At 30.7% G+C, this 72,089-nt stretch overlaps 4 protein-coding genes across 4 annotated transcripts in view; 1 reads left to right on the forward strand and 3 right to left on the reverse strand.

Moving 5' to 3' along the window:
* Positions 1–5,569: 5,569 nt before the first annotated feature.
* On the reverse strand, positions 5,570–27,126 carry LOC107451615 (sushi, von Willebrand factor type A, EGF and pentraxin domain-containing protein 1-like). The gene is made up of 5 exons (XM_087168698.1): positions 27,085–27,126; positions 17,298–17,478; positions 12,172–12,749; positions 7,387–11,359; positions 5,570–7,227 (listed from the first exon to the last, which is right to left on the reverse strand). Exons 1-5 carry the CDS (start codon positions 27,124–27,126, stop codon positions 5,570–5,572), a joined length of 6,432 nt encoding a protein of 2,143 aa, XP_087024824.1.
* On the forward strand, positions 19,859–60,324 carry LOC107451611 (uncharacterized). The gene is made up of 8 exons (XM_043049876.3): positions 19,859–20,176; positions 41,188–41,285; positions 47,427–47,502; positions 49,860–50,006; positions 51,858–52,046; positions 54,594–54,674; positions 57,406–57,603; positions 60,036–60,324. The coding sequence occupies exons 2-8, from the start codon at positions 41,208–41,210 to the stop codon at positions 60,098–60,100; spliced, it is 834 nt and encodes a 277-aa protein (XP_042905810.1). The 5' UTR covers positions 19,859–20,176; positions 41,188–41,207; the 3' UTR covers positions 60,101–60,324.
* Positions 28,001–29,107, reverse strand: LOC122270845 (TD and POZ domain-containing protein 4). Its single transcript, XM_043049864.2, has one exon. It carries the CDS (start codon positions 29,105–29,107, stop codon positions 28,001–28,003), a length of 1,107 nt encoding a protein of 368 aa, XP_042905798.2.
* A 1,734-nt stretch (positions 60,325–62,058) lies between the features above and the next one.
* The window catches only part of LOC107451620 (ubiquinone biosynthesis O-methyltransferase, mitochondrial), a 15,260-nt gene continuing 5,229 nt past the window's right edge, over positions 62,059–72,089 (reverse strand). Inside the window, exons 2-5 of the mRNA XM_043049874.3 lie at positions 71,554–71,712; positions 70,356–70,418; positions 67,883–67,957; positions 62,059–62,390 (exon numbers count right to left, since the gene is read on the reverse strand). Of these exons, the coding sequence (XP_042905808.2) occupies positions 62,146–62,390; positions 67,883–67,957; positions 70,356–70,418; positions 71,554–71,680 (510 nt within the window). The 5' untranslated portion in view covers positions 71,681–71,712 and the 3' untranslated portion in view covers positions 62,059–62,145. The remainder of the gene's footprint in view (positions 62,391–67,882; positions 67,958–70,355; positions 70,419–71,553; positions 71,713–72,089) is intronic.

Below are 72,089 nucleotides of genomic sequence, written 5' to 3' on the forward strand. Positions count from 1 at the left end.
AATCTAGAACAAAAGTTGGCTCAAATAAAGGTTCAGCAATTAATTTTCTTTTGGGATTCTCTAATCCCATTTCGCATTGTTCAGCAGACCCCTCTCAGTAAATGATCATGACCACCTCGAAAGAAAACTGAAAGAATTTCAATTCTGATTAAAAATAAATAAAAAAGGAAAAAACCGGAATTTTCTAATATTATTTTTTTGCTTACAACCAAAAAATTCTAGGCTCAAAGATTTTGGGTTTTACCATTCTTACTTTATGCTTAAAATACTGTAGTGATCACAAAAATACATTGCCTCCTTTTCAATGCTGGAAACTACAAACTAGGAGAGAAACCGGGTTTTTAGAGAAATAAATTATCTTATGCACTTAAAAATGCAACAAGTTAACATGCAATAAAATACTGTAGTAATCACAAAAATACATTGCCTCCTTTTCAGTGCTGGAAACTACAAACTAGGAGAGAAACTGGGTTTTTAGAGAAATAAATTATCTTATGCACTTAAAAATGCAACAAGTTAACATGCAATAAAATACTGTAGTAATCACAAAAATACATTGCCTCCCTTTCAATGCTGGAAACTACAAACTAGGAGAGAAACCGGGCTTTTAGAGAAATAAATTATCTTATGCACTTAAAAATGCAACAAGTTAACATGCAATAAAATACTGTAGTAATCACAAAAATACATTGCCTCCCTTTCAATGCTGGAAACTACAAACTAGGAGAGAAACCGGGCTTTTAGAGAAATAAATTATCTTATGCACTTAAAAATGCAACAAGTTAACATGCAATAAAATACTGTAGTAATCACAAAAATACATTGCCTCCCTTTCAATGCTGGAAACTACAAACTAGGAGAGAAACCGGGCTTTTAGAGAAATAAATTATCTTATGCACTTAAAAATGCAACAAGTTAACATGCAATAAAATACTGTAGTGATCACAAAAATACATTGCCTCCTTTTCAATGCTGGAAACTACAAACTAGGAGAGAAACCGGGCTTTTAGAGAAATAAATTATCTTATGCACTTAAAAATGCAACAAGTCAACATGCAATAAAATACTGTAGTGATCACAAAAATACATTGCCTCCTTTTCAATGCTGGAAACTACAAACTAGGAGAGAAACCGGGTTTTTAGAAAAATAAATTATCTTATGCACTTAAAAATGCAACAAGTTAATATGCAACAAAATTTGATTCTAATCGGAATTATTAGTTAAGAATATTTAAAATCAATAGTGTCTACGATTTGCTTTACATTAGCAGTAGGCTTTAATTGTTAGTAAAAGTTTTACTAATATTATCAATATCATTTCAATGTATTTAATGTTGATTTATAAGTGTTAAATAAAACTCACTTTTGTCACTTGATGTAGCTTTAACATATTTACTTTTTCATTGTTTTTTTAAGCTCCGATGTTAATGTAAATAACAGTTCGGGCACTGAGGACTATTGTTGTTTGAGTTTGGATTTATTTATAACACCTTTGATGCCAAAGAAATTTCTATAACTTTATGTTCGTATAATTTTAAGGCCATACTGGATCACAAAGCTATTTATACTCCAGTTATTAAACAATGATACGAAACATTTTTTGCACACATTTTGATGCTATGCTTATGTTAATCAAATTTAAGCTCGCAAAGAAATAGTAAAAGATTAAAAAAATATTAATCAATTGGGTATAATATAGCCTACGTCACAGGTTGTGTTGTTCCTACTAAATTTAACCCATGAACGGCATTTTCTGCGAGCCTAACTTCAAGCCACAAATAAACAAACGAAGTGTTCGATCGTTTAAATAGCTGCTCGCCAGATTTTATTGCATTATAAAGAAAAGTTATTGAAACTAAATACAACTAAATAAACAACAACAACTAAAACAAATAACAACAACTACTAATAACAATAACTAAATAAACAACAACTAAATTCCATTCGTTTAGCATTGCGTCATATGTTGTTCCTACTAAATCGAAGTAGTTGTGTTTTTTCCATATTATACCCAATTAAATATTTGCCAGAGTTATATAAAGTTTATTGGGATGAGAATAACTGATGATTAATTTCGAAATTATTAAAAGTGTTCATTACATACACTTTGTTTATCCGTAGATTCATTGCTGTCATGTTATTAGTTTTTCTGTTTATCTTTTGGTAACTAAAATATTAACGATAAAATAAAAGTCATATTTTTGTTGGAAAAACGAAATTTTTTGTATCTAAAGTTATTGTCTGTACAAGATGCTCCAAAATAACTTTCAAAAAGTTTAAGATATTTTGAACCAGATATTTGTCTTTAAATTTAAGTTCTTCTCCTTCTTGTTTTAATGTTGGTACGAAATTTATTGCTTCGGTAATGCACCAGAATGGCACACAAGGCTAAGACAAGCCTTGTGTCCTTATCACATCGGCTAAATCCTCACCTCCTATTCACAGTATCTTAAACAGTTTTGGAAAAGTGGGCTACAACATGGTTAAGGTGATTCTTGTGGCACGAATAAGAACAAATCTAAGCCGTGAAAATACAGACTATGTTCGAAAATTTCAGAAGAGGAATCCATCAAAAGAGGGGATTAAGGGGATTAGGGGTTATTATTAGGGGTTAGAGATTGAAGGGGTTAGTTCCATCAAAAAAAGTCCTCCACGAAAGTAAATTTCTCCCAATACTTGATCCAGGAGTTCCCTTGTCTTCTGGAGTGGGTTCAAAATTACAAGGCTATGGAATTGAGCATTAGTAGTCGTAAGCCCAAATTTTGGGCGGCTGTTCAAAGACGGTTATATACGTAAAAAAAATAGAGGTTGAAGCTGTGCATAGCCACTGAAAAAGGACGCTTTGAAATTTGTTCTATATGTTACCCCCAAAAAATCAATATTATTGTTATGCATTTCGCTAATTTTCTCTTGTTTAATAGATCTACAAGGTGATTATAAAATAACTTATTAAACATAAGACCCTTTAGATAGCATACGGCTACGAATTAAAGGAATAAAATTTTGCATTAAAATTTCATTTTTCAAAGGGTATTATTTACCTTACACATGTCTAAAATATTATAAGCATCTCGTATATTATTATTACAATTTTCTTATAGATTGTCTGAGTATAGTGAAAAAAACTCTCACTGTTACGGTAACAGGGACAGAATTTTAATTTGGAAAAGAAAACATTTAAAGCAAGTTTTTTTTGCATGAGAGAAGAGGGCCAGACAGAGGTGGAGAAAAGAACATTTAAAAGTTATTGACGTGTAAGCTATTTTGTTCTATGATGATAGAAAAGAATAAGAGAACATAATGATTTGCATACAGCCATCCTGTTCTTTTCATTCCTGTCCAGTGTCTCTACTATTCCCGCTAAAATTATCGTCACAGTACTCAATTTGAAGTATTTTTACTGTAAGGAGCACGTTTGAGTGAAAGAAAAAGTAGGTGTTGTAGTCCTCTTTCAACTCTTTTTCCTTTAAAAAAAATAAAAAAGAAAGAAAAGAAAACCCAAATAAATCACATGAAAATAAATTCTACGTTAAATTAGCTGATAGTTTAATATGTTGTAATACGTCAAATAAGTACCATAGTTTCCTTCCACACTTTTGAAACTTGAACTTAAATATAATAATAAGTTATTCAATTATAACTTTATTTCGGAAGGAAAAATAGATTTAAAAAATAGTTAAGTTTGTGAAAAAAAGGTAAATTTATCTTTTATGTAATGAAAGAAGAATGAACTCTCACCTGGGAATTTCCGTAAATGTTTTCAATGTTTTGAAGAAAAAAAACTTATCTCTACGAATTGGAATACAATGAATACAAAAATTATTTAAAAAAAACTATATCTTGGACTGTATTGGAATAGTTTTTAGCAAAAGTTATTTTAACAAAACTTATAACTTTGGCTGTCTTGGAACAATTTTAATTCAAAAAATATTTTAATTGTTATAGCAATTCAATACTGTAGAACATTCGTTTAATTATTTGATATCAATTTGCGCTTCGAAAATGATTTTCCCCATGTGCTACGTTTGAGTTGATTGTTCAAGAACTATAATAAAATGGAATGTTTTTCTTCAGCCATATTTTACTTTTCAAATCAATCTTTTACCTTAGAAAATCATGAAAATTAACTAACCACTATACTTCCTTCGCGTGATTTAATTCTAGCACGTGTTTTATTCATGCGGTAAATTATTTTAATTTCATCTACTCTTTATAGCATGCAGCTTATCTTTAAGGTTAAAATATAATTTTGATTCATCCTTGCGAAGGGTAATTTTGCATACTTTTTATCTAAAAACACTTATGATTTGAATGAATTGATTAAATTGACATTCTAAATTGTTTTTACCACATCTATTAAATAAATGATAGCTATTCTTATTTAACGCTTGTTCATCAAAATTAATTAATGTATTACTTGTACTTCTCAAAAGATAAAATATTTGATGGCAACTAGCAGTAGGGCTATGTCAGTAAAATGACCACACTAGTATACCTCACTTAGTAGTCAAGTAAATCGAAAAAGTAAATTATAGTAAGATGGCTTTTACATGCATCCAATCAGCATAATTAATTTTCGTTTAATTTAATCAAATCAGTCAATGGTTAGAGGTGCTTAAAAATTATCGATATTTTTTTATGAATTATGTATTCTATTCATAAAATATTGAAAGATCTAAAAGTTACATTTTGCAGTTATTTAAATAAGAGATAAAAAAAATTCATAAATAATTTTTAAATTTTTATATTTTTTTTATTTTCATACTGTTAAAAAATCTAGACTGAAGGAGGAAGAAACAAACGGGGCAAATTCTTAAAGTTTTGAAGTTTTTGCTTGAAGTTAGAACTGTTCGATGTTTCATAACCTTTAACCTTTTGTGAAATTTATCAGGTTTCTTCCTTTCGTTTTCCTGAGTTTCATTTATAATGTATTTTAAGAGCAGTCTGAAGATTTGTTCACAATTATTTCGAAAGTTTTTTTTTAAAAGATTAGGTAATTTTCTAAGAATGTATTGCTTCGAAATTTATAGAATAATTGTCTTCATGTCTGATTTATATCTATTGGAAGGTATCTTCTTCCGAAAAAACATTCTGTAGTTCCTGTTCATTCTTCTTTACTTAAACATCTTATCGTTGTATCTTTCGCAGTTATACCATTTATTCGACATACAACCGGACAGGTGTCACCGATTGTTTTATCTACACAATTTGAATCGAGAACCAAACTCAAATCAAGTTTAGGTTTTCTACAAAATTAAGAAAAGTATTTCTGTATTATGCACATTTATGACTTGTCTATTGTTTCTTTTACACCTAATTTCGCAAAACTGTCTTTTGCTCTCAACCTGACATATATGTCTGAAACGTTTTTTACTGTCTATGGTTTGGCATGAGCAGTCTGGTAATCTACTTGCCCATGACTCAACTCAAATAGTCCACTCGGTATAAAGGGAACATTTCAAAGAGCGATTTTAATAAACCTTGCAAGTCAACTCACAATCGTCATGTATGTTTATTTTATAACAGATCTCGGTAATATTTAAGAAAAAGGGTGTTTGCTTTTCAGTGGTCATTCTTGAACGCAGGCTGGTAACGATGACCATCTGATGTTTTCCAGACATGTTATTTCTCTTTTCCCAACCAGTCTCCTCCCTCCCTCACAAGAAACATTGCAATTATGTCCTCTTTTTGTCATACTGCAGTTTCCTTCCGATTTCATGCCTCTAGGTAAAGTTAGGGGTGGGCAAGCGCAATCAGGAAATGAATCCCATTCATCTCCACCTAAGCATCTGATGACATTATTTCCTAAAATAGTTCCATTTTCTATGCAAGTTATCTCACATGATTCCTTAGGGATTTTCGAAGAACAATTATCTTTGACAATCAAATAGACTGGAAGTGTCGGCTCAGTGCAAGTAAGAGAACAATTGGGCAGTGCTGACCATGTAGAGTTTTCAAGGCACGTAATTAATCCCTCTCCTACTAATCTGCTTTCACCTTTACAACTAACACTACAGCTTTCTCCTCGCTTTATAAAAGTGCAATTCTTGTCAGTTCTTAAATTTTCAGTAAGAATGGGTGAAGGGCATGCGCAATCCGGGAATGGAGTCCATTCTCTGTTACTCAAACATGTAATCGTAGTGTTTCCTACAGCGTTCTCTTCGTTCACGCAGCTAACTTCACATGATTCTTCGGGGAGTTTTGATGAACAGTTAACTTTGATCATTAAATGGGCTGGAAGACTAGGCTCAGGGCAAATAGGAGAACATTGTGGTGGTATGGACCACGTGGAATTTTGGAGGCAGACAATTTTTTCATCCCCTATCAATGTAGTATTTTCTTTGCACTTAATTCTACAATATTCTCCACGCTTGCTAAAAGTGCAGTTTTCTTTAGGTTCTAAATCAGCATTCAAAACTGGTGGTGGACACATACAATCAGGGAATGTACTCCATTTGAGTTGATCTAAACATCTAATTTCAGCACTGCCTACTAATTTACTATTCTCTTTGCAAGTAACCTCACAAGTTTCGCCAATGGCTTTTGAAGAACAGTTCTCCTTTAAAATTAAATAGATAGGAAGTACGGGTTCGAAACATATCGAAATACATGTGGGCAAAACGGACCACTTGATGTTATCCATGCACGATACTTTATCTTGTCCAATTATTTTTCTTTCTCCTTTGCAGCCTATTTGACAGGTTTCTCCTCGTTTCTTAAATTTACAGTCCTCTTTTATTTCGACATCTTCAGTTGAGAGTAGTGATGGGCAAGTGCAATCAGGCAATGCACTCCATTTATATTCCGTTAAACATATAATAGTATCATTTCCAATAATCATACTGTTCTCCTTGCATAGTAATTCACAAGCTTCTCCAATAGTTTTAGATGAGCAATTAAACTTGGATGTCAAGTAATCAGGCAGAGTAGGTTTTACACACAGAATCGAGGTGCACTTAGGCAATTCTGACCACGTAGCGTTATTTGAACAAAATAACGTTCCTTTATCTATTAATTTGTTCTTATTTTTACAAATCACTTTGCAAGTTTCCCCTCTCCTTTTTTCAGAACAACTTTCTTCTGTTTTCAATTCATCTGTTAAAATTGGTGGTGGACACATGCAATCAGCGAATGAGGTCCACTTGCGATATTTCAAGCATTTAATGTGCGAGTTTCCTACAATTTTACCGTTTTGTCTGCAGCTTAAGTAACAAGAATCACCGATGCCTTTAAAGGAGCAGTTTTCTTTAAATATCAAATACTCCGGAAGTATAGGTTTCTTGCATATTGTAAGGCAAATTGCTGCAAAACTCCATCTGGTATTATTTTTACATTTGATTAAAGGGTTACCTTTAAATTTAAAATTTGGTTTGCATCGTATCCTACACATGTCTCCTATCTTTCTATCTGTACAGTTCTCCAACATCATAAAGTTTGATGGCAAATCGGGCTTTGGACAAGTACAATTTGGAAAAGCACTCCATGTTTCATTTTTCAGGCATGTAATTCTGTCAAGACCTTGAAGCATGCCTCCTTCTCTGCATGACACCCTGCAGGATTCACCATATCTTTTATAGCTACAATCTTCGTTTAATTTTAATACATGAGTTTCAATATTTGGTTCAGGGCATAAAGGAACAGGTTCGCATTTAGGAAGAGGTGACCAAGTGGCATTCATTAGACATGTTACATTATTTTTACCTTTAAATATAAAGTCACTAATACAGCTTAGTTTACATGTCGTGCCAATTTTTCTTGTACAGTTATCTTTAAAAACTAAAACACCTTCTTTGAGAATTATCCTTGGGCATAGTTTCTCAACGCATCGAGGCAACGCACTCCATTTGAAATCACTTTGGCATACAATGAAGCTCTTGCCCGAAATCTCAAACGATTTTTTGCACTTAAGCCGACAAATTTCATTCTTCAACTTTATGGAACAATTTTCTCTAGAAAGCAACGAATTTGTTAGTTTTGGTTTCTGACAGACTCCTTCAGAACACTTTGGTAAATTTGTCCACGTTCCTTCTTTTAAACACTGAATAAAAACTTTCTCTGGATTTTTCTGCTTGATTTTGCATTCCAAAAAGCATTTTTCACCTGCAGTTTTATTAAAACAAAATTCACGAAATTTCAGTTCGTTATTTAATTTAGGTAAAGGGCAAGAACATGTAGGAAACTTCGACCAGTTCATTGTAGAGTTACATTCAATAAAACTTTTGCTCCTCATTCCGCCACCATGCTTGCACAGTAGTTCACATCTTTCATTTTCCCCTTTAGAAGAACAGTCCTCTTTAAACAGTAAATGATTTGGTAAATTTGGTTTTGGGCAAACTCTTTCTTTACATTTTGGCTGACTTGTCCACTCTGTATTCTGCAGGCATGTTATAAAAGTTTTTCCTTCAAGCATCAGATTTTTTTGGCATTTTAAGAAACAATTTTCACCAGCAGTTTTAAGCGTGCAATTTTCAGAGGTAATTAAATTCGCTCTCAAATTAGGTCTAGAACAAGTACATTTTGGAAATAACGTCCATTTAAAATTTTTTAAGCAAGTAACTGTGTTTGCACCAACAAACCTGCCACCCATTTTGCATAATAATTTACAAATATCTCCAGATTTTTTTCCCTTGCAATCTTCATCAAATAATATATAATTTGGAAGTATTGGCTTAGGACAATGTTTCGGTTTGCAGGAAGGAAAAGCTGTCCAAAATAATTTTTTATCACATTTTATAGACTTGAAGGACTGTACCTGAAATTTACTTTTACAAGCAACTGTACAAGTTTCTCCTGGTCGCTTTATGGAACAGTCTTCTAAAGGTTGCAAATAATTCGGATAAGCAGGAATTGGACACGAACATATTGGAAGACGTGACCATTTATTGATAGTGAGGCAAGTAATCTTGTTGCTCGGTATCGTTTTACCTCTTTTGCGGCATTCAAGTAAACACTTATCTCCTATAGATTTGGATGAACAATCTTCTTGAAAGATCAACTCATTTGGAAGTATTGGCCTGGAACAAAATATTTTTTGGCATCTCGGCAGTCTGCTCCATTTTGTATCATTCTGGCATGAAATATACTTTTTCCCTTCAAGAATTGAATTACCAGTACAAGCCAAGGAGCAAGTTTCACCCGGAGTTTTGAAGTTACAGTTTCCAAGTGTTTTCAAACTACTTTCTAAAGACGGAGGTGGACAAGAACATTTTGGCAAAGATGTCCACGAAACTGCCTCTTTTGATCCTGTACAAACTAACAAGCTTGGTTCTATTAAAGTACCACCTTCACGACATTCTAAATTACACTTTTCTCCTACATATTTTGATGAGCAATCTTCAAGAAAATTCAAATGATTAGGAAGTTTTAGAATCGGACAAGGTGTCCTTTTACATTTTGGAATAGATGACCATCGAGTATCACTTTGACATGTGATGTAACTTTTACCTATTAAGTAAAATGGCTTTCTACATTTCAATTGACAAGTTCCACCAATTTGGATATCATTACAGTGAGTGTTTTCTTCAAAATTATCAATTAAGTCTGGAGGAGGGCAAGAACAGTTTGGATAATCACTCCAGCTAGTGTAATTTATACATGTGATGTATTTTGAGCCATGAATTTTACCCCCTTCTCTACATTCAACTTGGCAATTTTTGCCAGGAGTAATACTTGTGCAGTCGCCAATGTAGGATAATACTTTCGGAAGTTTTCGCTTCTGACAAGTTTTGAGTTTGCAAATAGGAAAAGGACTCCATCTTGTGTCATTTTGGCATAATATGAAAGGATTTCCTTGTGATACGAAATCATTTTTACAAGTTAAGGAACAAGGCTCCCCAGGCAAAGTTTGAAAGCAATTTTCTTTCAATGACAAATAATCAGGAACATCAGGAGGAGGACAAGCACAAATTGGAGGTTGAGACCATTGTAAGGTTTTTAAGCAAGTAATTTTATTAGAGTCAAGTATAATCCCTCCAGATCGACATTCTAACTCACAGTGTTCACCTATTGTTTTTGATGTACAATCTTCACTCAATAAAAGTGTATGTGGAATAGCTGGTTTACGACAGATAATTCTTTTACATTTTGGTAAAGGGCTCCATTTCAAATTACTTTGACACGTAAGTTTAGCGTGGCCAACTAAGTGAGCGAAACCTTTGCAAGCTAAAATACAATTGCCCCTTGGAGCTACTTGGTAACATTTATTTTTAAATTCTAATTCTTTTGTAATACTAGGAACTGGACAGGTGCAATTTGGTAAGTTTGACCAATAAAGTCCATCAATACATTTTATTTTACCATCTGTAACAAATGAGCCCCCTTCTTTGCATTGTAGCTGACAGTATTCGCCTGAACTTTTTGAGTTGCAGTCTTCATTAAAGACAAGAGAATTGTCTAATTTTGGCTTGGGACATAACATTTTCTCACAGACAGGAAAAGTAGTCCATTTTAAATGTTTTAGACAAGTTACAGTTGATAACTTCTGCATATGATATCCTGGTTTGCATTTTAAGCTGCATTTTCCACCAGGATATTTGAAACTGCAGTTTTCTTTGAGTATGATGGGGTCTTTAATGAATGGAGGAGGGCAAGTACATTTTGGATATTTAGTCCAACTTTCTGAAGTCTGACATGTAAGCGTAAATTTGACTTGCTTGCGGTGTTTGCAATGTATTTGGCACTCTTGCCCGATTTCTGAACCATGGCAATCCTTAACGAATTCTAAATGCCCAGGCAATTTAGGTTGCGAGCAATAACTTTTACCTCCTTCACAGGGCATAACCTTACTCCACAATCCTGGTGGAAGACAAGTAGTTGCATTAGGACCTGATAATTTAGCCGAGGAATCGCGACATTCGATGTCACAACTCCTTCCTCCTTTAAGAGTACATAAACCAATTATTTTTAAGTTTCCTGGAATTGGAGGTGGATATTGGCAGATTATATTTACCAATTCGTACGGTGAGTGTCTTTGTGTAGTGCATCGAGGAATGTGCAACCATTGGCTATTTTGACAAGTAATAAAATTCAATCCAACCAGAACAAATGGCTGGATGCATTTTATTTGGCACCTCTCTCCATCTTTAAAAGTGCATTTATCTACAAATTGTATTCTTGGAGGTAATTGTTTCAATAAGCAGTTTGTTTTGTTATGCTTTTGAGGTGAACAGCTCGGAAGATTTAACCACTTTGATGAATCAGAACAATATACTTTGCTATTTCCTTGTAATATTCCACTTCTGCATTGAACTTTACAAACAGATCCAGTTGTCATCTTGCAGTCAGAAACAAATGTCAAATGTTTGGGTAAAGTTAGACATGTTGCTTTTTGGGACAAAACTTTTCCATTAGGACACCGAATCTGCAAAGATAGAACAATTGTCACAGATTAATATTTATTTTACTACTTTCGGAGCATAAAATATTTAGCGAATTTTCGAACAAATTCAAATTCAGTTTTTTTTCAAACGCACCAATAATTAATCAGCTTTAGAATTGAAATATCTACATCGAAATTTTTAATAAAAATACTATTACTTCAGTCATAACGCTTTAAACTGTCAACTAAGTAAACTGTACTGTTTGTATAAAAATTTAAATGATTTAATAATCTAATACTCTGCACATCACAGATTTGTTTTCACTATGGCCAACATGAAACCGTGGGCATTGTCAACATCTGAATTAATTACTTCTTATGCTTAACGCATCAAAGGGCACTTGTAAGGAGCTTTCTTACTCATTCTCCATTTACTTTTTTCCGTCCTATAACAACTACAACTTCCTTCAACACATTGTTTAAAAATCGTCTTGAAGTTTTCATGAACTAAATAGCAGATAATATTTAAGTGATTTGTTATCTATAGAAGGAAGAAGCAGAAGAACTGTATACAAAATCAAATTTTTTAATAGTCTACTGGCATTTGGATTTAATTGTTGTGTTTTTTTATTTATAAATAGTGTGCGTTTGAATTAATTACACCTAATGTTTCTGAAATTTCTTTTTATTTTAGTCTTGCCTTGCAAACTTTTAATGGCAAGCGTACAACTGCTTTTGCTAGAATAACAACTCTTGTAGACTAAAGTAATAAATTCAAACAAAGCAGTAAAAAGTAACTATAGGAATAAGCATAAAAGTTTAACAAGTTTTTTTAAAACTTTTTACTTACAAACCTTACAAGAAGTACCTTCGTCTCTTGAACAATCTATGAGTTTAGCAAATTCTAAAGGTTGACATTTCTTAGATTTTGTCATAGATTTAGAAGTTTGTGATTCATACATATTAGTAGACACTGAAGAAGTTGAAATTTGTGAACATTGAGGTTGTGCATTACTGTCTTCTAAACAGAAGACTGTAAATGCGTCAGCACCACAAATAACTGTGCAATAATCTGTAGTTATGAAACAGTTGCCAAATTTAATAAATAAATTCAAAGCGTCTGAACAATGTGAATTTGAGTCCAATACCGCCATCTTGACTCTTATACAGTTAAAATTAGGTCCAATATTTGTAAACAGGCGATTGCATCTCATCAGTTGCAGTTTAGAAGAACTCTTTGATTGCAGATGACAATTTGGAAGCTTTTCCCACTGCCCGCTTTCTAAACAACGCATACGATATTTCCATATTTCTTGACCATTTATAATGCACATAACTTCACAAGTTTCTCCTACCTGGATATCACAAATTTTGCCAATTCTAACATTCTTTGGAAGTTTAGATTGTAGGCAACCTTCTTCTGTAGGTTGAGCTAAAAAAAATTTAAGATAATGGTAAAATTTTAATGATGAGCGTACATGTTAAAATTTTATACAAAAATAACTTTTACAGAAGAACCTTTTAAATATTGATTCATTCGTTTTAGACATTCATAGTTTTTGTTAAAAATTCATTTTGGCTACAGACATATATGCAATAATGTTTGATAAATTCTTGGGCTAACGTTTGATGAATCATAGGCCTTGGGCTTGGGTTATACTTTGTGATCTCTAAGAAAGAAAACACTTGAATGCAAAATTTATTATTAAAATGACATAAGATACATTATCTTGCATTCAAAAATGGAAAAAAAGCAAATGGCATTAAAAATGCTGTCTTCAAAACCGAGAATATTATAATATAGGATTTCTAACGAACAAGACTTTAAATTAGAGAGCAAAAAGTATTGAGATCTCAAGTTGGATCGTAAGAATTAAGCAAGTGAATTTATAAGTCACAACGTATACACAATGGCATACATTTTTTCTTGTCTTATTCTACACATTTTGATCTAATTTTAAACTACATAATTAAGTAAGTTGTGCGAATTTAAGTGCCACTTCCATTCTAGAAATGGCAACTCGAAAATTCATTCAATTTTAATTCTTTTTGTTTCAACAGCTTTAATAGCATTAATGTATTTTTTTACTGAAAGGCAGATTTTTTCCCGCAGAAATGTTGCATATCGAATAAAATTGCAGCTAATAATATAAAATAATGACAAGATAAGAAAATCATTAAAAATATTTTTCAAAAGTATTTAAATAAACTATTTATTAATTATCTAAAAAAATATTAAAAATCTAGAAAACAAAATAAAGTAAAGATATAATCTCTTCATCAGCTTACACGATTATATCCGCAAAAAGGAGTGCTTTCTAATATTGCATCAATATAGCCAAAGCAAAATACATCAATATAATAGTGTGAAGAGCACTTAAAAAAATTGAAACGAAAAAACACATATTACGTGAAAAATACATACGAAATAAAACACATCAAGCAAAAAACAGAAAATAAAATATAAAGAAATTACAGAACAGTACACGAAAGGAAATCTTTATTGTGAGGAGTGAATTAAAATGAATTTACGCGTACCGGAATCATTCAAGAATGATTTAAAATATTTTCGTAATAAAATTGCTAGATTACGAAATATGAAAACAGAGGCATAAATAAAATGATATCTATTTTTCAATTATTATTAAATAAAATAATAAATGTTTGCTAAAATTCATTTTTTGCATGGCATTATCTTTGCACAAACGAATTTTATCCTAGTATGCAAACATTTTTCCAACTAGCTTAAAAAGTTATCGAGATATGGCGAATTACGCAAAAAGTAAATTTAATACTGAGGGTTCCAAACTTTGGATCATTCTCCTGACCTAACTATGGGGACCATATTTTCCGGATTATTGCACCCTTTATACATTGGGAGTCAGAAATCTGAATTCTTTCAATAAAAGGTATGTTTATTCAGAGAAATCACGTTTTTGTGCCTAATTTTGTAACTTAAATTATCGTCTGCATTAATTAATTAGCAAATTTGAGGTCACCCACTCGAACAAAATTTTAGTTATATTAGATAAGCGTATTGCATATTCAATTCAGATAATCATTTTTAGTTTTTTAACATGAAATAAAATAAATAAAATAAATTCTATGCAAGTTTAAAAAAAGTGTTGGAAGTTAAGCAGCTATAAGTGCACGCCAAACGAATGTTAAACTCCCAGCGTGAAATTATATTATTGGTTTATTTTCATGCATATAAGTTTATTTTCGAATTCTCAAATATAAGAAGGGCTCCCGTTTGTAAACTATAACCATTCAATCAAATTAAAACTGTAAAAGTTTGAAAATACTCACAGTAACATAACAATATGATTACGATTGCATATAAACACCACACTTTCTTGAAAACGGAAAGCTAAGTAAGAAACGAGTTTTTTGTTTAAATTTATATAATATTAAAAAACGAAGAATAATTCAAGACAATCAATACAATGACATTCTACTAGTTTTAAATGTTTCCTAAGATGTAGCAAAAATTAAGATATAGTAAAATATAAAGTAAAAATTTTAAGAACTACGTTTTCTAGCATTCTAATAGGAAATTTAACTTTATTTATGTCTAATAGATCTAAAGTGATTCTTATGAACAAACATTATTTATTTATCGGACAAATATAATTATATTTTATTTACCTCTTTACTATTCATATGAACATTTTTATTTCATTTGTCTGTTGAATTTAGATTCTCAAAATAATGAATCCAGTTGCTAACTATCAACATTTTGTTTCATATACAATAATTTTGTAGCCATAAAAAAATATTTAAAATGAAAGATTTTCAAAATCTGGAATTAAAACACAATATAACATTTTCATATGCTATAAAAAAATTTTTTTAAATTCCGGTTAGCATTAGCATAGAAGAAACATGTTAAAGGGATCATCATCAACATTTAGGGCAGCCGCAATGAGTGATTACGTGGTAAAAAGAAACAAATTTTGGTTTATCGTCAGATATGACATCACAAGCGCCATCGTCCAATAATAAACCATCTATAATTTCAATTCATCAATTGTGAAGACGGTTTTGAAAATATGAATTTATTATATTCTAATTAATTATTTCTATTTATTATTTCTATTTTTTTGTCATTCTTGATTTATTGAAAAAAACATTTATTTTTAGAATTAAATTTGCATTTTTTTAATCTCTTTTTTTAAAAGAAAGCTTTCAAAGAAAGAAACTAATTGTGTTAGAAAAGAAAAAAAAAGAATAATTATTATTTATATTTTTTATTTAATATTTTTTTAATGTTTATTTATGGTATTTTGGAAGAAATGCTATTCAAATCTAAAAACGGAAACACTTTTATTAATATATTTTATTTAAGCTTTTATCTCTCTATATTTTAGTAAATAAATAAATAATATAAATGAACAATCAAAAAAGAAACTATTAAACTATTTTTAAACTGCTTTATTTATTATTCCATAGAAGTTTTTTAAAAAATGCATGCAATTTTTTTTAAAATTTTTATTATAATTTTATAAATTATTTTTCTTAATAACATTTGATAAAACTAACGTGTATTTTTATCTCATTTAGTCTGTAAATTAATGCCTGCAGTTTAGGGAGTTTTATTAAACCCAGTAACAAGCTGCAGGGGATGGTGGATATAGCTTTATCACCTACTTAGTAGTACTCTTACAGTACTAAAAGAACGAGTTAAAATTTCTGTCCCTTAGTTTTCTTTAAAGACAAGAACTAAGCCTGACGACAACGCCCCATAACTTTCATGGCACACAAACTCTACTTATCTTTCTTAATCTTTCAACATTTACCTGCTACTACTAATTTAGGCTTTTGTGTTAGCAGCACTAAAATATTTTCATTCGTTGTAGGTAATGGGTATCTGCAGTTACCAGCAATCAAGCCTGATCAATCTACATAACTTTCGTAATTCACAAAAACTAGTCAGATCAAATCTTCGACCAATATCTGATTGCAATTTTTGTACTAGTAGTACTAAAAAACAATTTTCGCTATTAGTTCTCTCCAATATCATTGATTAAGCGCGACCATGAACAACGAACCAATGTGATCTGACCAACTTTTGGTTGGTTGGTTCTAATGCCACTTGCCACACGGGCAAGCCTGCTTGGTGAAACCGAGCAAATTTAAGGCAGAGTGTGCGTTTCTTGTTTTTCAGTGGCGCCATCTATGGCCAAGAATTCGACTTATGCCACACCATACGTCGCACCCGCTTATAGGGCGGACCCATTCATACATCCATTCATTCATCCACAGATCGTAATTTTGACCTGAATCAGAGAACGATCAATCTCCAATCCAGTACCCTCAGAGGTAATGATTTGTTATGGGAACATGGAGGACTTTTGCGACTTGACAGATTTAACTTGCATCAGTCACTTTACTACACGGGGAGTCTTCGGCCGGCGGGGATCGAACCCACGAACTCTCGGACATGGGCCCAGTGCCCTACCGACCAGGCTATCCCGGCCTTTTCACCAACTTTTAACACACACAAGCTTCAATCAGATTATATCAGAGATTATTTAGCGGCTAATATTGATTCAGCAGCACAAATATGAAATTTATAACTCTAAATTGGAATTATATAATTACGAGAGTAATTCTTTGGAACAATATTAAATTTCATTGAAAGCAACATTTAAATCACAAGTGTCACCATTCGATGTCACATTGGTACAAACTTTGTGCCATGAATGGAATCATTGTGACAGCGAAAAGCGTATTGGTTTTAATAAAACTTTTACTATTTGTGATTCCAAAATTGAAATGTTTTAAGTTGTGTTTATATCATTGTATGCTATATTGGTTTCTGGCGTAGAGTTTAGCGTTATGTAATTAGATGAAAAGAATCTCTACAACAAAAATGTTCGATATATTTGTTGAAAGGATACAAACTAAAAGGGCTCTCATAATGAATCAAGAGCAGCTTCCAGAGAGAGAGAGAGAGATCTTCCAGCTTCTGACAGACCTGGAATTGATGAGAGCCGACGAGCGATGACTGACACTAAAGATTCTTCCTTAGAATAAACATTGCTACATGAAAGTAAACTGAGAATTGGATATGCCCCAAAGTTTAAATGAACTTGCGCATTGTAAGAGCTAGTTGTGTACTGTTTTCGTTTCACAGAACGAGAAAAAATTTTTCGAGGCTTTAAATGCAAAATAGAATATAAGTTACAGATCGAATTTCTTTGAAAACAACATCATACAATGCAGAAAAAAAGATTGCCATAAAAATTAGTTTTTCTGCTTTAAGAGTCTAATGTAATTGAACCAATTTCGAATTAATAACCCTTTTTAAAATTCAGATAGTAGAGAATTTGAATTAGCTTAACATTTTGCGGCAAATATTTAAATAGTTTGTCGATTTATAAGTACATATTTTGTGAATAAATTCTGTTATACACTTCAGAATTTTTTTTTTTTTTTTTGAAAAAAAAATATTAGTCCGAGGTACAAGATATTACTGCTTTTACTCTTTAGAGAATAACACTTATTTCGAATTCTTAGTTTCTAAACTTGTAAATTGATTGAATTTAGATGTTTAAAAAATCAATTTTTATTTTTCAAGTAGTCTGAATTGGCTAAACATACATCTGTTGTACAACAAGCATACAATTGTTAAATTTTATTTGGCGAGCAAAAATAAATTATTTTTCTTAAAAAAGTAGTACTTTACTTTGAGGAGAATTACATTTTGTTGCGTATCTAGCTTAGTTCTATTTTCAAACATGAGTATTACAGGGCTTTGTTTTCCAATAAAACTATTTACAAAAATCTCACAGAAGCTAAAAAAAAATCTGAAAAAGTTCTCTAACATATGCCTGCAATGGTTACAAGGAATCAGATAATGCCTCTCTTGCTACAAGTACGCGCAATGCTCCGGAAAAAAACAACGGACTACCCTGTTTAACTTTTAAACTAATGACTGGATCTTTATGTCCTAGGACTCAATCTTAATGTTTAGAAGGGGTGAACTCAAATACGCTAATTAATAAATGCAAACGATATTTTAAAACAAGAGATCAGATGCAAAAACATATTTTTTCGGAATAAACATACCTTTTTTTTTTGAAGGACTGTTTTTCTGACCCCCAAAATATAGGGGGTAGCAGCAATTTGGGAAATATAGTCTCAATAGTTTGGTCAGGAGAGTGTTCCAAAGTTTGAACCTTTTAATGTTAATTTTACTTTTGTGTATTTCGCTGTATCTCGAGAACTTTTCTAAGCGAATGAACTCCCATGTAAAAATTGTAGCAAATATTCATTATTTTTTATTATTTTATTTTATAATGATCGAAAAATTTTTGAATTATAAGTTATACAATTTTTTGAAACTTTTTTAAGAATATAATTTTACACTGCAAAAATACAAAATTTGGGAAAAATTGGTCAAACAGTTATAAAAAAAATTTCATTTTAACTATCTGTCTTTTTTTTTAAAATTCACTTTCTCAGGAAGTATTCAACCGATTATCTAAAATTTGTATTTTGCCATGCAAAATTATATTCTTTAAAATGATGCAAAAAAAAAAAAAAATTAAATACCTTAAAATTCACAATTTATCGACCTTATAAAATAAAATAATAAAAAATAATGAATACGTCCTATATTTTAGGGGTCAAAAATACAAATTCGCGAAAAAAAAAGGTACGTTTATTCAGAGAAAGTACCTTTTGTATCTGATTTCGTAACTTAAAATATCGCCTGTACTTATTGATTAGAATATTTCAGAACACCCCCTCGAGCCATTAAGATTGAAGAATGTGAAATTCTGGTCATTAGATTAAAAGTTATTTAGGGTGGTCCATCTTTTTTGCCGAACAGTAGATATAACAATATATACTGAATATATATATATATATATATATATATATAACAACAAAATAAATAAATACAAAAAAACACGAAGAAAAGTAAGGAAAACAATAAGTTTCATTTATTGCGCATAAGCTGCAAATAAAACAGAACTCATTAGATAAATTTGTGGATATAATCGTGTAGGCTGATAAAAAGATTACATCTCTTATTTTCCGGATTTTTTTTAAAAAATTTTATCCCTTTTTTTTCCAGTTGTTTGTTATTATTTTTATTATTATTATTTTTCTCCCCCCCCCCTTTTTTCCATATGTCTGTAATTTTTCTTTGTTTTATCTTCCTTTTGAACTTATATCTTTTATTTATTTATTTTTATTTTTATATATATATATAACGCCAAATTCCACGGCTAGTTGGAAATAGAATTCATACTTAATTTCATAAACGTCAAGTTTTTTTTACGCTGAGTGCATCGATTATTCTACTTATTGATGAAAACAAGTCACTTTAATAATAGAATACTAAATATGCAGATTAAATATTAAAATTTACTCAATCACAAAAAAAAAAAAAAAAAAAAAAAAAAAAAACATTTTCTTCAAAAATTTTCTAAACAAGATATTTTTTTTAAAGAATATTTCTAAAAACATTCTGATGATTCACAGATGACAGAGAGAAAAAAAAAGAACATTCGAAGATTAATAATAGACGAAAAGGGAGAAGGAACAAGTGAAAAACCACTCTTCTTGTGTGATGGTGAAAGGAGAAAATAAAGCAAGGGGGTCACCGGTGAAGATTCTCCTCTTGAAATTTGAAACTCGAAAAAATTTAATTTTAGATATGTTCATCCTTTTACTCACATTGCTCGGCGGGGGCGGTAGAACCGACGTCATCTAGCGAAGAGAGAGTTTCGACCACCAGTGGATATTGACAATTCTCCTAACTACACCCGAGTAAGGGGAGAGGATAATTTTAATATTTGGTTCTCCCCCCTGCTCCCAAGAGAATTTCTTAAAGATCAAGAAAGGGTAAGAATATTATAAAAATGTTTTGGAAGTTTAAATGATTTGTTGTAATCTGTTGCGCTTTATTGTATCTCAAAAGCATAACCTGCATTGCATTTATGAAAAAATCGTTAATATTTTCGATTAAATTATTCGCTAGTAAAGTGCAATTATTTATTTTTTTTACTCAAACTATTCCTAAAAATATCTAAATAAATTTTCTAAAACCAAATTATTCTGATCTAAAGTTTGAAAAATAATTTACCGATAAGTAAGGTGTGTAAAAGGGAATAAATAAAAGGGGCTGATTTGCATAATATTTTTACACTGAAATTTTAATTTCTTTTTAAAATATATAAATAAATAAAGAGCTTATGCTGTGTAGAAAGGTTTAAAGTTTGAAAGTAGAGGTTAAATAAAACAGCAAAATATCGATGAAACAAAAATTAAAAATGCACATACATTTTGTCCTTTTTAAATTGTTTTCTTTTAATTTTTATTCAAAATTTCTATGTTTAAAACGTTTATGTGAACTTGAAAAACTTTAAACCTTTTTATATAGTATAAGAATAATTAAACGTATTAATGTTGTTGGAAACATAGCACTTTATGAATGCATTTAAATGTTGACATTTTCATTTAAAACTGAAACATAAGCAAAAACAAATTTTACATTAACAACCATATTAAGATTAGAAAATACCATTCGAAAATTCGAAATTTTTTAAACCGATCATTATCTGCTGAAGACATACATATACGTGTAAAGCTAATTGAACTGTAGTTCAAAATCTAAGTTGGCAACAATTATTAACTAATTTATTAACCAATTAGAAAGCACACAATTAGTTTAAAAAGGCTAACTTTCCGTATTTGATTTCCGTAATAATTGATAAAGGAAATAAAACTATTGTAATTTTATCGTATTTGGGTAATTCATGTTATATTTTACTATATTGTATTACAAAATACAATATCACTATTATCTATACTTATATATAAAGTAGACAGAAGTAATTATGTGTACCTGTCGCTTTTAAAAGGCTGGACATAAAGTAATCGAATTGCTAATGCAGAGCTGAATTTATGTTTTACAAACAATTTTAATTTGACTAATTTTCAAAACAACTAAGATAAAGAGTAACACGTAATTACCCCCACAAGAATCTCACTTTTTTGCTATTTCCGAATGACATAGCTCAGTTATTGAAATTTAAAGAAGATTTAAATCATAATTTTTGTTTTAATGTTTCTTTTTTTAATTTTCTAACTTCTTTTTTCTTTTTATGTATTTAAAAGAGAAAAGAAGTACTATTAAGTTTTTGGGAACCGTAAAAATATTGCTAGGCGATCATTGAAATCGGTGAGGCTTAACTATCTATAGTAATAGGTATCACTGATGTTGTCTTCATGAATAGTAAATACTATACCGATTTTCGTCATCTGGGCCAAAATAAAAACGAACTTCTACCCTTCTCCAGAAGGCTCCAAGACGTTACGTTCTCTAGAATCCGCACTAGATCCTATCCAACCAAAGCAAAACTATTCCGATTTGGACTCGCTTCAGACAACAAATGCAACTGCGGCTCTATCTCTGATATTGATCACACTATTCTAGAATGCCCGCTCTTCGATCAACAGCGCACCACCTTAAAAACACAGCTAGGACTTGGGGCCTTGTCGTTTTCATACCTTATGGATACAACAGACAAATGCAAGCTACACTACTTTATGCATTACCTAAAATCTATCCGCATACTATAATCATCCACTTATCTCCGCCACCCTGGACATAAGCGAGCTATAAGCTGAAAACTGCATAAAGCTCCAAAACAGAACGCCAACAATCATCATCATCATCACTGATGTTGTGGTAATAGGAACGTATTACATGATGCTCTAAAATTTGGCCAACAAATTTAGAGGAGTGATAAAAGTCATCAAGAAGATGAAAACTATACTGAGAAGGTGGAAATCGCGAAAAACGTATGCAAGCTCTAAATCTAGAAAAGATGAAAGGTCATAACGCGGATACTGCAGATATCAAAAACACACCTGACTTTTTCAAATGCACCCCAGAGTCGTTATTATGTTTTTGTTATTAATTACAATGAAATCAACGGGCGTCAAATCAAACAAATTTTGTAATGATTAAGCGTTAGTTGCGGTCTTTTCCGAGCTTTTAGTTGCAGGTTTTCCTGCAACAAAAATCGATTTATCTATGTTTATTGAATAGGAAAATTGTACGTTGCTGGAAAATTTTTGCACAATTTTACCCAGGGGCTCAACGCTTGGAGTGTAAATCAACTAATTTTTCTGTACTTCGCCAGTTGTAGTATACTTTTTAATTATCCAGCGTGACATCGAAACAAGCATGGGTTCTTCACGATATTCACCTGGTAAACATTGCTTGCATCCCCATGTTCTATGGCAGTGTTTCCCAAACTTATGACTTTCGTGTACCCTTTCTATATTTTTCTTAACGCTGTGTACCACTAATAAAAAAATGAAAGCATTTTTTTAAAAATGTGTTTAGTTTTCTTTTTTGGTACAAAGTCTTATTTGCATCAGTGAGAAGGATGATATTATTTTTGCTGTGATAACAGTTATAGAGACAAAAATAATATTTTATAAGAATAATAAAAATAAGTAGCATTTATTACAAACATTTAGTATAAAAAATTGCACAAGAGTTAAAAATCACAACTGGTTGTTGACACCACTAATTAACTGTTAACTCTGCAAAAAATAGCCAATAGAAAAATACGTAATCGTAAATTTTCATGGCTAGCTTTTCATGGCATGGCTTTTAAATAAAATTGTTTGACATTTTCGTCTGTTGCAAGATATTTCGTATAAGAAAGCGTACACCGCTAAACTGTTCCCGTAACACTGGGGGTACGCGTACCACACTTTGGGAAAGACTGTTCTACGGCATGTTTTCCCCCTCTGAAATGCTTCTTATTATCCATCTGAATTTGAAACTCAACTTCGGAGATCCCTGTATTTATAAATGAAATTTTTTACTATTGAGTTTGTGTTAAAACCGTAAACAAATTTAGAAAGTTTGGAATAGTTAACTTTTCCGAAAGAAAATATTTACTACTAGATTTTATCTTTTTTTCGGATAAGTAGCAGATTTGAAATACAACTCCTTTGTTGAAAAAGGTCTGCATAATTGAAACAAGCAAAACCAATAAATTAAATAAGTAACATTAAAAAGAAATGTAATTTTAATGGTTAAAATATTAGTATCTAACATATTTTATCGATGAAATCTGATAATTCAAAGTTCTGACTAAAAAATAATCGAAACATCTCAACAAACTACTACCTGCAAATTAACTCTTTAGAACTAATATTAGAAACAAATTACTTTATTATTAAAAAAAAAGTATAAGTAAAATAAAAACGTATTGCTACAAACAATTAAATAACAAAAAAGCACCAGCAATTGCTTTTTCAGAAGAGGATTAAATATGGAGCTTGATAGCGGCAAACATATCATTACATATTCAGCAGAAAATAAAATAAAGAATGCTTATATATGATATTTCAGAGAAGTATTATTACATTAATGGTGTATGATTATACTATCGAATTCCTCATTAAATATCACACTTATCTACTATAAATTTTTCAAAAGTTTTATCACAAATCAATACTTTTGATAACAGGCGATGCAAATTTTGATTCCGATAAAGTCAGAACACGAACAGGAATTTCAGCCCTCTGGTAATTGGATACCTGCAAGTGACATAGTGTGTATATCTCGATCCTGATTGGTTGTGGAAACGTGGTAATTGTTTACGTTAGCAATTGTTCTTTCCGTTCTATTTCGAGTAAGCCAAGACAGTCAAATATCTATTCTCTTAAGTGACACATTCTAAATTCTTTCACAAAGGCTCTTTCAAAAATATTTCAATTATTTCACTACATATTTTCACAAAGACAAAGTACGAAGCCATATGGAACATAAACAAAATAATTATACATCAAAGTTGCCAGGTACACAAAACAAAAATATACCATGGTTACAAAAAATACATAAACAAATAATAAATCTAAGCTAAGTGAAAGAAATAAACGCGAAAGAATTATATTTCAACTAATTCTATATGCGATACGGCTCTATATATAATTAACTTATCGTTAATTAGCATTCTAACTTAAGTAAAGAAACTTAGCTCAACTTTTATTCGCCATTTTGCTGATAAACATTAGCTGGCGCTAACGTCATAGGTCATAAGTGTGGGTATGGGAGGTGTTCTTCTTTCAAAACCTTTCAACCGTCAGTCCAGATCTTATTGCTTTTAACAATGAACTGCATCTCTATTATTCTTTGGAATAAATTCATTATTTTTTCAAAAATTGGTCATCAATTTTTGCTTTAAACAATTTCGAAATGATTCATAGTGACGTATTTATTTAGTAAAGCACACGAATTTTTGAAAGTATGCGATGAATAAAGAAATGGTTGGTAATGTTGGATTTTTAGTACTGCGAAAAGAAAAAATATTCTAAAAAATATTTTTCTGAAATGAATAAAATGTGTTTATTGTAACATTATGTTACAATAACTTAACTTTTACTTTAACAAAATAACTTTATGGACATCGTTTTAAATATTTATAAATCATTAAGCCATTCTCCTAGTAAAGAAACGCTAAACGAGCTTTGGTAAAAAGGAAATAAATAAAGGAATGATTATTAAATTCAACATTATTTTTACACAAAATAAAATTACTTTTGCAACATTGTTTAAAAAAGTTCAAAATTAAAAAAACTGTCTCATCTACTAGTAATGCATAATATCAAACAAGGTTTGTAGATATAATATATAAAAAAAATTATAAGACTACCACAAATATCACTCATTTTTATGGTACACTGCAAAAATGAATAATTTTAAAATTGTGAATATTATGGGTTATATATGTTACCGGCAAAATATGAAATGCCGGCATTATACATAATGCCTAGGCATTATATTGACTTTTTTTTGGCAAAGTATGAAATATGAGAAGTATTACATACTTTGTCTAGGCATATCTAGGACCGGATGCTATTTAGGCAAAGTATGAAATAAACGTCCTGATGAGGTTATTATGTAAATGATAAGCATGCTACTGCGAATGATCGAAATCGGTGGTTGTTGACTTTCACCGGTGAATGTTGACAATCAAATAGTCGCTTTGGTGAATGTCCGAAATATTTATTACATCCGATTTGATATTAATTTATTCGTGGATATAATTACATTTATTCGATATTTTAATACTTACTGCCGATAGATTAGAAGAAACATCAGTGTTTGGAGTTTCGGGTAAATGTATACCGGGCAATGGCACTTGACCTTAATTTATCTCTTAACATATAATATATTTTGTATTTGCATTAACTTAATTTAATTTTGGAACATTTAAAAGCCACAAGAATCACAGTGGTCTTATAATTTTGTTACGCACTGTATGAAATCAATAAAGAAATGGTCAAAAACGTTTGCGTTTCAGTGCTTCAAAAAGAATGATATTTCAAAAATTATATTCCCTAAAGTGACTAAATTGCATATTGTAACATTATTTTTATTGCCTTTAAATCAAAAACTCGCTTTGAGTAACTTCGACTATAATAACATATAATTGCTTTTGCTTTACATAAATAAAATATTTGCAACTTTGTTTAAAAAAAATTCAAAATCATAATATTGGCTTTTTTTTCTCCTAACAAACGATGTAGTCTCGTTCGATGTTCTAACAATATTATTCACCCTCTTTTTAAACGATGTTCTCCTAACAAACAATCTTACTAGCTTTCCAAATATGCAATCGATGAACAAATGATTAATAAAGCTTGCTTTTTTGTGCTTCTATAAGAAAAGTATTTTAAAAATTATTTTTCCTTGAATGAATAAGATAAGTTTGCCGCAACAACATTTTTACTACATTTAAGCAATAAAATCATTTTATAAGAACATGATTTTAAAAAGTTCAGAATCGTAAAATTATTTAGCAGTGAATAACGCCAAACTGGTTCTGCTAGTATGAAATGAATAAAGAAGTAGTTAAGAAAGTATATTTTTTATTTATTTATTTATTTTTTATTAAAAGAAAAATATTTTTCATTTTTAAAACTTTTTGATAAATGAAAGCATTTCTTTTAGTGTATTTTAATAGTTATTGGGGTACTAAGTATTCTAAACACATTGAATCCAAATTTTCAATAAATATTTACTGCATGTTTGGCAGTGAATAATATAGCCATTTCGAGAAATGAGTTCATGCCGTTGTGATGGGAGGTATTTGTAATAAATTTGTGCAACAAAAAACAATCGAACTGAACCCTTGTTATTTCTAAATAAAGTCGACGCATAATGAACTAAGTTTTTTTTTAAGATAAGTAATTTAAAATATTAAAACTTTAAGTTGTAGTGAAACTAAAACTACAAATTGAAATTTCAAAACATCTTGATCTTCAGAAGTTGATGACTGAAAAAAATTAGATTGTTTCAAAGAATTTTTTTATCTTTTATTATTACCGACAAAGATTGTTTAAAGCAGTTTCAACATTTTGACGGCAGTTGTTTTGAATCCTCTCTCATTTTACCTATTAAATATTTATGATAACATACAATGCACTTAATATTAGAAAAAAAAGTGTTTAAAATAAGATTAAAAACCAGAGTATTAAATAAGTGTATAACTCTAATTTTACGTAATTATAATATTTAAACATTCTACCGTATTTTCAAGGGTGTTAGAAGTTTGGAATCCTTAAATTGCAATGAAAGTTAGGGGAGTCAACTTGTACACAGGTATCATATTTGGACAAAAATATTTATTTATAAAATCTGGTTCTTACGTAAAAAAATAATCAAATACAAGTATAAGAAAATTAACACTCTTAAAACACAAAACAAACTTTTTACCTACCATCGTAAGAGTTCCGTTCTGGGGATTTGGTTCTAAAATCATATCTTAAACTCATATAAATTATTTTTTTTGTCATCAATTACTTTTAGGTACTTTTTTTTAATTATATCTATGTAGTCACAGATCAAGATTTCGGTAGAGTATGCTTTATTTATTTTATTTTATTTTTATTTTATTGTCCGTCTCTAAAGCAGTGTTTTCACCTTGTCTAAAAGAAAAGTATTAAGATTTTTTTTTTTAATCAATTAATGTGTTTTCTGAAACCTTGTCTAAAAGAAAAGTATTAAGATTTTTTTTATCAATTAATATGTTTTTCGAAACCATGGCTAAAAAAAAGTATTCTTTTAGACAATTTTATTTTTTTCATTAATATGTTTTCTTAAATCTTGTCTAAAAGAGTTAAGATTGTATTAAGATTTTTTGTCAATTAATGTGTTTAATGAAAACAGTTTTTAAAACAATCATAAAAATACTATTTTTTCTTTGAGCTTAACATAGACTTAGATATTGATAGTTTTTTTTTTTAACATTTTGCATAACGATTTGTTTCAAATTAAATGTGACCGTTTGTTTTATTTTTTAAATAAAATGGAAAATTTAAGTTGAAATATTTTTAGTAATTTTTCTCGTATCTTCACACATTGTACAAAATATTACTGAAAAAATACGAACTAAGCATCAATAGGTGCATACTCAAAATGTTCCGGGGAAAACAAGTTCAACTGAAATGGTTTCTTTCAATTAGTTCTATTGTATAGAATTAATTGGGTAAACAACAGATTGTTCTTCCAAAATTATTTGGATAAACAACAGATTGTTTACCCAAAAACCTTCATACCAGTAATAGTAGAAAATATAATTCGCAAACAATTTGAAGGCAAATGCAAATTATTCTGCAGAAAACAAAACAACAGGCTTATAAATACATGTCTGCTATTTCTTTTCGATCTGTTGGAAAAACAAACTGTCCTTTATGGAAATTTTGAATCTTTTCAACAATTTCGCTTACATCAAACGTTTTTGCTTCTTCTGCTAACTCAGGCTGAGTAAGTTGTAACGATTTCCACTCATCTGTTACTATTATTTCATCGTAACAGTTCTGAACAAACGCCATAGACCACATTTTTAAACGTTTATCTTGATACAAGTGAGCTAAGGATAGAATTCTAGGGACATTTTCAACACACGTGTTTTTAATTAAATCCACGCCACATTCCAGTTTCAGATCCAGGATTGCATATTTATCGGCTGCTCTGTAAAGGTCTGCAATTTCTTGAACGGTATGAAGAACCATGCTTTCACCGTTAGTATACGAAATCAGACGATTCAAAGTGGTATAATCCATATCTGGAATAAAAACTCGCTTGTTTCTCTTTTCGAACATTTCAGTCGTAAACATTCGAGCGAATACCTGAGATCGCTTGCAGAGTTTGTTGCTTAAAATTGCATCTATATCATCAATCCGCATCATCAAAGTCAAAGTTTTGTCATCTTGCGTAATTAGTTCCACTTGTTCTTCTTTTGAGGCTTCTTTAACGTGGATTTTGATTTTGGTAGCTTTTTTAGACGGGCGCGGAAATTGAATTTCATTCTTAAATATTACGTATTTGAGGTTGTAACAGATTGTCAAGCTGTCTTTCCGCACAAACTCACTATCTGTCATAATCCTTTCACGATTCACAAATCTGTGCAGGCCTAATGTACCATCTACAGTTTCATTTGAAAATGATTGGAAATACCTTTGATTTCCATCCACATCAAGTAAAGATAAAACACACTGAAGGCTAAGCTTGTAAGGATCCAATGGACGAACTAAAAGATCCACCGACACGTAACCATCATTCATAGCACAATTTCCGTTCGGATATATCCTAAAGCTGAATAAAGTTTGATCGAGAAAAGTGTAATTCATTGAAAAAATGTCACATTGTCCCACATCATAAGTGCTGAAGTTCAACACTGTCACAGAACCAGTGCATTCTTCTTCAGTGTAAAAATCAACTTCCTGTATTTGGTCAGCCATTGTTTTTGCAAAACAACTTACAAGGAAAGAGGTAATTGTTTAATAAAACGTGAGACGAAAGCAACATCTACTCAAAGTTTCAATTTCATGATAGATAATAAAGGTAAATAATCTCTAAGAATTTTGAGATAAGTTACTGATAAAAGAAATTCTAGTGATAAACGAACAATAAATTAAGAAAAAAAATTTTATTTCCATTCTTTGAACACTTTAACTAAGTATCAATCAAAAATGTTTTTCGAGCTATAATATCATTAATCATTTGTGTAGGTAATGTTTATAAAATTAAATTTGAGTCTTTAATTAAGAACAGCTTTTTCGTTAATAACTCTATGAATTAAAAGTCTCAAGTTAAACATTAGATGTTAATTATGTTGCTTTTAGTGGAAAATAATATGAGTAAAATGATTATTCATATATCTTAAAGCAAAATTGCTTAAACTGTTTTTTAAAGGAAGTCTACAACTTTACGATAAAACTGAATTATTTTTCGGAGAAAAAAAAAATTCTGTTTTATTTTAGAAAATAACTTTCGAAAAATTATGTAAGTTTAAACTAAATATACATGTATCAATACATCAATTGTTTTAATCTCGTCTGCTTAGAGAAAAAAAAATATGTTCTTCAAAACTATCAGAATATGTTAAATTTACTATGTTTCAGGAGTTATGGAAGCACCAAAAATCTTGGTAAAATTTACCGAAGCACTTTGGCAATGATTTTGGTAAAATTAGCAACAAAAAATAGTATAGGCGAAAAAATTTGGTAAATGCGGAAGTTTGGTAATTTTATCATGACATCTTAGAATATATAGCTAAAAACTATTTCTTTGGTTAAATTTACTTTTCAGGTTTGCATTTTTTACCGTACATTTTGGTTTTATTATTCCGAATTAGGTTTTTTTTTCTTTTACTATAAATATCATTACCATACAATAAGATAATTTAACCAAACTTTTTTTCTCCGTGTGGCGATAATTTTACTATAAAAATTCAGATGAAAGCTCGTATCTTTTTTAACTTTTCATCTTCTTCTAAAAAAATGTGATTGCAAAAAAAATTGGCTAATTTATTTGACAAGTCAGTTTTATGTAAGTACAAAGATCCCTGCGAAATCATTACAAGTCAAACGGACTGATTGCTATTGCCGTCATATTTTTATGAAATGAATTGTGATTTTTTGTGTTCATTTTATGAAAATTGTTTATGGAATAGTACATGATAAAAAAGAAATAAAACAATATTTACAAATTATTTGAATCAATACTATTAAGAGGCCATTCGAAGTTAGACTCAATTTAAAAAAAACAGCGCAGCTAAAGAAGGTGGCTCATACTTTCATAAAGTCTAAAGCGTCTTTATTTATGAGACAATTTCCTTCATTAGAAAGTAAAAAAAGAAACAACTATATAATTATACCATTAAATTTCTTTTCTTATATATATATATATATATATATATATATATATATATATATATATATATACACTGAGTGGCCAAATTATTATGACCACCCCTTCAGTACGCTGTTGGGCTACCTTTTGCACGTATTACTGCCTTAATTCGTCTGGGCATGGATTCTATGAGATGTTGGTAGGTGGTAGAAGGTATGCCAGACCATGCTAGCTGAACTGCACTTGCCAATTCCTGCAAATTTGATGGTACTGGATCCATCTGTCTGAGCGCCAGTTCTGTTTCATCCCACAAATTCTCAATTGGATTGAGATCTGGGGATTGCCAACGAAGCAAGTTAAATTCTCCGTCATGCTCTTCAATGCCAGCTTCATGACAAGGAGCGTTGTCCTGCTGGAAGTATCCATCCCCGCCAGAGTACACCATTGACATAAACGGATGTACTTGATCTGCGATGATACTTAAATACCCTTGGGCATTAAGGCGTTGTGGTACAGGAATTAAAGGACCCATACAATACCAAGAGAACATTCCCCATACCATAACGTTGCCACCACCAGCTTGAAGTATCGTGGCAATGCAGTTGGGGTCCATGCTTTCGTGCTGTTTTCTCCATGGTCTCATCCTGCCACCTGCGCGATGCATTTGAAATCGTGATTCATCGAACCACATGACCCTCTTCCAATCATCTATTGTCCAATGTTTGTGCTCCTTTGCAAATTGGAGACGTCTGCGCTTATTTAAAGCAGATAGTAGAACAGGTCGTCTGCTTCCATACCCTATACGGCGCAATGTGCGTGGAACACTCCGTTCAGAGACGTTCACAGTTGCTCCTTGATTAAGATCACTTGCAATTTATCGCACAGTTGCTCCCCTGTTGCGCTGCACAACCCTGGCCAGCCTTCTCTCTGATCGAGCATTCAGTACCCTGTGACAACCACAAGTCTGACGTTGAGACCCGGTTTTTTTGCTTGATTGTCCATTCTTTGTACACATTAACAACTGCTGCTCTAGAACACTTCACAAGTGCAGCCATTTTGCTGATACTCGTTCCGACACATCTCGCACCCACAATCATTCCAAGTTGAAATTCAGTTAAATCACTTTTCTTTCCCATATCTGAGCAAGCAACACAGTATAACTGATGACTCACTTGTCCAGCATTCCCGTGTTATAGTTATCTTGCCCTCTAACGGCAGCGCTGTGACGCAATAACTCATTTGCATAAAACTCTGAGGTGGTCATAATAATTTGGCCACTCAGGGTATGTATATATATATATATATATATATATATATATATATATATATATATATATATATATATATATATATATATATATATATATATATATATATATATATATGGGGCGGAATAATAAATGGAATTTTCTTATTGGTTAAGAGTTAGACATTGTTTTAAATTTAACTAAAGACGATTCTATTTTTTTAAAAATATTTTAAAGATAAAATCAATGATGTTTACTCGCTTATGGCTCTATTTGATAAAAAAAAGAGTTTTTTTTTTCGCATGATGTTCAGCATCATACTTTTTAATTTATAATTTTAAAAAAAAGAAAAGATACTTAGAGGGTGCTTTTTGTCTTAAAAAATAACTGGTTTTTGGCCAAAATATTTCACGTTTTTTATAGTACAATACCAAAGGTCTTCGACCTTAATTGTTTTCTTTTTCTTTCTTTTTTATAGAATATTGTTTTTTTCAACATAAAAAAAAAATAGAAAATAAGTTTTTCTTCTTCTGTTTTTGGTAATTAAAAATATAAAAAGCTGTTATAAGCCAAAACATTTCAAATTTTTTTATTATAGTGAAACAACAAAACTACTGAAAATTTACTAAAACAGTGATATAGCATTTGATTGAAAGGGTCAGAAATGTCCAGGATAAAATTTTAGAACTGTATAAATCGTTCTTTCTCGAATAACAAGACTTCTTTTTTTTTGTCACGTTCTCTTATGGAGAATGAGAACTCTTAGTTAGCTCTGTTGCAACATCAATCACGAGAATGGAGAGTTAGTCTAGATATTTGTATTAACACGGAAGTGTAACAACTCTGGCTGGTTGCTAGGCAACTAAACGACTTTTTCTTATTATTCTTGTTATTAATGTTTTTGTATATTATATCGTCTTTCTGTGTGTCAGTGAAAACAAAAGGAAATGGTTTTTATTCGATAGCTGTAAAAGCTAACATTATGGTGCTGAAACCCGGAACAAGACAATCCAGTGGACAAACTATCAAGAGGCGTTCCACCATCTACAATGAAAGATCTCAATATCTGGTGGAACGGACCCACTTGGCTGACTGAACACAGAAAGCTGGCCAGATTCTAAAAACGATTGCTCACATAATTAGGAGGTAAAGAAGAATAAAGAAATTCGAACGTTTCATGTTACTACTTCTCAACCCATCATAGAAGCAAAGAACTACAGCTCCTACTTCAGACTGCTACGTGCTACTGCATGGATTCTGCGCTTTATCTCGAACTGCAGATCTCAAGACGAGAAAGTCGGAGAACTTGACACTGTAGAAGTATATGATGCTAGAAATTGTTGTTGTTACTTATTCCACTTGCTCAGAACAAGGCTAGACCAGGTCCAGAAGACCGTTCACAGACAGAAAATCATATACAATCGCGGGACCCTCCAAGATAAGATTCTTCTCTAGCCCCATACAGGGCAGCAAATGATCAGGTGTAGCCTGATGCACATTACATTTTAGGCATACAGGGTAAGTCTTTTGACCCTGAACAAATGTTAGTCCGCGAGTATGACCACTGATTACTTTTGTGATAGCTGTCTACAGTTTCCTATCACCTTTTAGCTCCAGGGCAGCCCCAGGACTGTTTTGTTGATACCAACCATGACTAGGTGGAATCCTCCAAGTCCTGTTATTGTCGGCCTTTACTTTTGCGTAGATTTCATTGCATGTTAGAAGGACACTCTACTATCTATAGGATCATTAGCGCCCTCTTTGGCCAGTTCATTAAAGTAAAGGTTTACATGAGAGGGGATCCACTGTAGATGTATGCTATTGTGAGAAGAGTAAGTCTTCGAATTGTTAACGATATTCAGGCCAATTCTGTGACCAATGTTTCGCCAATTGCTCAGATATTGTATTGGGCTCTTACTATCCGTAAAAATCCAGATATTCTCTGTACTCTCAATGGAAATCATGTGTTCCAGAGACACGTTTATAGCGATTAGTTCTGACAACATATGATGCTAGAAATTACTGGATACAAGCAATTCATAAGTAGTCATTTCCGTTATAGAATGTGAAGCTTTATCAACATCCAAGCCACTGCCAAAAAATTCATACATTACAAAATTCAACCCACTTTTTGAAAATAAATTAATACGTATTAGTGGTAGATTACGGATTTTGAGTTTATCAGAGTCCCAAAAACTTCCTATTCAGGATTGGGCTAATGATGCGGACATTAATCACGAGAATGGAAAGTTAATCTAAATAATTGTATTAACACGGAAGTGTAACAACTCTGGCTGGTTGTTAGGCAATCAAACGACTATTCCTTATTTTTCTTGTTATTAATGTTTTTGTATATCATCTGTTTGTGTGTCAGTGGAAATAGAAGGAAATGGTTTTCATACGATAGCTGTAAAAGCTAACAAGCTCTTCACCACTCTCATAAGGAGAATTAATATGATTTGTTAAAAGGTCAGCTGCGTGGGAGGACCAAAAATAAGAATTGCTTAATAATTTAGTTCTCTGGTAAACAGAAAAAATATTTTTTTTTTCACTTTTACCAGCAATGAGGAATTAACGAAGAGAATAGATCTAACCTTATTAGCATTAAATTTTAATTAAAATAGTTACAGTAAGTTAAAATTTCAAATTGACAATTAAATTTTATTAACCCCTTAACGATCTGTTAATTTTCAAGAAAACGGTCATAAAAGTGCTTATTTTTTTGGCTTTTGTATTTGTATTAGATTAGTGCTGACATCTAGCTTAAAAAAAAGTAACTATCTACAATTACCTTAAAAATATCCTGGTACTGCCATCTGGTGTGTAAAATGAGAAATAAAATGTTTTCCGGGCAAAAGAAAAGAATAGTTTTAGTCTTATTGGCGCGTTACTACTGAACACTCCAGTCTGTCAATATCACGAGAGCGAGAAATAGAGGGCGAAACCTCACCCCGTCATTTTCACGGGAGCAAGACTTGCTTTAAAAAAAAAAAAAAAAAAAAAAAAAAAAAAAAAAAAAAAAAAAAAAAACAATATTATTTATAATTTGGTTTGTGGTATCAGCGGCTTATTGGATCACACTAAACGGCGGGCACTGTATTTGTCTTACGTTGCCCCGAATGGGGTACCAAATACAAATAATGTTTTTAAAAATTTGGTCATTATTAAAAATTGGGCACTGAAAAGTTGGTTTACAGAACTATTCTTTAGAGCAGCTGTTCCCAATTTTTTTCCGGCTGTGGAACCCTAAATGATCGACCTTCTTTTGGAGGAATCCCGAGAATTAATGAAAACATTTCATTAGCAATTGTGATCATATAAATTAACCAAAGACAATTAACTATTTTGAAAATAAGTAACTATCTAAATTTTATTGATTAATTTGAAATTCTTTGGTGAATGAAGGAAGAATGAAATTTTTTCATCATATCGTTTCCTTAATATTAGTCTTAAAATTGGGTTTTTATGTCAGACTGATGAATTAACAGGCGTGGAACGATATCTAGTCTAGTTTTTAATTTGATTTTAGTGTATGCATGAACTATAAATGAATGAGCTGAAATATGGTTTCCATTAAAATAGGAAGAAAATAAATGCTGAGAATGGTCATCAGAGAACCTTCATAATTAAATTTTGGTCATTTTTATTTGAAGCGAAATACTTTAAAAGATTTTCATAAAAATCGAGACAATATTTAAATAACAAATAGATTATTAATCGAATAGAAATTCAATAACAAGTTTCGAAAATTATAACTGGTTAAAAAATTTCCGAACACTCGGAACCCCTGTGGACCCTTCAACGGAACTCTAGGGTTCCGCAGAACACTATTTGGGAATCACTGCTTTAGAGTATCATGAGATGTCTGCGAAATTATCGTGCAATAAAGTGGGGTAAATGAGATTTATGTGTTTTTTTTAAAATAAAATCTATATATATATTTCTCTTACACGGCGACAAAAAAAAAGCCTCATTACAACTCCCCGAACGGCAACGCTAGAAAATCGACCAATGATTGCCGCTAAAAATTTCACATGCCAAATCTAGCTGAGGTGGCTCAACATATAGCGCTTTTAAAAACGGAAACTGAAATAACCTTAAGCTAGGCAGAAGTGAGTAGTCTTTGTCGATATATCTCTATTTTAGAATTTTGTCGAAAGCGCTTTTTTTCACGAATTTATTTGTTTTATTATTGTTATTAGTTATTCATTGAAAAATGAGTCTCAGTCAGGCTGTTACGCTTTAAGATTTTATACTATAGCACATTTCTAATAGGTTTAACGAATTACATGTCATTTATTTGAATTCAAATTTATTTTAATGACTTAGTATTTACTAAAAAGATGTAATTTTTTTAAAAAAAAAAAAAAGTTTTTATATGGATTTGAATGATTGTTTTGAATTCTTAGAATTTTGTGCATTTGCAATGTACCTAAGTTAGTAGCGAGCGAAGCGATCTTGGTTTGCGAAGCAAACCATATAAGATTGCGTAGCAATTTTCGGGGGTTGGAGAGAGTTAGCGAGCAGGGGGCGCAGCCCACTAGTATATCTATAATAATTTAGACTACATGAAATCCTCCCAATGCTCCCCTAAACACTTTGAAAATGCATTTTTAGTCTATGGAAATCCGATTTACTAGATAAATGGTAATTAATATGTTTTTTCCCCGCCCCAGCTGTGCATGCAGAAAGAAACAGGAGATATAATAAAATGATAGGTTATAAAGCTACCCAACTCGACAATACAATGCCAAAAGTATACAAAAACCCTTGTATGATTATCTCAGTCCATGCTTCTTGTCACTTGTTCTCAGCGGTGTGAAACATGTGTCATAGGATAAAACTTCGACCTAAATAACTTGGTAGAAAGGCATAATAAGGACGTTTGGTAAAATAAAAGGTGAGCGCCAAAGTTTTACTGGATTTCGTCCAGTTACTTCATAACCACCCGCACACCGACAGCAGCTGACAATCCATAAATAACCTTGGTTACAAATGAAAGATTATTTTGCTTTTTATCACTCCCCCCTTCTTCTTTTTTCTTGATCATAATATTCTCACACATTTTTATTTTTTAAGAGAAGAATTCGAAAAAGAGAAGACTTGTTGGCGAGCTGATTGGAGATATGATTTAGCTCGTAGCAGCCAAGCAAAGACTGTAATTGGGAAGATGGCATATTGCCTGACCTCTGTCTTTGACTTAAATAAATTTATTTTATGATTTGAAAAATATGTTCCGACGCTTTTTTCTTAGATGTCAACATTGAAATAGTAACCTAATTCACTGATGCACTAGTTATTTTATTATCTCACGAAATTAACTAGCTTTCCTGCCTGTGAGGACGGAGTCTTGCAAGCAAAACTTAACCACTTCCCGTTCAATTAGAGTACTCAACTCCATGAGTAAAGGTTAAAATGAAGAGTCAATCACTTCCTGACATCGATAATAATAAAAGTTTGTTTGAGTGTGTCCCTTTTATAAGTCCAGAATTATTTATCTTGAAATCGGATGAAAGGAACAACCTCCAATACCTAAGAATCACTTAATTAGATCGTTCGGGACGGTCGTTTGAGAAATTGAATTTTTTTCGAGCCCTCGAAGGGGATAAGTACCAATAAAAATCGAGTGATAGTGGTAAATTTTGATTATCATGAGTTGCACCCAAGCAGAAGCATCCTGCCAAGTAAAGCTGGATGCAGTCTATCTTTATTTTGATGATATGAATGCGAACTTCTAAAAACATGCTTTACTTTATCTAATAACGTAAAGCTACCGGCAAGGGCAAAAAATAGAATAAATTGGAGTTATTTTAGATTTATTAATTATGTTGGTATATGTCTTTCAGTTTTGAGCAGGTTTTAGTAGTGTTATTAAGTACTGATTTCTGATTTACTTATAAATTTTTTTTCACCTCGTACGAAGAACGGGCATTCATCTATAGTTATTGATAATTGGGATCTATTAAAACTGAAATCCCCTGAAGTGTTCAAATATAGACAGAGCACTGTGATTAATACCAATATAAATTATAGTTGTTTTTAAAATATATAGTTGTTGTTTATAGTTGTTGTAAAATTTATCCCCAGTCAAAATTTTGTCTATTTTTGGAACTTAATCAAAAACAAACAATAACGTAAAATAATTAAAAAAATATTAAAAAATTTTTTTGTTCTTCAAGAAAAAGTAATAAATAAATATTGATTAATGACTTGATAAATCTTATTTAAATTTTCAGAAAGTGTATCAATTTATATAAAGTTAATATTAAAGTGTATTTCAAGTATTTCTGATATTTCTTTTAAAGAAAACAGATGAAAAATCATAGCCATCAGCTTTCTTTAAATATTTTATAAGAAATTATCACAACACATTTTAAAATAAACTTAACATGAAATAAACATAATGTCCTTAAATTAACACAGATTATATCAAATCGCTACATATAAGTTACATACTTACTTTTTCGTGAGAAAAAATTGTGTTTTTCTTTTTGATAATTTTATTTATTTATTTTATTTTATTTTATTTATTATTTTTTTGTCTTAGGACTCCATAAATCTTTGTAAAAAAAATTGCATTATATTTTATTCCCAATATTTTCTCATCTTCGTAGATTTGGTACTGGCAGTAAACCAGGATTAGATATTTTTGTATTGCGCAAAACTAACAAGAAAATCTTTATATCTTTTTTCTATTACACAATCTCAAAATCTTATAAAAATCTGTTTATTTTCTCTGAATAGACTAGATACTTAAAGTAGACAAAAACTAAAAATAGAGATTTTTTTTGTATTAGAATTACAATTAGATTATCAGTCCAAATATTAAGTTACTATACAAAACAGATGATAATCATAAAAATTAATATTTTAATTGAGTAAAAGTTAGAGTCGGAATTGAGCTTTCAGGAAAGTTCGAATTTTAATTTCACAAACCAAATCCTCAGCTTTGATCAGTACTCTGAAATCATGCACAAAGCTGTAACGATACAATTAATGAAGCTAAAATATCACTCCATTCCGGTGATTTTACGTTATTAGATTAAGTAAGACATATTTTTAGAAGTTCATCCCATTGAAATAAAGATTAACTGTATTTCGCGCCAATTGGTATGATGCTAATGGTTAACTCAAAATTAAATAAGTTTTTTCGGTAATTATCTCTTTTGCTGAATCGTAAAAAACCTATTACCATAGCTTCTTCAGTAGTGTTAATATTCTTGATGCCTATTAAAAACAGCACCAATTATATATACCTCTATCATATGCTCAATTACAATACTGACCTATTACCAAAATTAGTTAAGCATCATTGCCAGTAGAAATAAAAAGGCGATTTTTTTATGGTTCCTCTAAACAAATAAGTATCTTTTTATTCCTTAACTTAACTTTTAAGTAAAATACTTATTTTCTCTGAGATTGTAAAAAATAATTAAACATTGAAAAAAGCGAAATAAATTCTTTTTGTGAATAAATAGAGAAGTAAGCTAGCAAACATCACTTGTGATTTTAAGCAATTGGAATCAGATAGGCTGATTTTATATATGATACCGTACGTCGATCATATATAGGGATCACGGTCACGGCGAGTTAATGGCGTACTGCCTTGGTGACGAAGGATAGGCTCGAATACTGGCTAAAACCATCCATATGCTGGCTTAAAATATCTAGTTATAAACGTACGATGGGTTAGGTTTTCATAATTTCCAGTTCATGTCACGCAAGTTGCAAGATAGTTCTATTTTAAAAAGTTATCCCTAAATGCAATTTTATTGAGAAATCTACTTTGTTTTTTAAATTGATTCAGATTGATTAGTACGTTGAGCATTAAAGTGACACACTGGATCAACCTTTCGATGCCGGTGTTAAAATTGAATGATGTTCGAAATCACGCTGCATTCCAATTTTAAAAGTAAATGTTGCTTTTTCTAATGTCACTTGCCAATACCAGCAAACCTGTTTGGTGAAATCAAGCGAATTTAAGGAAAAGGGTTAATTAAACAAATTTTTGAAATTTTAATTTCGTATTTATTTATAATGCGAATAATCTGTTTCCAATTAGTTTATACCTAAATAAAAGGTATAAAGGACCCTATATGATTTTAATATTCCATCAAAAATAATCAGACTTGTAATGCTCACACTCACTGAAACCATTTCAACAGTACGAATTCAAGGGGAACTATCCACTTCTTTTGAAATTCATAATGGAGTTAGACAGGGAGATGCATTAGCATGTCTTCTGTTCAACATAGCCTTAGAAAAAGTTATTAGAGATGCTGGCATAAATACTACAGGTACTATATTTAATAAATCAGTGCAGATTTTGGCATACGCCGATGATGTAGATATCATCGCAAGATCTAGGACAGCACTGAGTGAAAATTTTTTGGCACTGGAAAAATCAGCTAGAAAAATTAACTTAAGAGTGAATGTAGAGAAAACAAAATATATGTATTGTGGTACAAAGGAAACCATCCCTATATTGTTTAAAATAGATTCTTTTAAATTTGAATCTGTAAAAATTTTTACTTATCTAGGATCAGAAATAAACTATCAAAATGACATCAATCCTGAAATTAGAAAAAGAATAATCGCAGCCAATCGCTGCTTCTATGGTTTAAGATCATTATTGAAATCTCACTTAATAAAAAGAAAGACTAAGATCTTACTTTATAAGGTATTAATCAAGTCAGTTTTGACTTATGCTTCAGAGACATGGACTTTAACAAAAAGGGAAGAAAAGTTATTAGCAACCTTCGAAAGGAAGGTCCTACGAACCATCTTTGGCCCTATACTCGATAACGACAACTGGAGGAAAAGATATAATTTTGAAATATATAGGATCTTTGATGGCGATGATATCATTAAATCTATTAAATTAAGTAGAATGAGATGGGCCGGGCATGTAGTGAGAATGACCCCAGAACGAACAGCATTGAGAGTCTCTAATGCAACCCCCTCCAATAAAAGACCAAGAGGAAGGCCCAAAAAGAGATGGAAGGACTGTGTAGATGAGGATTTTGCCATCCTAAAAGTAAAGAACTGGAAAACAATTGCTGGGAGAAGGACAGAATGGGAAAAGCTTCTGAGGAAGGCCCAGGCTCACAAAGGGCTGTCGTGCCAATGCTGATGATGATGAAAAGATAGAATCAAAATTAACATAGTAACATAGTGAATTCCTTGCAACATAGTAAATTCTGCGTACAAAAAAATACAAAAAAAAAAAAAACATATTTTGCCAATATAGTTAAAAAGTACTTAATCTAATTAAGATTGTAAACAGTTCTTCTTCTTGTGATAAATGAATTCTTTTATTTTCCCTTTTTTGTAATGATACCTCTTGATTATTTTAGTTTCCTAATGATGTAATGATACTTAATGATTCTTTTATTTTCCCTTTTTTGTAATGATACCTCTTTTTCCTTTAAAATTTCTAGGGCACTACTTGTAACTTGCGATGGCTAATCCAGAATATGATGAAGAAGAAGAATTAGATTTAGATTCCATTGAAGATGAACAAACTTTAATTGAACTAGTGAGTATATATTTAAAAGTAAAAACTCCTAACGAGAATATTCCATTTTAAGCTTTTAGTTCAAAATCCTAATTTACGATTGCTCATGAAATTCTTTTTTTTTTTTTTTTTACACTCACAGTTCATTTACACTTGTAACTGATTTTAATCTTTACAATTTTTATTCGAAAAATAACATTGGCTTTAATGGAGTTTAGGTCGCAAAGGAAGTTTTGTGTAAAAGTTTAAAACCCAGAAAATAGAAATATTTTAGCGAGCTTAAGTATGAGAACATATTTCTCTTTTACATTCAGATCTTGGCCCTCTAAGCTTTTCCTTTTACTTTCAGATTTGATATTCTAGATTCAGTATTCTAACTTGGGGAATCGAATCCTAGCATCTGCATGAAATTATTTTATTCCCGATGACTAAGTAAAATGATACATAGAACTAAAGAATAATAAAAAAATAGAACAATAAAACAAAGAACAAATTCGCTAAAATATTTCTATTTTCTGAGCTTATATATAATATATATATAAGCCCTAATATAATATATATATATATATATATATATATATATATATATATATATATATATATATATATATATATATATATCCTTGCCTCATAAAAAAATCTACCGATTCAGAAAACTCAAAGAAAAACTTCCGGACCGGCACTTCGTAGACGACCTGGCACGAAATCGGACATGATTTTTGGAACATGGAATGTTAGAACATTATATAGAGGAGGTGCAGTGAAAAAACTAACTGATGTTTTCTTGGAGTACAAATTAGATGTACTGGCTGTTCAGGAAATGAGGTGGACTGGAAGTGGAGTAATGGACAAGCGAAATTGCAGTATCTACTATAGCTGCCACGACAGACTACACCAATTTGGAACAGGTTTCATCGTCAACAAAAGAATCAGAGACAAAGTGATTGAATTTAAGCCAGTGAATGAAAGAATTTGCAGAATACGAATCAAAGGAAGAACGCATAATATCTCAATTATTTGCGCCCATGCCCCCACGGAGGACAAGGCGGATGAAGTTAAGGATGGATTCTATGACCTTCTAGAAAAGACACAAAGTGAATGCTGTTCAAATGATGTGAAACTGCTCATGGGCGATTTCAACGCGAAGATTGGCCACGATACAAACATGGACAGATTTGCTGGAAATGAAAGCCTACATGAAGAGACAAGCAAAAATGGCATCCGACTTATTAACTTTGCCATTTCTACAAACATGGTAATAGGGAGTACAACTTTTAAACACAAAAACATACATAAAGCCACCTGGAGATCCCCAGATGGATTAACCCAAAATCAAATAGATCACATACTTATTGATTTAAGACATAGAAGCAGTCTTCAAGACGTTCGGACATACCGCGGTGCAAATGTGGACTCCGATCACTTTTTGGTAGCCTCAAAAATACGTCACAAGGTAAATAGATATTATCATAAAGGGAGAGATAATAACGACAAAAAGATTGACATTGAGCAGCTAAAGAAGACAGAGGTAATGAAAGAGTACCGAAAAGAACTAAAAAGCAAGATTGAATCGAGTGTCGAAACTGAGACTGTGGAGACTGCGTGGCAGTCTCTTAAACAAACCATAATTAATGCGTCTGAAAAAACAATACCAGAAATGCAAGGAAAGAAAACCACCTCTTGGTTTGATGAAGAATGCTGTGCAATTACGAAAAAGAAGAATGAAGCGTATAAATTCATGATCCAGAAACGCTACACTAGGAGCGCAGAAGAAACATATAAAGAACTGCGAAGAGAAGAAAAAAGAATTCATAAGATGAAGAAACGAGAATATATGGAAGAGGTATATAAAGACATTGAAAACTTAAAAACTCAAAAGGAAGCAAGAAAATTTTACCAACTGATAAACAATGTCAGAGCAGACTTCAACCCCAGAACAATAACCTGTAAGAAGAAAAACGGAGAGCTTACTCGAGACCCGGATGAAGTTCTAGCCCGTTGGCGTGAGCACTTCGTAGATCTACTAATGGGGAGAGATAGAGAAGAAGATCTAAACACTTGTAACATGCTGCCAACCATGAGTACTGAAGGTGAAGCCATAGAACATAATACACCTACTCCTTACGACGTGGAAATAGCGTTGAGGAGGCTAAACAATAATAAATCAGCTGGACCTGATGGCTTAAAAGCCGAACTCTTTAAAATTGACGAAACGAAGCTAAACAAAGCTATATATAGCTTGATTTGTTGTATATGGACAAAGGAACAAATGCCCACTGAGTGGGATGAAGGATCTATTTGCCCTATATACAAGAAAAGTGATAAACTCGAATGTGGAAACTACAGGGGAATTACCCTTCTAAATATTGCGTACAAGATCTTCTCCATTATTTTATGCAAGCGATTGGAGACCTACACCTCGGGAATCATTGGAAATTACCAATGCGGATTCCAGAAAGGAAAAACAACGACTGACCAATTGCATACTATCAGGCAGATCTTGGAGAAAACCAAAGAGTATAACATTGACACATACCACTTATTTATTGACTTTAAAGCTGCCTACGACAGCATCAACCGAAGAAAACTACTTGAGGCTATGTTGGAGTTTAACATCCCAAAGAAGCTAATCAGCCTCACAAGAATGACACTCAAAAGAGTTTCGTGCAGAATAAAAATCTCGTCAAGTCTCTCTGAACCATTTTTCACCGAAAAAGGCCTCAGACAGGGTGATTCCCTTTCTTGCCTGCTATTTAACATAGCTTTGGAAAAGGCCATTAGAGACTCTGGTATCAACACAAATGGAACAATCTTACAAAGAACTGTCCAACTACTCGCTTTTGCTGATGATATCGACATAGTTGGAAGAACAAAGCGCTCAGTCATTGACGCTTTTGTAGCGCTTGAGAGTGCGGCGAAGGAGATGGGACTAGTTATAAATGCAGACAAAACCAAGTTTTTGATCGCAACAAATAAAACTCCTGATCGATCTCCTCTGGAGATAATGACTTACTCTTTTGAAACTGTTAACCAGTTCAAGTACCTAGGAACCTTGATCTCTAGCCACAACAACCTGAAAATCGAAATAAATAACAGAATTTCCATGGCTAACAGAAGTTTCTACGGCCTCAGAAACCAACTGAAATCCAAGTTCATCAGTGTGAAGACAAAGTTAAACATCTACAAAACTTTAATCAGGCCTATAGCTACGTATGGAAGTGAGTGCTGGACCCTAAGCAAAATAGAGGAGGAAAAACTGCTAATTTTTGAAAGAAAAATTTTGAGGAAAATCTTTGGATCTCTTCAAGAGAATAACGTATGGAGAATTCTTTACAACCACGAAATTTACAAAAAATATGACAAATTCGGTGGGACCGACATTGTGAGAACTATTAAAGCATCACGCATTAGGTGGCTGGGCCACCTCTTCAGAAATTCTGATGCCGTCCCTGCCAAAAAAGTGACTTTTTCCACAATTGAAGGGACGAGACGTAGGGGACGACCACCTACAAGATGGATAGACGACGTTGAAAAGGACCTCAAGCTGTTGGGAGTCAACCGATGGCGGGCCGTCGCACCGGACAGGGCCAGATGGAGGAAAATCTGCGAGTCAGCCTTGGCCTGTGAAAGGCTGTTGCGCTTATGAAGAAGAAGAAGATATATATATATATATATATATATATATATATATATATATATATATATATATATATATATATATATATATATATATATATATATATATATATATATATATATATATATATATATATATATATTCTAGTCAAATCTTCATTTTAATAACAACAGTAATCTAGTCGCACAAATAGAAGCAGGGATTTCATTTACTTTATTAACAGGGATATAATTAATTTAATTATATATTTTGTTTTATGAGCAATAAATGAAATCGCAATTACCATGAAAATTATTACCACAAAAAATTATTTGGCATCTTGCACTGTTAATAAGAGATGAATGTTAATATAAAGAACGTTTTTAAAGTTGATCTGCTGAAAAACGTAATTAATTAACATTCATAAAAATTTCTCAATCTTTAACCAGTTTAGAAGATAACCAATCCTTTTTTATTATTTTTTGAAAACGTGGTTATTTAAATTTACGATGAATTGTGGCTTTTATTTTAATGTATAGTCTTGACGAGAGTTTATTTTTCGATTATGTTATATCGACTATGCAAAATTCTGTAAACGCTTTATTAGATTTTTTCCTGTCAATGAAAATAAACGCCTCGAGGTTGTACCAGATTAATACACTTCGGAAAAATCATTTTCAAATCTATTTATAAACATTATTATTTTAACAAACATCTTTTTATTGAAAAATTTAATTATTACTATAATTTGTATATCACGTAATATCTAGAAATTAAAAAACAATACACTAAATAAAATTAAATAATTTATACTTAAATTAATTCCATTTGTAAACAGAAAAATATTTGTTAAAATATGTGTAACTTAAATGAGTAGTATTATTAATAATTAAAAAATCTAGTAAACGAAATCAAATAAAATTTAAATTAATATTGCTTGCGAACTGAAAAAAATAATTAAAAAAAAGTAAGAGGAAAACAAAACAAACAACTGCACAATTTAAGTTCCAATCGTCTCATTGGTGAGCAGTTTTCTTGTCATTAGAGCACCGATCCGTTGCGGCATCTTCAACTAACTAAAGTATGCTTAAATTTTTAAATGCATTTTCTTTTTCATAATTAGCTGGCTAGTGTGCTTTATTATTTTAAGGGATGATTGCCCTTAAAGTAATCTACGAATATACCAAGTTTCCTTCACTCTCTTTATCACATGATTTTTAAAATTAATCACATTAGAAATAGGGTAAACAAACCAGTGAAGGAACATTTTAAATATATTGATTAAAAATAAGAATTTGAAAGTTTTTCTGTAGATTGATTGGTAACAATAGCTTACTGTCAAACAGCAGAAAGTCATCTAGCAATGTTTTGGATTACCTGGTCACATAGACTTCTCTGTAAAAAAAATTAAATTTTTTGTTATCTCTGCAACACCTTAGTTCTTTGAAAAAATTATAAGGTGAGTGTTTGTTTTTATATGTTTAAAGTGGAATTAATTGCATGTAATAGTTTTATTTTTCTCGCTGTGAAAATAAGAATTCAAAATATAGTTATTGAAGTTACATTTTAATTTTTTAAGCATTATAGCATAATCAAGTACTGAGATAAGGGGGTGTTTATTCACTGGATCACCAAACGATGAAAACCCAGTGAAGAAAAAAGTGTTCCTTTACTGGGTTTCTTTACTAGGTTAATGAAAATGAAAGAAAAACTTTAATTTTCTTGTACCTTTAGTGATGTTTTGCATCAAAAGTATGCTAAAAATACAAAAAACAACTTCTAACCAGTGAAGGAACAGGCATGTTCCTTTACTAGGCATAGATTTCCCAGTGAATGAACAGTATGTGTTAATATATTGACACTTTACTTTTCAATTAATGATTATAAAGAAAGTTAACGTTTTCCAAGTATTTGTATGTTATAATTTCAAGAATAGGCTTGTTTTTAGATATTTGTATGGCATATAAATTCATAAAGAGCATTAAAAAATAACCAAAATTAAGTGTTCCTTTACTGGGCAATTTTGTGTTCCTTCACTTGGTCTTCTTACTACTCGTTATTTGAACCTCCAAAACTTTAACACAATATTATGAAAGTTCTCTACAATTTTTTTACATAATTTGCAATTAGTAGCAGATATGTCGACGCTGTCATTTAACTAAAATTACGAATTTTGAAATTCATATGATTTTTTAAAAGGCAAGCGAAGCTTAAGTGTTCCTCCACTGGTTAGTTTACCCTATGTAACGTAAATTTTTTACTAAACAAACCAATATGTTTTTTTACCATATTAAGAACATCAAAAACAATATGTTTTTTCCCCTTTAAAAGCTGTGTAACCCTTTAAAACATTAACAGATTGAAAGACGAGCGATAAACATAGAACATACTTATTTTGAAAATTTACGAAAATAATAAATATTAGTTTATCAACATTACTTTATTGAAATGACAAAAAGTTTTGCACAATGATATTTAAGCTAAAATATTCTTCAACAACAAATTTCCTTTTTGACTGAATTTTTGAAGAATGATTATTTTCTTAGTTGGATGAAGCCGAAGATTTCGATGAACGAAAAAGGATACGAGACAGATTAATGAAAGTTCAACATGAAATTAAAGGTAGGAATGTGATATTTCAATTATAAATGATTTGTTTGTTTTTTTTACTTTTTTAGTCGATGGGATGAGAATTAGTTCCATTTGTCATAAAAAGTGGTCGTATAGTTTTCATTTAATTAAAAATTTTAAGTACTTAATTTTAGTCAAAATTATAATATTACAAGCTTTAATGTGCACATTATTTATCAAATAGTATCTAGATCCAGAACTATATTTTACTCTCTGTTTGCAGTTGTATGTATGAAAATTTTATTTTATACTAAAAAAAAAAGGCTTTTAAACTACTATGTTATTAATTTTATGTAAAAATATGTATTAATTTATCATAAATTCATCATTGACTTTTTCGGAATTTTAAGTCTACTTTTCCTGTTTTTTGAAATCTTTCGCGATTTGTTTTTTCATGTTGTTATTCAAAATAAGGAACAAAAGTGCTGCTTGCATTTTAATATATTTGTTAGCAGTTTCGATATATTTTAACCATCAAATCAAGCATCAAATAACCATGTTAATATCTTCCCATCATAGCCGTGTCATGTGCTTGAAAAATACATTTTTGAAAGTGCTTAAAAACAAAAATCTTAAATTATATCAGACTTTCAATGGAAGTCAAGTATTACCGAACAGTTTCATCAAAAATACCGATGAAAGACAATGACGTGAAAAATCGGTTTTCTCCAAGAGTTATTACAAAGTAAAGATGGGGTATATACTGTGGAAAAATCTTTCCTTTCTGCGTGCAAAGAAAAGATCTAGGGAAAAAGATATACCATTAAATATATAGGAAATGTTGCAATAAGCATTAAAAATGTTCTTTTGTTGCTCAGAAAAAACTGTTTGCTTCAATGAAAAAGAATTTATTAAAGGGACTGCAACAAAGAAACCAAATTATTAAAATTATTATTATTATTAAAAAAAGTGTTCGTTTTAAATCAAAATGTATTATTTAAATCACAAATTTTTGCTTTAGGGCCATAGCTGTTGAAAGAATTTAGTAAAAAACACGAATGAACTTTTCTCACAGGAATGAAAGATGCTGAAGAAAAAGTTAAAATTTTAGTATACGCGGACATTAATTATGTTAATTTAAGACACTTATTTAATTACATCTAAAAAATAAATTGTTAATTATGTATCTAACTTTATATATATATATATATATATATATATATATATATATATATATATATATATATATATATATGCACCGAAGAGCCATTAAATTATGACCACCCTACTAATAACATGTAGGACCACCTTTAGCCCTCAATACTGCTAGCACCCGCCGTGGCATTGATTCCACAAGGTGCTGATATGTAGTCTGAGGTATCTGGTACCAAGCGCTCACCAACTGGTCCCTCACATTGCGAGGGGGTAGCGTGGCAGCACGAATTTGGTTTTCCAAGTAGGACTACAAATGGTCTATTGCATTAAGGTCAGGTGAAGGAAAAACTGTTGCCATGAATGGGTGAACCTGGTCTGCAACTATGTTCAAGTAGCTTACAGACGTCAGGGATTGTTCTATGAGGATTATTGGTCCAAATGAGCCCCATGAAAACATGGGCGAGCCCATTGTTATAGATGGAGGGTGGTCATAATGTAATGGCTCTTCGGTATATATATATATATATATATATATATATATATATATATATATATTTAATGATGGTGTCGTAGTCTTCTATTGTTGTCGGTATATTTTTATTGTAAAAACTGTTTTACGCTATGAAATAACAATTATTGCGAAGCAATCATCGTTGTTGGTGAATTGGGGGATTAGCCCACTAGTAGATATATTAAACTGCTAATTTATTTTTGTAGTAATTTATAAATGTTTTTTAGGTTTAGTGCCATTATTACTAGTGCATAAATCAAATCAATAAAAGTCAAAAAAGTATCAGAAAGTAATTTGTCGATTTATAGCTCAACGGTCAAGTTATAGATACACATTTTGCAAAATTTTATATCTTGTTTTCAGGTTTGCTTTAAATGGTTGAAAGTACCGATATTGTAGTTCAACACTGAATCTATTTTTCTGAAAGTGCATAAGTTTCATAGGATTGAGCATTATTTGAACAAACATCGTTTCACCAGTTATGTTGATAAAAATAAATAAAAAATTCGTCGACGTTGGTTATAAAATCCCTTTTTTTTTGTGTGGAAACTATTCGCTTGATTCTTATTTAAATCTCCACTGTAAATAAAGTCAGTGGTAAGAAAGATATGCGATTATGCCACTGAGTAAAAATAAAATAAAATATTTAATTAAAATGTGATTTAAAATAAAATGCAAATATTTACCATCCGCATAGCAATTTTCCAAAAATAATCATTTTTCCGTGTGCCTTTATTCGCAGCGCAGAGGGAAAAGGATCGTCGACGGAGGGAAGAAGATCGAGAACAAGCAATTCGCAACAAAGTAAAGGAGGCTGACATGAAAAAGAAGAAGACACTAGAAATGTACAGTGAAATGGCAAAAGGCGGCACACCTGCTGGAAGGAAAGGTGAAGAAAAAAAGCCACTCTTTACTCGGAATAATTTTGCCAGATTTTGGAAAAGATGATGTTCGTAAGCCTGACAAATTTTAAATTAATGAGAAATGGGGACAATCATCTCCTGATTAAGGAGACAAGTTCCGGGCTCACTTTTCTATTCCCTCATTATTAAGTTCCTAAACTCGTCCGAGCCCCAAACATCACCTCCCTTCAGACAAAATTTCTCTGTTAAAAAAAAAATAGTCCCTGTTTAAAGTAATGAATACAAAAGTAGAGTGCTTAAACACCGAGGATACTTCTAGTTTATGGAACGTGAACTGTCTATTACTGTTACCTTTATTTGTACTTTATTCATTATTTATATGTGTGCTTTATTTGAACAGTGATCCAACTGTATTAAAAAAAGAAATAGACCATCGCTTTCATAACCGTAATTTTTAGATTATTTCAAATTTATTGTTGTAGATGTTGTAGTTAATTTACGTCGCACTAGAGCTGCACAATGGGCTATTGCCGACGATCTGGGAAACATCCCTGAGGATGATCCGAAGACACGCCATCACAATTTTGATCCTCTGCAGAGGGGATGGCACCCTCGCTTTGGTGGCCCGACGACCTGCACGCGAAGTCGAGCACTTTACGGTAGAACAGTTTAATGAAGATCCATACCGCACACCCTCGGTCCCTACGCAGACTGATCCAAGTGGTAACCCACCCGCACACTGACAGCAGCCAGTGATGCTTGACTTCGGGGATCTGCTGGGAACCGTGTCTTGGCGACTAGTCCACTGCGGGACTGACTGCTGTCAAAAAGAGAGCACTATAAATGAGAAATGATAGGGAAAATAGTGCACTCTAATAGATCACACGACAATTCTCTACCTTCCAAGTGCACTTTAGCATCCAAATAGAGTCTCGGTGCTGCCATCTGGTGTGGCAGAAACTGGACGTCCAAATCAACATGACCAACGGTATCTCACCCATTGTGGTGGTCCTGAAAGAGTGGATACCACCTCTGGAGAACGAGCTAGGTCTGCTCATCGGCAAGACCGATTGTGCAGCTCATTGGAAATAAAAAATAATTCTCTACCTATATTGAGTTCCAAACGGAATATGTCCGGTCACCTTAACTTGTGCCTTGATTAGGAGGTCTTCTTACCTATAATCAAGATTGAAAACATAGATATGTATGGACGTGAATTGGTCACTTTTAACTAGAGTACTCAATTATTACTTTTAGTTCTCAAAGGCGGATTAGACCACTATTCAAATAAGATCTTCATACACACAGGGTTCTTATAAAATAACTTTGGCGACTCTCTGGCAAGCATACCGTTCGAAAGAAGGAAATGAAATTCTCCATGAAAGTATTATCAGGTATGAGTTCAAGAATAGTACGATAATACAGCTCTTATGGTTATGATGACAGAATCTCGGAATTTTTAAAAAAATACTCATAATTTTTGTTGTTGATAAAAACATAATCATCACAATGTAAAACCTATGTATGAGATGCGTGCCAGTAATTTTTTTTTTTTATATTTTGATAATACATATTTGTCAAGCATCATCACCTTTCGTGCTAAGAATTTCTAAATGAATTTTAAATTTTCTTTACAGTGAAGATCACTTTCCAATAAAAAAAATTAAAATTGGTGTTGGCACCACAAAATTCTAGTCTCTCGAGAGCATGCCATCTAACACCTTTATAAAAAAATTTATTCTTTTGAATGGTATTGGGTCACATATTGGCAAAGTTATCTGATGATCACTATATATCTACATTATTACTATTTATTAATAATAGAAAAAAAATAATTTATAAAAAAATAGTATAAATGGAGTATTAAATTTTTGTAGGCAGTTTATCGGGTCCTCAAGACTCAACAGGTAAGCCTAAGGATTTAGTAGAGGAGGCAATTAAAGACCGTCTACAAGCAGCGGACAATCGAAAGAAAAGAATTTTAGCTGCCTACGACCATGCTGCTAAGAGTCAACCGGCTGGACAAGCACGAATTGTCGAATTTGATGCTTTTAGAAGCGCAGATGGTAAATAAATACTTCTTTTTCTTATAATGATTCACACACTTTTCCAGTTGATATTTATTTTACTGTAATATGCATTTTAAAAATTTCAAGATGAAATTGTATAAAAATATAAGAGTAGTACCCACGAAAAAAATTATCTCCAAGCCACTGGTTTAATTACAGCTCCGGTTGCATTAAACAACTAAAAATTAAAAAAAATACATATATTTGTCTTGCTGTTCTTACATGCACCGAAAAGTCATAAATTTGGTATCTATAGGTAGAAGCAACTTGACTATAGTACAACTATTCCGAAAATTTTACGAGATAGAAAAAAAAAGTTCGATTTCCTTCGATAACGATGTTGTTATTATTGTTGTCATAGGCTATTAAGGCAAGGGATGTGATTGTTCTTGTTTTCCAGTGACGCCATCTATAGCCAAAAATTCGAATTCTGCCAAACCCGTTTATAGGGCGGACTCATTCATACATCCATTTATTCATCCACAGATCGTAACTTTGTCCTGAACCAAAGACCGACCAATCTCCAATTCAGTACCCCCAGAGGTATAATGTGTTATGGGAACATGGAGGACTTTGTGACCCGGCAGAATTAACGTGCACCAGCCAACGTTTACTATTCCTCGGTTTCGATCACGATATATCAGTTATATACAACTATTATACTTGTTATAAAAAGTGAGTAGTGATGTAGTATCGATTCTGTACAAAATTATATGCTCAACATGTTAGTGCTAAGTTGCTAACCTTCGAGTCTCTCAACGGTTTCAAACTGCTGCTAGACTTAAGTTTGAGTTTATGCTGACCATCACATCGCCGTTTGATAATTAAGGCGGTTGCAAAAATGATCAGTTGATACTATATTGCACCCTCAAGCTAAAAAACTATTTTTCAAATAATTGCTTTCTCTACTGACAAAGTGTTTCTTCCTAAAAAAATTATTTTTAACAGAATTTCCTCAATTTTTTACATTACTTTTATATAAAAATATTTTAACACATTTAAATAGCTCGGTTTAGTAAAATTAATAAGCACAGAAAATTTAAATAGCTTTAAAAATAATTACAATCGCCATTTGACATACATTGAAAGATTTTAATAAATACGTCTAGTATCTCATTTTGAGAAAATGCCCTTTTTCTCAAAAAGCTTTCTTTCGCTTCACAAATAATAAGAACATCAATAGACAGAGGTTCAAGATTTTTTATTTTATATTATACCTAGAGTTGGACAGCCCACCTATTTTTAAGTTTGCAGCTAACAATGTTCAACTCTATATCCTTGGTATTTTGAACCCAAGGAGAAATAAACTCCAGAAACAAGGATTTCTTTTTTTATATATATATAACCGGCGTTAAACAGTAGACCAATACTGAGTGTTTGACTATCAATACTCAACTCCACAGCTTTGTAATTTTGAAACCCAATCCAGAAGATAAGGGAACTCCGGGATCAAGTATTGGGAGAAATTAGGACTTTACGACAGAACTAACCCGCATTTGCGTTACAATGACTAGAAAACCAGGAAAACTTTTTACGGTTAACCCGATGGTAAGCGGATTCTGACCCATAATTCGTCCACCACAGAGGATATTTTATGTCAGCATTGTGGTCTGTGCGAGCCGGAATCAGAATTCAAATGAACCAGGTAACGCGGGGATCGAACCCAGGTCACCTCATTGGGAGCCACCACTGCTCCAGGATCAAGCATTTTATAACCATCGTTGAACAGCTGACCAAATTTTGAATTTATGACTGCAAATGTTCCGCTCCGTAATTTTGAACCCAATTCAGAAGACAAGAGAACTCCTGGATCAATCATTGGAAGAAATTTTGCTTTCGTGGAATACTTTTGTAAATAGAACTAGTCAGCATTTGCGTTATATGGAGAGGAAAACCACGCAAATTTCACACAGTTAGCCTAACGGCTAGGGGACTTTAACCCATAATCCTTCTACCACTGAGGATATTTTACGTCAGCACTGTGGTCGGTGCGAGCCGGGTGCCGAATTCGTATCGAGCAGTCATCGCTGGGATTGGGACCCAGTTCACATGATTAGAAGACGAATGCTCTATCCCATGAGTCACCAACGAGCAGATCTTCGCACTGGATTATTTGATAGAACTAACACGAAAACCTCCCATGGTTAGCCCAAAGGCTAGAAAATTTCAGCCCCTGAGACCTCGACCACTAGGGATATTTTACGTCAACAAAGTGGTAGGTGCGAGCCGGGTGCAGAATTTGAATCAACCAGCCATCACTGACATTCTAACCAGAGTCGCCATTTTAGGAAGCGAGCTTTTATTCCTTGAATCATCGCGGCTCATCCTTGAGTGTTTTTAAGAGTGGATGATGAGTAAGTTTAGAAAACTTGTCTTTTGTTTAGCAGCAAATTAAACAATCGGGGATTTGTTGATTCCGCTAATAAAGGCAAAGACATAGTCTTTATGTTCTATTGTCAATGCATAAACTTTATAGCTAATTTACTTAAATTCGCTAAAAATGTCACTTAAAATATTCATTCTCCGATTGCTTCTGTGTTTCAGTATCTAAGTTGGAACCACCGAAACCAGTTAAAGGAAGTTGCTGTTTCAGTATGGCAGGCGGAGTTCCGAAAGTGGAGAAGAGTAAGCAAAGTGGATATTTTAATTAAGAAAAAATATATTTAACACTTAATTTGCTATTATATTTTATCTTGTATGACATCAATTTCAATTTTTAAAAATTAAACTAATAACCTATGTTTTTGCTTGATTAAATAGAATTGTGCACATCGAAGCATTTTCTTAATTTATCTCGTTAGTATCTACTTCTAAGGATGGTTTTAAGAATGAGTTTTAAGTTCACGGGAAATTTTTTTTCGACATAAATTATTTCTAAGTCTTCTTTTCTCCTAAATTCACTGCCTTAAGATATGTTTTACCTTGCTGAAAAGAGTCTGGATTTTTATTTATTTTTAAACAGACTAATAGCACAAATTATAAGCACAGTTTTATTTTTAAAAAAAAGTATACTTCAAAAAATAAGCATAGTTTAAATTTAAAAAAATAATAATAAACATTTAGGGAAAAAAAAAGAAAAAAAACCAATTACCAAATTGGCCAGGTTTCTCCCCATAAACGAAGATCAATTCATTATTCTAAACTTCTACTTATTTTTATGAGCTCGATTAATGAGCATCGTTGGAATAATTTTTCTAATCTTAAAAAAATAATTCCCAAGCACTGCTATTTACAAAAAAACACTGGATCTTCTGCATTTTGCACCAGTTTTTCATAAATAGAAATGGCATAAATAGTTAAAGATAGGCAAAACTTAAAATCTTGAGTAATTGCAACGAACAGTAATAATAAAAATGCATATATAAGAATGTTTTTCGATAATTCATTAGAGTTTACAGCCTTAAGTGTATCAAGCGTTCTGTTGATAATGTAACGTTTTTTTTTCCTTTGGAGTTGGACTAAGAGTCCAACTCCAAAGTAGTTTATTTTTTGCAACGTTTGGACGTAAAGCGTCAAGTTTCAGCTCATTCTATAAATATTTTAGTAATTAACATTTTTAAGAATAAACCTTTTTTCACAGGCTACTATTAGCATTCAAAATCTAAAATAACAGGCTACTGCTATACTATTTTAGATTTTGATGGTACTTTTTTTAAACATTTTTCATGGTGCTTAAAACTTTTACGAATGTTTTCAAGAAAGTTCTCAGACACGATTTTTTTTTTCCAGAATTGGAAAGATATTCATGAATTTACAAGATGTTGGTACTGTTCTTTGATATGTTGGATTAAAACGGAAAAGAGGTTTTTAATAACAGCCCTGTATAATATCGATTATGCAGGGTTGTCATAAAAATAACTTCTAAAATTTTATGCCTTATTACTGAAAAACTACTAATTAAATAGCAATAAATTTTAGACACCTATTCCAGACCATGGAAAATAAAATTTTGAATTAAAAAAATGTGTCGCTGGAAAATGTCAACTTGGAAAAATAAAGAGTAAATTGCTTAAAAAAATTAAAACTTAATTTTTTTTGAAAAAAAAAGTAAGTCTTAATTAATGCAAATGTGCAAATTTTTAATAATTATGTACCACGGATAACCAAATTTTACAAAATAAAGTTTTGTGTTTCTTTTTAAATATACAAAACATTGTTTGATGAAATTTTTAATAAAATAAGTTTTATTAAAGGTAACTTATTACTAATAAATTAGAAAGCAATTTCATTGACAATTTTTAAATTTAGAAAGAGTAAACTTAGATTTTTAACTTCAATTATAAACATGAACATTTGTTTTACCAACGTAAATTATGAGAAACGTTTTAAACCATTTTTAAGACTTATAAGTGTTTACCACAATATACAATTTTACCATTTTTAAAACCATTCAAAGATTTAAATTTTCTTAATTTTGAAAAAACTGAAATAATTGTGTACAGTTTATACATATATATTAAAAGATTGACATTTTAAAATAATTTCTAATCTAGCAAAGTTTGTTGGAAAATAGTTCAATATTTTACTATTCCGCAAATCTTAACGCCCCTGAAACTTTTAACCCTACCTCCATCGCATTTAAAATTACAAAATGTAAAAGAGAATTAATCTGAACTGTCACATGAACTGTCAAGGCCTGGTTTCTTAGGACAGGACGCCGTCAGCGGGAAATCAGCGCTAACCTCCGATTGGTCCATTTGTGAGCTTGATATTATACGTCATCGAACGCTCATCTTGAACTACAATTGCCGTCCAACTCAACTGCAGTTGGATTACAACGTGACGTTAACCACAGAAGCAATGGCGGACAACATCCAACAGCACATTAAAATCAGCCAAGATTTTGATTTTGACATTAAACATAGCTCAGCTATAGCTGAGAGTGCTATAATGAGCTTTTTCTTGAATAAAGTCATTATTTGTTCTCTAAAACACTGGTCGACAAAAACAAAATCAATACAAATTCAAAATAAATATTTGTTTACGTTATTAACGCATGCGCAATGAGAGATAATGTCTGCGTTGGACCGACTGCTCACGCTGAGCTAACAAAAAAGTATTTCTTTGGTGTCAGCTCTACGTCAACTTTCCGCTGACGCCCAGATAAGGCACTTGTGCTAAGAAACCAGACCTTCTGACACTTTACCTGTCTAAATTAAAGAGAGAGTAATCACGTGATAGGGTACCAAGGGAATAGAGTAATATAACAGAGCGCTTTCGCTGCCTACGATTTCAGCTCTATATGTAGAAATAAAGGCACAATGGAGCAGTAATCTTGGTGAATCGAGTTCAGTAGCCAATGTTAATTATGATAACCTGTTAATTGTGTATTTATTTGTTCAATGTAAATTTACAGTTGTTCCCGCATCAGTACGAAAACCTCGTATGCCAGTGGATGAATCTGAACTAGATCCAATGGAGAGAGCAATAAGGGCTCGAGTCAGGGAAGCGGAAGAAAGAAAGAAGAGAACATTAGCTGCCTATGACATGGCAGCCAGAACTGGTGGAGCAGGACCTAAAGTAGTCATTTTACAGGAATTCAGAGATCTTAAAAGTAGGTTTCATTATTTTATTTTCTGCTCAGGCAACACCTGTTGCTCTGAATGCTACTTTTAAACACAAACAATTAGTTATAATTTTTTGATAGATAAAAGAGTGACTATTTAGATACAGTAGGGAACCGATTATCCGGAACGATCGGGACCATCGCTATTCCGGATAACTGATTTTTCCGGTTTTCTGAATCGCACAGAAAGCCGTTTTTTTATTGTTAAACCCAACTAAAAAAATTTTTTTTGTGGAAATAATCTTAAAAAGAAGAAAAAACGATGAAGTAATACACTGATGATAATTTCCAAGATGATGGTAAGGTGAACGTCTTTCAAAAAAGAAAAAAAAATCCTAAAATCTTATGAGGAAAAAAAAAAAAAATTTTTAAAAATGGCGGGAAAATTTATCGAATTTCGTTCCGGTTTTATGGTTTTCCGGTTTTCTGATTTCCGGATAAAGGGTTCTGTATTGTAATAGACAAGAGATTTCATTTGAGAACAAGAAAATCAGTATTAAATAAAATTGGAAAAACTAATTCTAGGGGGGAAAGAGCTTGTATGTATGAGCAACAATATATATTTTTTGAGAAATGGAAACAGAAATCTAATTTTAGCATAAGAAATTGAGAGCGGTATATATCTAATTAGTGGCATAAAATTTTGAGAGAGGTATATTTATCTACAACAATGGATAGGAAATTTTTAATGCAAAACCATTAAAAATGGCTTTCTATCCATATCATATACCCAAAGAAAATCATTTTCAATGCGAAATTTTTTTTGAAGAACTTATTGCAATAGCTTAATTAGAAGGAAAAAAAATTAGAATTTAAAAAAAACTTAAAATGAATCCAAAAACGGAAATGAATTTTTCAGTCCGTTAAATTCCAACTTTGCAATCGTATTTCAGAGAGAAGAACTCTATAACTTACAAGTTTAATAATTGATAATTATCGAACTAATAAAATAAAAATAAAAATTTCATTTCATTGTACAGTAGGGAACCGATTATCCGGAACGATCGGGACCATCGCTATTCCGGATAACTGATTTTTCCGGTTTTCTGAATCGCTACAAAAAGCCGTTTTTTTATTGTTAAACCCAACTAAAAAAAAATTTTTTTTGGAAATAATCTTAAAAAGAAGAAAAAACGATGGAGCAATACACTAACGTTTATTTCCAAAATGATGGTAAGGTAAACATCTTTCAAAAAAGAACGAAAAATCCTAAAATTTTATAAGGAAAAAAAAAATTTTTTTTATAATGGTGGGAAAATTTATCGAATTTCGTTCCGGTTTTTTGGTTTTCAGGTTTTCTGATTTCCGGATAACAGGTTCTGTACTGTACTCTTCGCACATTTTTCTACTCATATTTGTAATTTCAAGATTTATAGTTTTGCTCTAAAAAGCAATGTGCAAGGTAAAAAGAAAAAAAGTGAGTAAAAATAGCTCGTAAAATTACAATAACTTTCAAATAAAATGGAGCTTCGAAAAAACTCAAGTTTCATTGAGTTTTCAATTTTGAGTTCATCAAGTTTCATAAATGAAAATGATTTTTTTACAGCACATTTAATTTTAATTTTGTAGCTGCATTTTAGCAATCTGTTTAGAAAGGCTTTATTTACTTATAAGTTGATAATTTTCGAACTAATAATCAAATCTTAAATGTATTTCATTTTTTTCACATTGTACTTTCTGTACACTTCTCTTCTCACCGTCGTAATTTTAAGTTTTTAGTTTTTATGGTGAAAAAAATTTACATGATAAAAATGAAAAAAGAGCGAGAGAGAGAGAAAATTCGTAAAAACTAGCAATTAAAATTGCAATAACCAGTTAATTCTTTAAAACAATACATCCTCACAAAAATAAAACTCCCAGGAAACCATTACCCTATATTTTACTAAAAAAATCACATTTAATACAATAATAAAAATAATTTACAACAAATTGTTTAAGCTTTTAACGAGAGGATCGATTTATACTAAAGTATGAGGTTAGAAAATATAAATTTTTAAAAATATTATTATATGGGAATAATTGAATATTAGTGATGTAAAACGTTCGAAATAAATAAGGTGAAAACTATTGGTATAAATATGAAAGACCTAAATATAGCAAAAAAAGCTGTAGAAACCTCTCTTCACAATATTTACAAAAACTCCCTTGACCTTTCACCTGAGCCCGATCTCCATCTATCTATAGATTTGATACTTGATGGATTTAGTTTATTATTAAAGTAGTTAAATATAGTGTATAACTGTATATTTTGACAGTGTAGTAATTTTTCAACATCATCAAAAATTTAAGAAAAGAAATTTAAAAAAAAAAAAAAGATGAAAAAATACAGATTCAAGCTAGAAAGTCATCCATGTAAATCGGACAAAAATTAGCATATTATATTCAAACTTAATAATTTTTTTTCCCTTTTCATTTTTCAGTTGATGAAGAACCTAGAAAACCACCAAGATATGATCCCTGCTTTAGAGGAGGATTAAAAACATAGAAAATTAAGTTTAAAATAAAAGCATATTCTTTTTTTTCTCCTTGAACACTTGAGTATGGTATGTTATAAAAACACTGAGTTTACAGGTTAGATTGAACTTGTCAGAAAATATAAATCTCTTTCATAAAATTCTTTTACACAAATTTATATGTGCAACAATTAAACTTTCCATGTATTTTCCTGTAGACATATTATTTCAATAAATGTGTTCAATTTGTAATAAATTATTTTGTCTCACGTTATTTGAACTCAAAACTATCATGAATGTGAATTAAATTTACGGTGTCGTGCAACAATAATCCCTATTGCATATTTTTAGATGCCTAGTCAAAATGAAGTAAAATAATGTAAACATTTCGAGGCACAAAATTAATTTGCTATCAAAATCTAACAAATTTTTTAAAAAAATTAACTGAAAATGTCATAACTTGCTTGATGACAGACTACAAACTTACAAACAACAACTTACAAAGATAACAGAGAAGAATTAAATAACGGTTATTAGAAGATCAGCCAAGCAGCAAATCAAGCTTTTATTTTTATCAACCCTGCTTTCTTCACTAATAATTTAATAGACTTTGATAAAATTTCTGCTTCCACCTGAATTATTAAATATTAATTTGTGACACTCAAAGTAAATATTTTTAACAATGTTTCATTACATATATATATATATATATATATAAGTAAATACAAGAAAACACGAAGAAAGTTAAGAAAAACAATAAGTTTCATTTATTGCGCTTAAGCTGCAAGTAAACAGAACTCATTAGATAAGTTCAAAATGAAGAATAAAACAAAGAAAAATTATAGACATATGAAAAAAAAGGGGGGGGGAATAATAAGTAAAAAATAACAAACAACAGTTTATATAATATATATAATTAAAAAAAAAAAAAAAAAGATGAAATTTTATTTAAAAAACCGGAAAAATAAAACCAGGAAAAAAAAGATATAATCTTTTCTTCAGCCCGCACGATTATAGCTTTGGTTTTATTGATACAATATCAGAAAGCACTCTGTTTTGAGGATATAATCGTGTGGGCTGAAGAAAAGATTATATCTTTTTTTTTCCCGGTTTTTTAAATAAAATTTCATCTTTTTTTTTTTATTATATATATTATATAAACTGTTGTTTGTTATTTTTTATTTATTATTCCCCCCCCCTTTTTTTCATATGTCTATAATTCTTCTTTGTTTTATTCTTCATTTTCATTACATATATATATATATATATATATATATATATATATATATATATATATATATATATATATATATATATATATATATATAAATAAATAAAAGTTAAAAATATAGAAAAAACATGGAAAATAATAATGAGAAAAATAAAATATTTTTAAAAGATATTTCTAAAAAAATTAAAAAATATTAAAATATATCAAAATATGTTGAACAATATATTATAAATAATATATAAATAATATTAAATAACATTTAAATAATATATTAAAATATATATATTTACACATATTAAAAAGCCGGAAAACTAAATAACGAAAAGATATAATCTCTTCATTAGCTCACACAATTATATCAGCAAAAAGGAGTGCTTTCTAATATTGTATCAAAATAGCCAAAGCAAGATATATTAATGCAAAAGTGTGAGGAGCACTCAAAAATTAAAAATTTAAACAAAAATAGAACACATTAAGTAAAAAATATATCAAGCAATCAACAGATGTAAAGAAAATACAGAACAAAACCAAACATTTTTTTTTTGTTCTGAATTAAAATTCAAAATTTTTTCAACTATTACTAAAACAAATAATAAACATTTACTAATATTTATTTTTTGCATGGATTTATCTTAGGATAAACAAATTTCATAATTGTGTGCAAAGATTTTTCTATTGTCTTAAAAAGTTTTCGAGATATGGCGAAATAAGCAAAAAAAAAAACAAAAGCATGAACAAAAAAGTAAAGAGTTAAAATAATTTTTCAATTACAAACATACAGTTTTATTTACAATAATGTACAACCTTAAATGTATTACATCTTTAAAGAATTTGATAAAATTCTATCTAACTCCAAAAATGTGGAGCTTCTTTGTTTAAATGAAAAACTTCTGAAGATTTGCATGGAATGAGAGACGGAGGTATGTTAGGGATATTTGAAAGAACGGATGGTAAAACTGGTATCAGAGTGGTTGTACCAGTCGATGAAGAAGATAGCTTTTCGATTATGGACATTTTGGATTTCACCCATTCATCAATGTCTGGTTCAACTCGTGGTTTTTCAATGGCAGCTGCCAGTTTCTCCTGTCGATCTATAAAAACCAACCATATGCATTTGGTAAACAGTTATTACTATCTTTCTTTGAAAGCATATTTTTAAAATGAAACCCAACTTTAGAATCAAATATGTTTGGCAATTTTCCTACATGTTTAACGTCTGAACATATTTAATAGTTATAATGTGAGTAACAACATGCCATATAGTAAGTACTTTTTATTTATTTTAGGGTTAAAAAAACAATTCCAGAAGTGAAAGTAAGTTTTTATGAAACAATAACCTTTTAGAAAATAAAATTGATTTAAAAGACTAGAAAAATTAAAATCATATTTTATAGGAAAATATTTTACAGCACAAATAAAGTTAAACATATTTATAACAAGAATATAAGTAGAAAGAAAATTTTCAAAATCAAGGTGTTTGTTAAACCATAGTCCAACAAAATTGTCAAAAATGAGTGCCATAATAGTTCGATAAACTATTCTTGGATAAAAAAATTTCATAAATTACTTTTTTCACAGTTATTTAAATGAAGTTCAACGATAGCCCAATTTTCAATACACATGACACAAAATATATTATTAGTAACACCTATTTAAAAAAGGTACACAGTTTCTTGTAAAAATCTATGTTCTCTGATGTAGACGACCATGATTTCATTGTTTTACAATCATTGTCAGATTCTGTATTTAATAATATTTGTTCAGGAATATGAACAAACGATCAACAATAGGAATAAAATCTTATCAATGATTTGTATGGCAACATCTTCTGTTAGTTACAGAAATTGTGTGATTTGTATGAGGAACTTATAACTTGTTTAACTTTATTGTTTATCTACTTTTAAGCAAACTGAACTTAATATGTGGTTTTAAACCCTTACAAAGAGAAAAAAACTGCTATGAACAGTTGAATGATTTTCTTCTGGTAACATCAATAAAATAATTTTTATTATGGTTAAAAATTATTTCCTCAACAATAATTTTAAAATATGTTATTTATAATTAAAGAAAATATTTTGATATCATTAATTTTAACTAAGTTATTAAAATTATAAATGAAGAAGTAATGATGATAAAAATGTCAATACCCTTTCCAAGAATATCATTGAATAACAGTGTGATTACTTTAACAAACTTGAACATTTCAATTTGTGGGAATTCTTTTAGAATGAAATTCACTTTCATAATTATAAATTCAATTTATATACAAATGCTCACAATTTTCTTCACTTGATATCATTGTGGGAGATAATTTTAATAAATACAGTCGAACCCCGCTATAGTGAACCGTCTGCGAACTCAGTAATGTGTCCACTAAAACCGATGGTTCACTATATCCAAATTTTTTGAAGAATATTTTTTGCATAAGACAGTTGAATGATTGAAAATTGGCTTTGCAATTTTGCATAAGTTTTTGATTTTAAATTGAGTTCATCAATTTTCTTATCTACAATGTGCAAAAATTGAAAGATTTTTACATTTTGAACAAGATTTCGAGCCATCTTGACAAAGCATCTTCTACGTTTTCTCTTTCAGCTCCACACAGTTTTTTCGATGAAACCATGTTTTTGTCGTATGCCGCAAGAATTGCACTTCGATTTTTCCAAATGTTTGAAACTGTAGATTTTGACAATGAAAATTCATTACACATTGTCGATTGATTTGTTCCATCATCAATACGCTTTACAATTTTAACTTTGTCCTCTATCGAAAACGCTTTTCTCTTTAGAGAATTTGCCATTTTCACTGCTTTTGAAATAAAAATCTTGTCTCAAATAGATGTAAGAATATGAAGAGAGCAGCTGTAGAATGAGTTAAATTGTTCCCCTTCTTGATTGTCAAGGGGTGATTTGTAAAGAATATGGTTTGAACAGATAAGAAAATTCCAAAAATTCAGCAGGTGGCCAAGTAAACTAGTTGTAGAGCAAGCTTGGGGAAAAGAGATAAAGCAAGGCCTGTCAGGGAGGGGGGAGTATAAGATAAATGATCTGTTTGACATTTATTACAGTATAGTTAAAAGTGATAAGCATAAAGGAGAGTAATATGACACATTTTATAGGAATGCATTCATTTTCAGTCCCAACACCTACAAGTTTAAAGATGGAGGACTGAAAAAGATATTTAAAGAAATGAAATTTGAGTCCACTATAACCGAGTTTCCAAGTTCTAAGCTGTTCACTATAAGCGTTAAAAATAACATTATTTAAATAGGAATGCGGACGGGACCGTTAAAAAAGTTCACTACATCCGCGTGTTCACTATATCCCAGGTTCACTATAGCGGGGTTCGACTGTATATCGCAATTCCAAGCATTTTAGAATGAAACAAAATTTATAAAAAATAGAATGAAAAAACATTTCTTAAGAAAAAACTGAAATATTTTTCTTTTCTTCACAAAACAATTCTTAAAAATAAATTTTGTTTAATCTTTATTTTATTTTCATTAGAAATCTCAAGCAAAAGATGGTTTATAAATTTTTTAATTAATATATCAAAAAACTAAATAATTTATTTATTTATTTTTTATTCAAAATATGTAGTGTTAAAACTTCTCTGTAGTTTTCATATTTTTTTATTTTCTTTCGATTTTTTCTATTTATTAAAAATGAAGTAATATTTTAAAATTTTTTTAAAGTGAAGTATTTTCATTCTCTTTAATTCAATTAAATTTATAAAAAATAAATCATGCTTAATTTCTAGTTTATTTTCATTTGAAATCTTAAGCACAAAATAGTTTAAAAAATTTTTATTAATATATCATAAAACTAAATAATTTACTTTTCATTTTAAATATATATGGAAAAAACCTCTTTGCTGTTTTCATATTTTCTATTTTCTTTTCATTTTTTTCTTTTTATTAAAAAGGCATAACATTTTTGCAATTAATAATATCCCATTTTAATGTTATTTATACAGTGAATCTCAAAAGTGTATGAGAAATTTTTAGAGGAGATAAGATGCTTCATAAGGATTAAGAATTGCATAGCAATCTATGGGGATAGCATATATAGATAGCTATTGCATAACAATCTAAAGGGAAAGTAGTAGCAGAGTAAAAGGTCTGAAAAGATACAAGATAGGGATTAATTGAAAAATGTTTATGGGACACAATGACTACAAATGTTGAATACATTTTATAAAGCTACAATGAATGTGATAAATTTACATCATAGAATGCTATGTATTCCGGTAAAACAAACCATTTTCTTTTATCGTCACAGGGATACACACTACTCTGCTTTTTGAAAATAATTCATCACAATTTAAGAATTTGAGTTAATTTTTGTCAAATTACATTTCAATTTGAGTACGCAATATTTATTGTAATTACTCAAATTACATTTTAATTAATCAAACTACATTTTAAAAACCTCACCACAAAAGAACTGGAACAAAGTAGCTTTTTATATGAATTTTGGAATCATTAACATGTAGTGGTGTGAAAAATAATTTTAAATCAAATTAACTAAACGAAGAACAATACATTGAAACATAAAGTTTTCCACCACGAGAAGAAATTTTTGCCACAAAGCCTAGAAAGTTGACAGTCTTGTTGCAGCAGCATTGCAGGAGAGTTTCCCCATGAGCTTGTGATACACTATAGCTTTGAGATCTCCCCATTAAAGATATCAAGGCTCAGTGCACGTGGGGATGCAGAAAGCAGTACTCATGCAATGGTGCACAGTAACCTTACAACAATGGGATGTAGAGTACCATTTAAACTAAACTAAACTCAGTGGCAAGACAGCCCTTGAGGGCCAAGGCCTATTGTGCCCATCTCAGTTTTCTTGACCTTGGGCTCTGGGGTGCAGGAGCAGATGTTCCAGTCAGGTGGTCAGCCGAACACGTAACCCCCAGTGTTTAGTTCCCAAGCATGCTTGGTACTCATTTATCAACCCACTGAAGGGATGAAAGGCTGAGACAACCTTGCCCGGCCCGAGGATCGAACCAGGGACCTGTGGCACGACAGCGCGAAGCGCTACCGCTCAGCCACCGGGCGAGAGTACCATTTAGCATTATATAATGACAATTCCGAACATATGCTATTCAGCAATTTTTAATCGTTATGATATGCACTACTTTCCCTAAAAATTTCGTTCATTATTAAGACGCTTTTTATTAAAATTTTGGAAAAATCACATATACTACTAAGTAAACTTGAACAATTTCAGGTGTTAGCACTCAATTGGTGCAATTGAACAACTCAGCCAAAATATTTCAGACTTAAAATTAAAAATAATGCAGATATTACATCCTTTAATACAAAGTAATAAAAAAATATGATTTTTTGGATTTTTTTAAACCAGTTGTTTGTTTAAAGTTAAATATAGAAAACATAAATAAAAAAAAATAAGCAATTCATAACATTTAAAATTAAGGTATGAAAGTAAAATATAGAACTTTTTTTAATGATTTAACTTTATATATATTTTTTGTTTGTGTTGCCATTTTTCCTTTGAGAAAAAGTATTTACATGCAGACACACATAACAGTTAAAACTTTCTTAACAATCCGATGAATCAGATAAAAAATAAATAAATTAAAATAAATATAATAATCAATTTGGTGCTACAATTGGATCTATAAATTTGGTGTTCTCATTCTTAATATGATGAATAATTTTGAAAACAAAATATGCAAGTTACATAAAAATACATAAATGAAAAAAACTTAAGAAACATTAAAAAACGATGTCTAAAATACAGTAGAACCCTAAATGATCCAATGTCTTCCATCCCATTCTATCAATTGTTTCTACCATTCTATCAATATTTTGAGGGAAAAAAATTCTGTAAACTGTTTGAAAAATTTTTTTCAATGCATGTTTCACTTTTTTTTTTCCTTCAACTTTTTCAACAATATACCATAGGAATTTGCCTTTTCTACATTCTTACTTTTTTCTTTTTCAGTTGTTATATTACTTTTATCACTTAAAGAGAATTCCATTGGTATTGACTGCAAAATTAGACACCTTATATTGATGTCATAAATTCTTTTTTAGTCACAATTAGAAATTCTATAACTCCATAGCAATAGTTACGGGACTTATGACTCTATGGTGTCAAATCAGTAGTGCTTATATCAGGTGCAGGCATGCAATCAAAATATTCTCTCAGGAAATGCCTAAATAATACTTAGTAATCAGTGTAATACACAGTTATGTTTTGCACCACTTTGCAATCATATTTTTCACAAAAAGAGGTCTTCTGGAAAAAGTTCATTTCTATGGTGAGGTTCAATGGTTACCTGAGACATTCAGTCAATGTGTTAAGGAATGACGGATTTAATTGTCTAATGCTTAGCATCAAAATAAAAATTACATTTAAATACAATATAGCACTATTATTTAAATAAACATTTCTTGGTAAATTGATGAAAATAGATTTAAAAACATGTTACTTCTATAAACTGACTATTTCAATTATCTGAAGTATTGTTTTATTTGGTCCCAGTTACTTCAAAAAATTGAGGACCTACTATATAGATATTCAGTTAATTTTTTTAAGGAGCGAAACATTATTACCTAATTCCTGAAGTTTCTGGACGTCTTCAGGAGTTAAATGAGAATATTTACAGCAAGAACCATAATCACAATGTCCTAAAAATATAAAAATGTGTCAAATTAATTATTGATATAATTCAGTTGATTGAAATACAAATATTACATTTATAAAAAAATTTTGATTACCAAAATGTTTCAACATATAGACAAAATTATACAAATAATCAACTAAATAAAAGTTTCATATAACAATGATTCATTAGATTTTGATAGGATTTGTCTTTTTCTCAATTAAACATTAAGTTGTGAATATTAATGTGTATACCATTTTTTAATACATATTTTTTTTTAATTATACAAATCAATACTTTGAGCATTAGACCCAGTTTTTTACAAACTTACTACTTCAGACTTTAGAAAACCAGTTTTACCCATATAATTTAATGGGAAAGTAGTGCATGGCAGGGAAATTTCATTACAATTTAGCTAACAAACTTAAAGCTTTAAGGATTAAAAGTAGTCATAAGAGAACATCTAATATAACTCATAACTTTAAATTCAACTTAAGAAAACAAGCAAGTGATTGAATCAAGCAAAGAAGTTCTTCTAATGGTAAAATTTATGCTATTCTCGTTTCAATAATAAAAGACATAAAACCTGAACCAAAAATAGGTCATGAATAGGGTTTCATTTGTGTTCATTATGCAAGCTGCAGTGAATATGCAAATCTAGCATTCAGAATTAGGATTTTAACTTAACACACAAAACAGGAAATGTGTAAAGCATTGCATAAAGCATTGAGACAATTTTTTTTGTGTGTATGTGTGTGTGAATGATGTGAAATTTATGTCAAAGTAATAACATTTCACGAATAGGAGAGGATAAAAGGTGTAGAGTCTTTACATAGTTATTCCAAAGCTTGTTGGAATCTCGTAGCAATTCACTTACCAACATTTTATGTCAGCAATGAGATTTGCGCTGTATCAAATTAAAATTCAAGCTTTTTGTGTGGTTGTCGAGCTGTGTCATAAATCAGGCTATCACAATTTAAGCTCATTTTAACACTCTTAATTATTGCAGGTCTTATTGTAGGTCAAAGAAAAAACCAGAGCAACATTTTACAAAATAATCAGTACAACACTTCCAATGCGATCAAGATATTTTCTGGTGCAGTTAACACATCTTAGACTACTTTTTTAAAAAACATAAATAAATAAACTAAAAAATTATAATTTCCCTACTTAAGGCAAATCTTAATGCAAAAAATTTTAAAATTTTAATTTCAGAATTACTTTGTTTCGAAAAGAGAATTTTAACAGTTTCTACTATAATTATTAACGAAGCACTGAACACCTTGTAACAGTTTGAGAACTCAATCTAGAAATTTTTTATAGCACTATAGCATTAAAAAAAAAAACGAGTATCAATCAGTAAATATTATCTAATATCACTATTTATTTAGCACTGTTGCATTAAAACTAACTAGTATCAACCAATTAATATTTCACTATTTCATTCTTATTATATCCATATCACTATATCCATATCACTATTTCATTCTTATTATATTATAATTGAAGAAAGATCCCTCAATTCATTACTTAAAAATTTAATGATGTGATTACTGTATTGTTAATGGAAATTGATTATTTTTAAAATCAGATAAAAGAAATAAATCAACAATAATGAAACTACAAAACTCGACCCTTAAAGATTTGTCACTGCATATGATGAAAATAATGACTTCCGAATTAATCACCATTAAAACGTGATAATAAAAAACTGTTACTTGAATAATGTTTTTCATAACACCAAAATCCTAAAAACTCTTAATCCTATGGGTAAGACTATCAGCCTGAACTGCTTATATAATTACATGAAGATCACGTTTTAATAATCAAGTTCATTAATTTTTGCTAACGTTATTAATTAAAATAAAGGGATGAAGGATCAAAAAAATTCAAATCTTTTTATTACTAAAATCAATTACTTTTGTATCTACAACAGTATTTATAAGAAATGGGAAGCTTTGAAAACACACAAAAATTAGGAATATCAAAACAATATGCAAAAAAAATCAGGACAAATTATTTTTCTCATTTAGAAAATCAGGAATATCAGAAAAATATTATTACAAAACATGTTTCTGCGTTAAATTTAATACTTGCTAAAAGTTAATTTTTTGAGTGAAGGTAAAGTGTACAAAATTTTAAATGTTTTTTAACTCTAAATAAATACTTAATTACTTTGAAATAATATACATTAAACTAACTTAAGTACCTAAATTTAAAAGACAATATATATATTTGTTTACAATAAATATAATTAAGTTATCAGTTGATCTAATGACTAAAAATAATTTTTCTGTTAGCCTCTTCTAAAAAAGGTTAAGCACCATCAATGTAAGTTATTCCTTTAAATAAACCTTTATTATCCATTTGTAAGAATTAGAGAGCAATTTATCAAAGGAAGAAAAAGTATTAATTTAACATACCTTCCTGATGGAATTTTCGACAAGGTCTTTTTGCATTGTTCTCTTCTAACAATAATGAGGGACCTGAAACCATTTCAAAAAATTTACTTTTATTTATTATTACATGCAAACTTAAAGAGCGATATCAAAAATTTTGAAATACTAGAAATTTAAGTTGTCAAAAAATATATCATTTTCATAAATAGAATAAAAGGAAGGGGAAAAAAATAGCCTTTTTACGCACCATTTCAAAAATTAATCCCTTTTTTTAAGAAAAACAGTCACAATAACTTATTGTATTTGTTACAAAAATTTAATTTAAAGTTAAAATTAATTTTTTTAATTCAAAAAATGCATCTTTAAGTCAATAATACAACTATGACACTCTAAAATTAAACACAAACGTTTTCAACAAAGGATGTTATGCTTAGAGGGCAGAAAACATTTGTGAAATTGTGACAGTTTGCGACAAAGGGGAAGAACTGGGTAACAAAAAGCATGACAACATGCAGTTTGGCGAAAATAAAAAAGATTTCAAAACCGGCAGATTAAATATATTTACATTCTTTTCATCTCGTTCATCAATGTAAGCACCTATACAATCATTATTGTTGTGTTTACAAATGTCATTAAAACGCAAATATTACCTATAACATTTGAATTTGTTTCTGAATTATCTCAATGTAACGTATTCTGACATGCGATACAGAAGTATAGTAAGCATCGCCCTTGAGATAAAAGGGAGTAAAAATATTGATTTTAAAAAAAATTAGCAATTATTTATGGACATTCCCAAATAAGTACTTGCAGTGTCACTTCAATTTATTGAATAGCATAACTGAAAATGAATACATAAATACATACATGACAAGAACTGGATTGTGATTAGGAAAACAAGTAATGTTCAAGAACTTTGAAGGAAGGGATAAAGCAGTTTTAGGCAATCTAAAAGAGTTGTAAACATAACCCTTTATGAAATATGTGCTTAGATAGTACATAAAGTTAAGCTGTTGGAAAAGTTCATTACATCAGCTAAGAAGAAAAAATAATCTACCATATGTTAATGAATAGTTTTTATGTAAAAGTAGCAACGCTCCACGACAAATGTATTGATATTGACAGAACAATTCGTATTAACAAAACAATTTATTTTAACAAAACAAAAATATTTGAATGCAACTTCTTTTCAAAACTTTTAGGTAGAGTTGAATATGCTTACTTTGAAATGTATCATAATGAGTTTTTCTCAACTTTTGATGATGCACACTGGCCAAATGTTTTTTACGATTTTCAGCTCCATCTGCAAAGGATCTTTCACAGTAGTCACAATAGTACCTTTTCCCCATGGCCAATCAGATTTAACCACTCTGATAAAGTTCTACAAAAGGAAAACTAATTAATACGAATGAACATTAAAATTTATTAAAAGTTGATAGTAGTTTTGTGGTATGAGAATCAAAACCTGTGGTAGTGAAGAAAAGCGGTATTATGAAATCTATGCAAACTGACTAAACAGTAGCATAAACTAAGTCTGATAAAATAAAAGAGGAAGGAATACTGAAGAATCACATTCCTTTGTGAGCATTTAATAACCTCTTTAGTTTGAAAATTGTAAGTAAATAAGCAATGTACAGTAGCAATAAAATATCCTTCATCTGCCTTGAACATAAGAAAAAGAAGTTATGAAAGATAAATTCATCCTCACACATATTTGAAAAAGAGTAAATGAAAAAAAATTTTGGAGAGGGAAAAAAA

This window comes from Parasteatoda tepidariorum, chromosome 7, assembly GCF_982258835.1.
Source record: "Parasteatoda tepidariorum strain Cologne lab strain chromosome 7, Ptep-v5.0, whole genome shotgun sequence".
NCBI lineage: Eukaryota > Metazoa > Arthropoda > Arachnida > Araneae > Theridiidae > Parasteatoda > Parasteatoda tepidariorum.

Bases quoted from the DNA above. Each gene is read 5' to 3' on its own strand.
- LOC107451615 (XM_087168698.1), bottom strand. From the start codon at position 27,126: ATGATTTTAGAACCAAATCCCCAGAACGGAACTCTTACGATG. The intron at 12,750-17,297 runs GTCTGTCAGAAG...AATTTTTTTTAG, and splicing joins TCGGCTCTCATCAATTCCAG to CTCAACCTACAGAAGAAGGT. The intron at 7,228-7,386 runs GTAGGATACGAT...GCTCCTTTAAAG, and splicing joins TAGAAAGATAGGAGACATGT to GCATCGGTGATTCTTGTTAC.
- LOC122270845 (XM_043049864.2), bottom strand. From the start codon at position 29,107: ATGGCTGACCAAATACAGGAAGTTGATTTTTACACTGAAGAAGAATGC.
- LOC107451611 (XM_043049876.3), top strand. From the start codon at position 41,208: ATGGCTAATCCAGAATATGATGAAGAAGAAGAATTAGATTTAGATTCC. The intron at 52,047-54,593 runs GTAAATAAATAC...TCTGTGTTTCAG, and splicing joins TGCTTTTAGAAGCGCAGATG to TATCTAAGTTGGAACCACCG. The intron at 54,675-57,405 runs GTAAGCAAAGTG...GTAAATTTACAG, and splicing joins AGTTCCGAAAGTGGAGAAGA to TTGTTCCCGCATCAGTACGA.